Genomic DNA, 60,948 nt, shown 5'->3' on the forward strand with positions numbered 1-60,948 from the left:
AATATTCAATAGAAATAAGGCCATGCTCATAAAAAAAATTAAAACTTCTCCCTTAATCTAAATGGCACTGACTGCCACTGGTAGATAGGTCTGTCCTCTCTCTCTTTAGGCACTGTCGTGTGTATCCATGTGTATATGTGTGTGTATTTGCATGTTCAATCATCTGTGTGTATAATAAGGTCTGTCTGAGTTCTAAAACAGTCTGTGAATCATAGACAAGAAGTCCCAGTGTTGCTCATCTGTAGAGCAGAAAAGGTGACACACACACACACACACACACACACACACACACACACACACACACACACACACACACACACACACACACACACACACACACCCCCACCCATGTCCCCGTCAAACAGAGACTCAGGGATTACCAACATACTTAGAAGAATAACCTTATTTAGTTTACAAGTGGATGGTTCACTTCAAATATTTAATTTCCTTTAACTCCATCCTCTACATTTGTTGCTCCAGCCAAAGTTCGAACTTGGAATATGATTGGAATAGGAATGATTGCTCAAAACACCTATTCACAGTGACAAAGAGCGACAGCAACAAAGTGGAATTATGTTTTTAGATTTTTCTTTACAAATGAATTAATAATGAAAAGCGGAAGTGTCTTGAGTCTATAAGTATACATCCCCTTTGTTATGGCAAGCCTAAAGAAGTACAGGAGTAAACATTTTCTTAACAAATCACATAATAAATTGCATGGACTCACTCTGTGTGCAATAATAGTGTTTAACATGATTTTTTAATGACTACCTCATCTCTGTTCCCCACACATTCAATTATCTGTAAGGTCCCTTAGTGGAGCAGTCAATTTCAAACACAGATTCAACCACAAAGACCAGGGAGGTTTCCTATGCCTCGCAAAGAAGGGCACCTGTTGGTAGATAAAATAAAATAAAGGAAGCAGATATTGAATATCCCTTTGAGCATGGCGAAGTTATTAATTACACTTTGGATGGTGTATCAATACACCCAGTCACTACAAAGATACAGGTGTCCTTGCTAACTCAGTTGCCAGAGAGGAAGGAAACCACTCAGGGATTTCACCTTGAGGCCAATGGTGACTTTAAAACAGTTACAGAGTTTTATGGCTGTGATACGAGAAAACTGAGGATGGATCAACAATATTGTATTTACACAATGTTTTGCAATGAAGGTCTACAGTTGCCTCAACAACACTCTATAGCGTAGCACCATGGCGTAGCCGGAGGACAGCTAGTTTCCATCCTCCTCTGGGTACATTGACTTCAATACAAAACCTAGGAGGCTCATGGTTCTCAACCACTTCCATAGACTTAAACGGTAATCATGACAACTTCTGGAGGATGTCCTCCATCCTATCAGAGCTCTTGCAGCATGAACTGACATGTTGCCCACCCAATCAAAGGATCAGAGAATTAATCTAGTACTGAAAGCATAAGCTACAGCTAGCTAGCACTGCAGTGCATAAAATGTGGTGAGTAATTTAATCAAAGCGAGAGAAAGACAATAGTTGAACAGTTTGAAACATATTCATTTCTTATAACATTTAGGAGAAGCAAGAGAGAAAGAGAGAGAACTACATTTCATTGCATTTTTTTCCCACTTTTACTTACTTAGCTTGTGATGCAGCTAGCTAGTTTAAGCTTACTCAAACACCCAGCTCAAGCAGAGAGGGATGCTATGTTAGCTAGCTGGCTATGGTTATCCAACACTGGAATGCTTCCAAGTCAAGGTAAGCTTTTGATTTTATTCATTTATTGCCACCGGGGAGCGCCAGTGTAACTGCTAAACTGCTTGCTGTACACTGTACATTTTACTGCATGATTGTAACTAGTGGGTTTACTAATGCGTTAGTTCTAGTAGGTATGCTGATTATGACGTTAGCTAATGTAACAGTGTAGGTTCCGTCCCTCACTTCGCCCCAACCTGGGCTCGAACCAGGGACCCTTGCACACATCAACAACTGACACCCCACGAAGCATCGTTACCCATCGCGCCACAAAAGCCGCAGCCCTTGCAACGCAAGGGGAAACCCTACTTCAAGTCTCAGAGCGAGTGACATCACTGATTGAAACGCTATTAGCGCGCACCACCGCTAACTAACTAGCCATTTCACATTGGTTACACTCACCCCCCTTTTGACCTCCTCCTTTTCCGCAGCAACCAATGATCCGGGTCAACAGCATCAATGCAACAGTGTAGGTTCCGTCCCTCTCTTCGCCCCAACCCGGGCTCGAACCAGGGACCCTTGCACACATCAACAACTGACACCCCACCAAAGCATAGTTACCCATCGCGCCACAAAAGCCGCGGCCCTTGCAACGCAAGGGGAAACCCTACTTCAAGTCTCAGAGCGAGTGACGTCACTGATTGAAACGCTATTAGCGCGCACCACCGCTAACTAACTAGCCATTTCACATCGGTTACACTAATATGGTGACAACAATGTAGGCTGTGTGTAGCAGTTAGCGGTTATGATATGAAGGTTTGGCAGCTTATGCGTTGTGCACTGAAGTCCACAACATGCATCCTGTTTGCAACAATGCACTAAAGCAATACTGCAAAAAATGTGGCAAAGCAATTCTCTTTTTATCTTGATTTAAAAAGTGCCATGTTTGGGGCAAGTAAAATCCAACATATTACTGACTACCACTCTCCACATTTTCAAGCATAGTGGTGGCTGCATCATGTTATGGGTATGCTTGTAATCGTTAAGGACCGGGGCGTTTTTCATGATAAAAACTAAACGGAATGGAGCTAAGCACAGGCAAAATCCTAGCCGAAACACCTGGTTCAGTCTGCTGAATTCACCTTTCAGCAGGACAATAACCTGAAAGACAAGGTCACATCTACACTGGAGTAGCTTACCATGTCACATCCTGATCTGTTTCAACTGTCCCTGTGATTTTCTCCACTCCCTCCAGGTGTCGCTTTTTCCCCCAGCATATTTATCCCTGTGTTTCCCGTCTCAATGTGCCAGTTTGACTTGTATGCTTCCAAGTCAACCAGCGGTTTTCCCATTCTCCTGCTTTTTGCATTTCTCCTTTTTCTAGTTCTACCGGTTTTGACCCTTGCCTGTTTCTGGACTTTGTACCCGCCTGCCTGACCATTCTGCCTGCCTTGACCACGAGCCTGTCTGCCACTCTGTACCTCCTGTACTCTGATCTGGTTTTGACCTTTTGCCTGTCCACGACCATTCTCTTGCCTACTCCTTTTGGATTTATAAACATTGTAAGACTCCAACCATCTACCTCCTGTGTCTGCATCTGGGTCTCGCCTTGTGTCATGATATACCAAGACAGTGAATGCTGTCTTCTTCAGTTTTGACTTAAATCTGCTTGAAAATCTATGGCAAGACCTGAAAATGGTTGTCTAGCAATGATCAACAACCAATTTGACAGAGCTTGAAGAATTTTGAAAATAATATTGGGTAAATGTTACACAATCCAGGTGTGCAAAGCTCTGAGAGACCCAGAAAGACTCACAGCTGTAATCGCTGACAATAGCGATTCTAACATGTACTTTGGCAAGAAAAAGTATGTCAACCCTTTGGAATTACTTGGATATCAAAGGGTTCACATACTTTTTCTTGCCACTGTATTGACTCAGGGGGTTGAATACTTACCTAATCATGATATACAGTTGAAGTCAGAAGTTTACATACACCTTAGCCAAATACATTTAAACTCAGTTTTTCACAATTCCTGACATTTAATCCAAGTACAAATTATCTGTCTTAGGTCAGTTAGGATCACTACTTTATTTTAAGAATGTTATTCTTTCATCACATTCCCAGTGGGTCAGAAGTTCACATACACTCAATTAGTATTTGGTAGCATTGCCTTTAAATAGTTTAACTTGGGTCAAATGTTTTGGGTAGCCTTACACAAGCTTCCCACAATAAGTTGGGTGAATTTTGGCCCATTCCTCCTGACAAAGCTGGTGTAACTGAGTCAGGTTTGAAGGCCTCCTTGCTCGCACACACTTTTTCAATTCTGCCCAAACATTTTCTATAGGATTGAGGTCAGGGCTTTGTGATGCCACTCCAATACCTTGACTTTGTTGTCCTTAAGCCATTTTGCCACAACTTTGGAAGTATGCTTGGGGTCATTGTCCATTTGCGACCAAGCTTTAACTTCCTGACTGTTGTCTTGAGATGTTGCTTCAATATATGCACATCATTTTCCTGCCTCATGATGCCATCCATTTTGTGAAGTGAACCAGTCCCTCCTGCAGCAAAGCACCCTCACAACATGATGCTGCCACCCCCATGCTTCAGGGTTGGGTTGGTGTTCTTCGGCTTACAAGCCTCCCCATTTTTCCTCCAAACATAACAATGGTCATTATAGCCAAACAGTTCTATTTTCATTTCATCAGACCACAGGACATTTCTCCAAAAAGTACGATCTTTGTCCCCATGTGCAGTTGCAAACCATAGTCTGGCTTTTTTTCTGGCGGTTTTGGAGCAGTGGCTCCTTCCTATGTCGATATAGTACACGTTTTACTGTGGATATAGATACTTTTGTACCTGTTTCCTCCCGCATCTTCACAAGGTCCTTTGCTGTTGTTCTGGGATTGATTTGCACTTTTAGCACCAAAGTATGTTTATCTCTAGGAGACAGAACGCGTCTCCTTCCTGAGCGGTATGACGGCTGCGTGGTCCCATGGTGTTTATACTTGCGTACTATTGTTTGTACAGATGAACGTGGTACCTTCAGGCATTTGGAAATTGCTCCCAAGAATGAACCAGACTTGTGGAGGTCTACAATTTTTTTATGAGGTCTTGGCTGATTTCTTTTGACTTCCCCATGATGTCAAGCAAAGAGGCACTGAGTTTGAAGGTAGGCCTTGAAATACATCCACAGGTACACCTCCAATTGACTCAAATTATGTCAATTAGCCTATCAGAAGCTTCTAAAACCATGACATCATTTTCTGGAATTTTCCAAACTGTTTAAAGGCACAGTCAACTTAGTGTATGTAAACTTCTGACCCACTGGACTTGTGATACAGTGAATTATAAGTGAAATAAACAATTCTGTAAACAATTGTTGGAAAAATTACTTGTATCATGCACGAACTTCGAAAATGTTCTTTTAAACAAACTAGAGTTTTGGCGTGGTTGAAAAATTAATTTTAATGACTCCAACCTAAGTGTAGGTAAACTTCCGACTTCAACTGTATTAGTGTTTTATTTTTCATGAATGTTTTACAAATGTTCGATTTTTTTCTTCCACTTTGACATTACTGAGTAGATTTTGTAGATTTTTTTTTTTTTTTACAGGATAATCCCACTTTGTAACACAATAAAACGGGGAAAAAGTCAAGGTGTGTGAATACTTTCTGAAGGCATGATATGTTATAAAACCTTAATAACCAAAAGCAGTCTTACAACGTGGCGGTATGATCATGTAAGAGGTCATGGCTTGGTTTCATGGAATGTAGGAAGAGTTTCATTCCCTGTGGAGGTACTTCCTTAATTGAACCATTAAAGCTGCGATCCATAGAGGTGAAACTGCCACGTCTGTTTGCGATATTACAACAATAGAGACGTTACTTCAAACAACAAACATTGCACATCATTGTGCACACGATAGACCAGCAGAGTACTACGTTTTTATTTTACCACAATGCTGGATGTTCATTTCCTCAAAAGAAACAATAACAATTGCGCCTAGGGGCACATTTGTTTCGCCTATCGCGGATGTCAGCTTTAATGGCCAATAGATTATTAAGGACCTCACGGAATGTTCACTCGGCGCAGACAGAGATAGTACAGGTGCATCAGTGTCAAGACAGAGAGACTATAACACTGCTTCTATTACCAGGCATCAGACTGTTGAACAGCCATCACTAGCCGTCTACCAGGTGATGCAAAACACACACACAAGCTATCACACACACACCTCATACTCATAAACACACGCACATACATAAATTCACACACACTCCCACACAGCCAACTCTGCTGTCCCATGTCATAGAGACATTGAACCACTGGACACTTCCCGTTTCACACTGAGTATTTAAATACTGCATTCCCGACATACTGTAGCTCATTCAAATATTTGTACTACTGTACTTTATATTTAGTTATACTGTTTATACACATACATTTATACATATTTATTTATTTATTTATATACTGGATTTTGACATAGCTTACTCTAATATATCTACTGCCGAACATACTAGGCTTGGGCGGTATTCTGTATAGACTGTATATTGGGGTATTTGGAAATAGCCACGGATGGTTTTTCAATACTGTTGAAAATATTTATTTGAAGTTTTTCAATACATTATATACATTTCATATTTGTAGCTATTTTTTTTAAGTAAATACCTGCAGTCAACTTATGCAATACGTTAGGAGATAAAGATCACATACTTCATTTTTATCTGTCACATTATTTTGCATTTATGAAGCTTACTTAGTTCCCCAGCACAGTTGAGCCAGTCACGTGTTTGTTTGTAAATAGCACAACAGTAGAAAGCAGGAGCAGGTGAGACCAGCTGTGTATTGACAGCGGTCACGTTTTATATTGAAAGTCAACTGTGTTTTTTTTGTTGCTTCAATAGAGTGATAAGGGATGTGCAACTACAGTTTTCCTTCACAGAAAATACATCAGTGCAACACATTCAACATAAAATAGCTTCATTTTCATCAGATGACAATAGAAGTGCAACGCTATTTGGCTGGCAGCCACACAAGTAAATGAGCTTACAATGAAAAAGGCAAGGTATTTTTTGCATTACTATGTATGGCCATCATATTTCTAATGTTTAGGGCTGTAATAGAAAGCCAGCTACATTTCCTTAATGTTTTGCTTAAAGTTAATCTTGCATTTTAAAAGAAGCTACACATCAGTCGGAACACTGTCTGCTGAGTTTAGAAGTGCAACTGAAGCACACAATTAGTCTGATAACGAGCATAAATTACAATTGGAAGCATTTTAGATCTGTTTTTACAAAACGCAGCAAGATATTTTTTTATGCGTTTTATCTTTTTTTCCTGCGTGAAAAAAGTATGCATCTGATATGCAACTCTATTCTCAGTCATGTGAAATCCATAGATTAGGGCCTAATTCATTTATTTCAATTGTCCCATCGCTGCAACTTCCGTACGGACTCGGGAGAGGTGAAGGTTGAGAGCCGTGCATCCTCCGTAACACAACCCAGCCAAGCTGCACTGCTTCTTGACACAATGCCCGCTTAACCCGGAATCCAGCCGCACCAATGTGTCAGAGGAAACACGTGCACCTGGCGACCGTGTCAGTGTGCATTGCGCCCGCCCCGCCACAGGAATCGCTAGTGCGCTGCCACTCAAACCTTTCCCTAACCCGGACGATGCTGGGCCAATTGTGCGCCGCCCCATGGGTCTCCCGGTCGTGGCCGGCTGCGACAGAGCCTGGACACGAACCAGGTTCTCTAGTGGCACAGCTAGCCCTCAATGCAGTGTCTTAGACCACTGCACCACTCAGGAGGCCCTGTGTGCTTTTTTAAAAAACATTATACGGCATTGTAAGGAGCCCGTAACATATGCATTTCGCTGCACCCACTACAACATCTGCTGAACTGTGTACTCGACCAATAAACGTTGATTTGATTTTGTTTAGCTGAAAACCAGGGATGCTCTCACACATAAGCCTGAGTGTACAAAACATAATGAATACCTGCTCTTTCCATGACATAGACTGACCAGGTGAAAGCTATAATCCCTTATTGATGTGACTTGTTAAATCCACTTCAATCAGTGTAGGTGAAGGGGAGGAGACAGGTTAAAGAAGGATTTAAGCCTTCGAGACAATTGAGACATGGATTGTGTATGTGTGCCATTCAGAGGGTGAATGGGCAAGGCAAAAAAATGTAAGTGCCTTTGAACGGGGTATGGGAGTAGGGAGTAGGTGCCAGGCACACCGGTTTGTGTCAAGAACTGCAACACTGCTGGGTTTTTCCCGCTCAACAGCTTCCAGTGCGTATTGAGAATGGTCCACCACGCAAAGGACATCCAGCCAACTTGACACAACTTTGGAAAGCAATGGAGTTAACATGGGCCAGCATCTCTCTTAATGGAAGATAGCCCTAAAGGGTGAGGATGTCACATTGAGTGGATGGAATGAAATCCTGAAGCGGTTTTGTTGAGAGGTTAAGTTTGTTGGTATCTATTGCCATCTTGTGGATTTCTATCAGTACTTCAGCCTCGCATACAAAGAGGTCTCACGGCATCATGCACCAATATAATAATAAAATAACCTTGATATGGGCTATATTGAATTGCAACACTTCAATTTCAACTTAAAAAAAAAAACAATTATCATTGTATACAATAGCGTTCATAGAGATTGCTAAATACTTTTGAAATGATTTAGCCAATTAGCCAAATTAACACAATGCTAAGCGAGTTCAGAAAACCTTTAGGGAGTGGAATTTTTTTTTTAACCCATACCTATTTCTGATTGTTTATAGAAAGTCAAGATTGTCCAAACAAGTCTCCTAACTTGGCCATAAAGAGACTATATGAAGCAGGAAAATTCAAAAGCGTGATTTCCACCTTGATAGCGACAAACTCAGATCTGCGAAAAACCCACCTTGTATTCCATCCACCTTGTATTCCATTCTCTCTCTCTCTCTCTCTCGCTCTCTCTCGCTCTCTCTCTCGCTCTCTCTCTCGCGCTCTCTCTCTTGCTCTCTCTCGCTCTCTCTCTTTCTCTCTCTCTTTCTCTCTCTCTCTCTCTTTTCACAGCTCGTCTTTGTCATCGTCTGCTTCAGCTCCGATGGGACAGTTCACCCCGGTCCCCTTCAGACAGCAGTAGCCCTTGGGAACCTTCTTCAGGTACTGCTGGAGATAGTCTTCCGCGTAGAAGAACTCCTGGCCCTCTAGAACCTCTGTGGTGATGGATCCATAGCCCTTCTCAGATAACACCTGAAATGGACACAAGATCAAAATACAAGAAATGTATCATGAATGGAGCCAGGAGATTTCCTTCCTGACCATGTGACCTGACCAGGAAAAATTCTAGATTCCGGTTTTTGAGGAATTAGTCAGGTTACATGGTCAGGAATTGTCCTAATCATAACAACAGCTACAAACCGGCTTCAAGGTTTTGTTTACTAGTCAGAAAATGTAAGAAAATAATCTGAAATGGTGCAAAACTGCTCATTTTAGTTTTCCATTGCACAACATTTTGAAATGTTTTGCTACAATATGCCCAGAACATGAACCAAGTGCACTTTTTCAAAGATAATGGATCTGCTCTCTGACTTAGAAAGCAGCGTGATTGATTGATTGACACATGAAACAGACTCTGTTTCTCTATAGCGTTGGCTCTTGTTCCTTGCGCTCTGGGACAAAGCATGAAAGAGTTGCTGGTTGCTTTGTGCTCTCCATAAGTGTTGCAGCATGGTGTAAGCACCTCGAGAGCAGGATTCAAACACACTACCTGCTGAGGGATTACTCCTTTGCAGCAAAACACACGGCTTCCTTCCACCACAAAATACATTTAAAGATTAGCACTCTGGAGACCCTAACAAACAATAATTCTAAGGTGTGCTGGATTGTTCACCGACACAAGGGATCACTTCATCCTTCCTTGATTCTTTGCATCCTCGTTTTCTTGGCCTCGTTCTCAAAACACATTGGAAAGTCCGAGAAGACATTGTACTGCTACAGAGCAGTATTCGTCTCTTATTTGTCAGGGAGAAAGAATAAAACCGCAACATGCAGTACCAGTCTTCAGCCACAAGGCAGCAGTGAAGAATTTAGAGTGGAATTGTGCTGGAGGTGATGCCGAGGTGGTTCTCTCTCTATATCAAAGCACTGACTGCCCCAGAAAACAGGCTGATTTTGATGGAGTGGTTAAGGTTAGTATTTGGGGAGGTAAGTTGATCCTAGATCTGTAGCCCAAGGATAATTTCGAACTAGAGCACATTCAAAACAGGATTCAAGATCATCGGTCCTCACTGGCCAATACGGTTTCAGATTAGATATTTCTGACTGACATCACATCAAAATCAAACGCCACATTTGGAGAAGTTGAGGGTCAAAAAGCATTACACTTATATCAAATGTAGGATATGCCTATGGCAAATGCACTGTTATAATATACACATTCCCCAACGAAAGCTGCAAAGGGATTGCCCACCCTTTGCATATTTTACAATGGAGGGCAGCTTTTCCGGGCTATAAATAGTCCTACTACCCACTCATTAAAGACAGAAAGCCCCAGGGCATCAGATACATTAGAGGTTCGCTTTTATATGAGAGGAATACAATGTCCAAGCAATGGCCTGATAACAGAGAAGGAATAGGCTACACTCTTAAGCCTGACTCCAATGCAAGTCACAATACGGCAGCCATTTTGAGCCCATAAATCAGAATGCATGCAGTCACGTCGTGTCAAAACGCCGTAGTAGATCAGCAATGCTCACTGCGGCTGGAGAATCAGCTAGCGCTAGTGTTAGCAATGGATCTGACTGAATAGTCTTTGAGTGCAGGGCACCTTAGCGCTACACTAGCCCCAGTGAGTCCTGCATTGCGAGCTAGCTCAGTCAGCCCATCTTCACGCCTGTCGGAAAGGCTTGGCTGTCAAAGACACTATGGCCGAGCGAGCGCGTCTCTCTCCCGTGTGACTACGGGAGGACCGCGGAGAGCGAGCTTCACCGTCGCTCCAGTCAAGCGAGAACGCAAGAGACCCCCCACCCACCCCCACCGCTAGAGAGAGACACAAATAAAATGTGACACACCGAGTAAGAAAAAGAAAAGGTTCACTCTCTATTTCTCTACTGTATTCTCTCTATTTCTACTTCGGAAGGCCCACGCTGTTGAGAGAGAGAAAGAGAGCAAAAGAGACAAAAAGAGCGAGAAAGACAGAGAGAGTGACAGAAAGAGAGACAGAAAGAGAGAGTGACACACACAAACACATTGAGTCATCAGTAGGACATTATTAGAGGAGTTTTGCCCTCACCATGGACATTGTCATTTATGCAATCTTTTAAAAAACATGGTTGACGGTTCTGTCAAAAGCAAGCTAAAGGATTGTTCCTTTTTTCCCCCAGTCCTCTTCTGGGTAATGCTTCACAGATAAATGACATACCATAATATCTAATCAGAGCACACAGCATCCATAATAATGTTACTACAATAAAAATACGTTACTCAATCAAATAAAGGTTGCTCGAAAAAAAAATACACCTATATTCTCATCTTCACACAATGCACTCTACAATATCTTCTAAAAAAATGTCTTGAAAAGCAATACCTCATTGTGATATAATATTATAATATGATGCACCTGACATGTTAGAGATGCCCTATGTCAGGGATCATCAACTACATTCAGCCGCGGGACAATTTTTTCTGGAGCAGATGGTCATAATTTGTAGACTGCAAAGTGACTGCACAAAGCCCAAAAAGATACAGTGAAAGTATTCAGACCCCATTGACTTTTTCCACATTTTGTTACGTTACAGCCCTATTCTAAAATTATAATTTTTTCCCTCATCAATCTACACACAATACCCCATAGTGACACATTTTTGCTAATTTATAAAAACTACTCAAATATCAGAATTACATAAGTATTCAGACACTTTGCTCAGTACTTTGTTGAAGTACCTTCTTAGGTATGACGCTACAAGCTTGGCACACCTGTATTTGGGGACTTTATCCCATTCTTCTCTGCAGATCCTCTCAAGCTCTGTCAGGTTGGATGGAGAGTGTCGCTGCACAGCTATTAACAGGTCTCTCCAGAGATGTTTGATCAGGTTCATGTCCGGGCTCTGGCTGGGACACTCAAGGACATTCAGAGACTTGTCCTGAAGCCACTCCTGCATTGTCTTGGCTGTGTGCTTAGGGTCGTTTTCTTGTTGGAAGGTGAACCTTCACCCCAGTCTGAGGTCCTGAGTGCTCTGGAGCAGGTTTTCATCAAGGATCTCTCTGTACTTTGCTCCGTTCATCTTCGCCTCGATCCTGACTAGTCTCCCGGTCCCTGCTGCTGAAAAACATCACCACAGCATGATGCTGCCACCACCATGCTTCACCGTAGGGATGATGCCAGGTTTCCTCCAGACGTGACGCTTGGTATTCTGATGAAACCAAGTTCAATCTTGGTTTCATCAGACCAGAGAATCTTGTTTCTCATGGTCTGAGAGTGTTTTGGTGCCTTTTGGCAAACTCCAAGCGGGCTGTCATGTGCCTTTTACTGAGGAGTGGCTTCCGTCTGGCCACTCTACCATAAACACCTGATTGGTGGAGTGCTGCAGAGATGGTTGTCCTATTGCAAGGTTCTCTCATCTCCACAGAGGAACTCTAGAGCTCTGTCAGAGTGACCATCGCCAAGGCCCTTCTCTCCCGATTGATCAGTTTGAACGGGCGGCCAACTCTAGGAAGAGTCTTGGTGGTTACAAACTTTTCCATTTAAGGATGATGGAGGCCACTGTGTTCTTTTGGATCTTCAATGCTGCATAAATGTTTTGGTACCCTTCCCCAGATCTGTGCCTTGAACACATTCCTGTCTCGGAGCTCTACGGGCAATTCCTTCGACCTCATGGCTTGGTTTTTGCTCTGACATGCACTGTCAACTGTGGGACCTTATCCATCATCAGGTGTGTACCTTTTCAAATCATGTCCGATCAATTGAATTTACCACAGGTGGACTCCAATCAAGTTGTAGAAACATCTCAAGGATGATCAATGGAAACGGCATGCACCTGACCTCAATTTCGAGTAACATACTTATGGAAATAAGGTATTTCAGTTTTTTTGTATTGTCATTATCGGGTGTTGTGTGAAGATTGCTGAAAAAATAACAAAACGTGGAAAAAGCTAAGGGGTCTGAATACTTTCCGAAAGCACTGTATAACGTTTGACTAAAACATAATAATTTCAAACCTTGCTTGCATTTGTATACGGTCACATATATATCTCTATTATGTGTGTGAATACTTTGGAACAGATTTCGAAAATTCAAATTACATGGAGCTGATTAGCTGCTGTTTTTACCGTTTTTTTGTCCAACAATAAAACATTCAAATAAAATATATATATATATATATATATATATATATATATATATATATTTATTTATTTTTGCTCTGAAAACTTCTGGGCCAATAAAATCCTGCGGGCCGCCAGTTGGGGAATCCTTCCCTATGTAGAGGATCAACAGCAAAATAATAGCTGAAAGACGAAGGGAAGGGAGAGGTTCGACACAATTGTTATCCAGATAGACAAAGAGAGCAACCATGACAGCGCACCAAATGACCTGAGTGAGGGGGGGGAGATTGAAAGAGGGTGACGAAGAGGAGAGGGGCATGGAGATGGATAGGCAGGGAGAGGTAACGGCAAATAAGAGAGGAATAGGTGAGCCCCCTGCTCTTCACTGTTTTTCTGGGAAAAAAGGAGGACAGAGAAACGGAGTAGAGAGAAGAAACTTTAGAGGCCTGACTATTAATGTTTTCTCCTGACAGGTTCGGGACAGCGACAGAGCCAAGAACACTTTTGAGTGTGTGTATGTTTGTGTATCCTTACTCTCCAATGTACCTCTAGTGATACCCCCCCACACACACACGCACACACACACACACACACACACCCTTCTCCTCACATATATCGAGGAATGGAGTGTGTCGGTGCATGAGCAAAATAAAAAGGAAAGCTGCGTCGTGACAAAATGGCTCCAAAAAGGAAATCCGACAAGAGGAGAAAACCGATTATGGACTTTGTTCTTTATGGGAACAGTGAACTGACAGCGCACATCATATACAGTACCAGTCAAAAGTTTGGACACACCTACTCATTCAAGGGTTTTTCTTTATTTTAACTATTTTCTATTTTCTACACATATGGAATCATGCAGTAACCAAAAAAGTGTTAAACAAAGATTCTTCAAAGTAGGCACCCTTTGCCTTAATGACAGCTTTGCACAGTCTTGTTTTGCACAGCTTTGCACACTCTCCAGCTTCACCTGGAATGCTTTTCCTACAGTCTTGAAGGAGTTGCTGAGTACATGTTGGCCTTCACTCTGCGATCCAACTCATCCCAAACCATCTCAATTGGGTTGAGGTCAGATGATTGTGGAGGCCAGGTCGTCTGATGCAGCACTCCATCACTCTCCTTCTAGGTCAAATAGCCCTTACACAGCTGGGAGGTGTGTTGGGTCATTGTCCTGTTAAAAAACAAATGATAGTCCCACAAAGTGTAAACCAGATGGGATGGCGTATCGCTGCAGAATTCTGTGGTAGCCATGCTGGTTAAGCGTGCCTTGAATTCTAAATAAATCACAGACAGTGTCACCAGCAAAGCACCCCCACACCATCACACCTCCTCCTCCATGCTTCACGGTGGGAACTACACATGCGGAGATCATCCGTTCACCTACTCTGTGTCTCACAAAGACACGGCGGTTGGAACCAAAAATCTCAAATTTGGACACAAGTCTAATGTACATTGCTTGTGTTTCTTGGCCCAAGCAAGTCTCTTCTTATTGGTGTCTTTTAGTAGTGGTTTCTTTGCAGCAATTCGACAATGAAGAAAGGCCTGATTCACACAGTCTCCTCTGAACAGTTGATGTTGAGATGTGTCTGTTACTTGAACTCTGTGAAGCATTTATTTGGGCTGCAGTTAACTCTAATGAACGTATCTTCTGCAGCAGAGGTAACTCTGGGTCTTCCTTTTTGTGGCGGTCCTCATGAGAACCAGTTTCATCATAGCGCTTTCAAAGTTCTTGAAATTTTCCAGATTGACTGACCTCCATGTCTTAAAGTAATGATGGACTGTCGTTTTTCTTTGCTCATTTGAGCTGTTCTTAATATGGACTTGGTCTTTTACCAAATAGGGCTATCTTCTGTATACCAACCCCACCTTGTCACAACACAACTGATTGGCTCAAATGCATTAAGATGGAAAGAAATTCCACAAATTAACTTTTAACAAGGCACGCCTGTTAATTGAAATGCATTCCAGGTGACTATCTGATGAAGCCGGTTGAGAGAATGCCAAGAGTGTGCCAAGCTGTCATCAAGGCAAAGGGTGGCTACTTTGAAGAATCTCAAATATAAAACATATTTTGATTTGTTTAACACTTTTTTGGTTACTACATGATTCCATATGTGTTATTTCATAGTTTTGATGTCTTCACTATTATTCTACAATGTAGGAAATAGTCAAAATAAAGAAAAACCCTGGAATGAGTAGGTGTGTCCAAACTTTTGACTAGTACTATATGTAAAGTACATTTGCCGTGTGAGTGGGTGCTCAGTTCTGTGTATCCTCTGTGAGAGTGTGAGTGTGCATGCTCATTTCTGTGTGTGTGAGTATGTGTGAGTGCGCATCTGTGCACGTAGGATGAAGAGTGTGTGCACGCTTCTCCGCTCATCCCACTCACAGACCGGGTCAGGCATCCATTTTAGGTTGCCTCTCTAATCTGCAGCCAGAGTGCGGTCCTACATTTTGTTAGGGAGGCAGCGAGACACCAGCAAGCGTGGTTGTGCTTTTTCACAGCCACAGCACTCCAGCTGCACGCTGCGATATCACGCAGCTCACCTATGAACACTCCTTTAATTTCTACTTATGCATGACTTTCGAAATACTTATCCTGTATATGTACATATGAATGCACGCAAGTATATGCATGTGTTACCTGCATGGGTTTTGCATGTTCGATAGTGAACGGTAGGGGATTTTAGTAGCATTCAGAGCCTTTTTCATTGTGGCGGTTATAAACTAGAGGGTGGATAAGTAGGACTAAGATGCGTGAGTGTGTGTGAGATGAAATACAGACTATGGGGATAATAGAGATATATATATATATATCACTGATAGTTCAACTCAAGAGTATGCTGAGACACAACGTGGTGCAAGGACATACAGTTGAAGTTGGAAGTTTACATACACTTGAGACAAATACATTTAAACTCAGTTTTTCACAATTCCTGACATTTAATCCAAGTAAAAATTCCCTGTTTTAGGTCAGTTAGGATCACCACTTTATTTTAAAGAATGTGAAATGTCAGAATAATAGTAAAGAGAATTAATTATTTCAGCTTTATTTCTTTCATCACATTCCCAGTGGGTCAGAAGTTTACATACACTCAATTAGTATTTAGTAGCATTGCCTTTAAATTGTTTAACTTGGGTCAAACGTTCTGGGTAGCCTTCCACAACCTTCCCACAACAAATTGAGTGAATTTTGGCCCATTCCTCCTGACAGAACTTTGTTGTCCTTAAGCCATTTTGCCACACCTTTGGAAGTATGCTTGGGGTCATTGTCCATTTGGAAGACCCATTTGCGACTAAGCCTTAACTTCCTGACTGATGTCTTCGGATGTTGCTTCAATATATCCACATAATTTTCCTTCCTTATGACGCTATCTATTTTGTGAAGTGCACCAGTCCCTCCTGCAGCAAAGTACCCCCACAACATGATGCTGACACCCCCGTGCTTCACGGTTGGGATGGTGTTCTACAGCTTGCAAGCCTCCCTCCTCCAAACATAACGATGGTCATTATGACCAAACAGTTCTATTTTTGTTTCATCAGACCAGAGGACATTTCTCCAAAAAGTATGATCTTTGTCCCCATGTGCAGTTTCAAACCGTAGTCTGTTTTTTTATGGCGGTTTTGGAGCGGTGGCTTCTTCCTTGCTGAGCGGCCTTTCAGGTTACGTCGATATAGGACTCGTTTTACTGTGGATGTAGATACTTTTGTACCTGTTTCCTCCAGAATCATCTCGTTCATCTCTAGGAGACGGAAAGCGTCTCCTTCCTGAGCGGTATGACGGCTGCGTGGTCCCATGGTGTTTATACTTGCATACTATTGTTTGTACAGATGAATGTGCCACCTTCAGGCATTTGGAAATTGCTCCCAAGGATGAACCAGACTTGTGGAGGTCTACAATTTTTTTTTCTTCTGAGGTCTTGGCTGATTTCTTTTGATTTCCCCATGATGTTAAGCAAAGAGGCACTGAGTTTGAAGGTAGGCCTTGAAATACATCCACAGGTACACCTCCAATTGACTCAAATGATGTCAATTAGCCTATCAGCAGCTTCTAAAGCCATGACATCATTTTCTGGAATTTTCCAAGCTTTTTAAAGGCACAGTCAACATACCCACTAGAATTGTGATACAGTGAATTATAAGTGAAATAATCTGTCTGTAAACTATTTTTTTTAAATGACTTGTGTCATGCACAAAGTAGATGTCCTAACCGACTTGCCAAAACTATAGTTTGTTAACAAGAAATTTGTGGAGTGGTTGAAAAACAAGTTTTAGTGACTCCAACCTAAGTGTATGTAAACTCCCGACTTCAACTGTAGGTAGACACATACATGGACACACACAGACAGGCACATAGTCAAAGACCACACATAAGGAAAGACAGGAGTTTTATGGACCAAACCAAGGTGACGAATTGGATAAGGCATTCCTTAGTGACTGTAAAAGAGCACAATATTTTTGTTTCTTCCTATAACATAACTCAAGCGGAAGGAGTTTGCATTTTGGCGCACTGTTAGAGCCCCGAAAAGAGCTGCAGTTCTGCCCCCACTGAAGAACGCCTGGGTTTCTCCCCCCCCACACACACACACAGCTCTTTAAGCCAGGCTCTCTTATCAGAGGGCACACTTGCTTCACCAAGGCTCCAATCACATACGCAGGCACACACACGCACACACACACAAAGGTGCACACACGCATGGACGCAGGCGCACACACACACACACACACACACACACACACACACACACACACACACACACACACACACACTCACTCACTCAATGCACTCTGGCTGGCTTGTTAAAAACCATTGTTCTACACACAGAACGGAACGCGGTCACACCCTCCCCCAACTTCCTACAAACCCCCTAGCCCACCTCACCCCATTCCCCCGCCGCCACGCTTCTCCCCCTAATCAAACCCTCCCATCCCTCCTTTCTTCCCCCTAGCTCAGGAGAGACAGTGCAGGAGAGAGAGAGATGAAGAAAGATAAAATATGAAAAGGAAGAGAGAGAGGGAGAGAGAAGGAGAGGAGAAAGAGAGAGAAGATGGAGCGAGAGAGAAATGTAGAGGGATTGAGGGAGAGGGAAAGACAGGAGAGAGAGAGGGAGAGATATGGAGAGAGAGAGAGATAGAGAGAGATGGAGAGAGAGAGAGAAATGTAGAGGGATTGAGGGAGAGGGAAAGACAGGAGAGAGAGAGGGAGAGATATGGAGAGAGAGAGAGATAGAGAGAGATGGAGAGAGATAGAGAGATGGAGAAAGAGAGAGAAATGTAGAGGGATTGAGGGAGAGGGAAAGACAGGAGAGAGAGAGAGTGTGTGTGTGTGTGTGGGGGGGGGGTAGCGTTATGGTGCTCCTTAGCACAGCAGCGCTGCTCCAGAAGTCTTTGATGTTCCGCACATTTCAAATTTCATTATAGTGAATTCTCCACCTCCTCTCCTCATCCCCCCTCTCCTCTCCTCCATGCCCTCCCCTCTTCTCACGCTTAAACAAGCTTTTCTGCCTCTCTATTTTTTGTTGTTGCTCTAAATACGCACACTATCTTTTTTGTGCCGCTGTACCGAAGTTAAGAAACTGAAAGCCCTGCAAAAGGAAGGAGCCTTGTAAGGGTTAATTATTCATTGGGCTGTGTGTACGTGCGTCTGTGCGTGTGGCAGAATCTTGGGCAGCCTCTAGTACCTATTGCCAAGCCAACCACATCTCTCCAAGGATGAGGATGTGCTTTTAGGGGGGACACACACACACACACACACACACACACACACACACACACACACACACACACACACACACACACATCGTAATGAGATGGCAGAGCAATAGTCATTTCACATTACATCAGCTATTATGTAACGGACAGATTCTTTGAAATCCATCAGATGTGCTTGGCGCTGTACGAATGAGGACTTGAGGTATATAGAAAAGACTAACCATTTAAGTTATCATAGAGAGACGGAAGTCCTTCTATGGCAGGGTTCTATTCATTAAGGTATGCAACGATAAACATCTCTCAATGACAATGACTGGGGTTAACAGTTAGCTTCTAAAGCCCTGACCTTTTGTACTGGAGGCCAGTTTGTGAAACAAGCCATCTCACCTATTCACCCTATCTTAGATTGACACCCTGCGCCTCTCTCTCTCTCTCTCTCTCTCTCTCTCTCTCTCTCTCTCTCTCTCTCTCTCTCTCTCTCTCTCTCTCTCTCTCTCTCTCTCTCTCTCTCTCTCTCTCTCTCTCTCTCTCTCTCTCTCTCTCTCTCTCTCTCTCTCTCTCTCTCTCTCTCTCTCTCTCTCTCTCTCTCTCTCTCTCTCTCTATCTATCTATCTATCTATCCAAACCGACTCTGAGATGCACATGTATTCCCTCCTCTATACCATCCTAAATGGGATTCATAGGAAATGATGGGAATGAGATTGCCATGGTAACTGATCGCTCCCAGGGTCAGTGGTCATGGACGGGTGGGCTGTCAGGTTGCTGTGACAGCCACCCCCCCAGCCTTGGCCTTGGGCAGGGGTCAAATGTCAGGCAGGGGTTGCAGCTGGGACCAAAGAGAGGGGACGAGGGGAGCTAGGAGGGGGACGCAATCAGATCACAGAGCCGAGACTGAAGGGCTGTCAAAAGGTTGCTGAGCCCCCCCCCCACACACATGAACCTCACACCCCAGGAACCACCACACACACATATATCATGACCCCCCCCAGAACCCAAGGGACGAGGGGGGTGGAGGGCTAGGTCCGTCTATCCGTCCAGACTGTCACAGAAGGACAGTAGGACATGCCCTGTCACCTCTGTAACCTCAGTGTCAGCCAAGAGCCCAGTGACCTGACTCAACAGAAAACAAGAGGGACAACAGAGTCCCGCTCAGTCACAAACCCTGCTGAGGCCTCTGCTGTGTCAAGCATTTCACTGTCTCCTCAGTGCAACGGATGCGGAGAGGCCCAAAATGGCACCTCGGTAGACTAAAGGGTCAGACACAATTAGAAATCTGACTGCCGATAGGTACTTACCACCTCTGCCCAGATTGTTGGAAGTTAACTTTTTGTTGTTCACATAGAACAAACAGTTCTACCTCCAATTTGCTTTGTTTAAATACTCCAGGCCACAAGGTGGCTGTGGCTTGTTGACTTGTGCCTGTGGCTATTAAGCTAATTAGCAGCTGTTCTAACATTGTTGCTACCTAGCTAGAATATGTAGTAAGCCCTTGTTGATACTAACCAGATGGCCTCAACTAGATAACTAGCATCATTATAATTAAATCACAATGGATTTGTTTTTGAATTAGGCTTCCTGTTAACTGTAGAGAGTCGGTGCAGTACCTAGCTACATTGTGCTAAATGGCGTTGCTAACCATTTAGCTAATGTTAGCTAGCAAGCAGGAAGGGATAATGCTAAGTGGGAATCCTTGAAATTGAAAATGGTTAATGTAAGGGTTAAGGTTAGGTAAGGGTTATTTTTCAGTTTAAGGTTCAGGATAGGGATGTCCCAAGGATCCTGGATAGCACTAACCATGGAATAATGGAGAGTGAATTACATTACTTCATCAAAATCTTGATATATCACCAGCTTGGTAAAGCATTTAGTGTTGTGTGCATTGTGCTGCACTTACCACCCCATTTGTTTCATATGAAGTGTGTGTGACTGCCTGGTGCACATTATCAAACTGAACCTAACAAAAAAAATCCTTCAAGCACAAAAATCCTTAGCTAGATGTAAGATGTAAAGACGTATTATAAGGCTTTATTGTTTTAGTTAAAACAATTCTTGAGAAAGCCTTCCCTGTGGCTCAGTTGGTAGAGCATGGTGTTTGCAACGCCAGCATGGTGTGTGCAACCCCAGGGTTGTGGGTTCGATTCCCACAGGAGGCCAGTACAAAGAAAAAAAATAAATATATATATATATATATATATATTCAATAAAAAGACAAATAATGCATGAAAGGTATGCATTCACTACTGTAAGTAGCTCTGGATAAGAGCGTCTGCTAAATGACTAAAATGTAAATGAAATAGGGGTTGGATAACACTGGGAAAAAGTGCCCTCTTTTTTTCCTTGTCACTTCTGTCGGCTTTCCCATGTGGAGGTTTGTGTTCTCTGATTGGCTCAAAGTCAAGTTCTCGACCACTGACGAGCATTGCGAACGGCCTCCTACGGTGCTACAGTAAGTACCTATCGGCAGTAAGATTTCTCGGTGCGTCTGTACCATAACATGGCTACTTTGGTGATGACTGCAAGTGGTTCTATGATATTGAAGGGTTATCATTTGCTAGCAATGAATCATGACTTGCTGGAGACAAGTGAACCTGAGGAGCAAAAAGTATTCCGTGTTTTTACACAGCGGCACTTTTACACAGCGGCACACTAATAATGACGTAATGTCAACGTAAAGCAGACATTTAGGTTTGTTTAAACTAGTATTTCCCAAACTCGTTCCTGGAGACCCTGGTTTTTGCGCTAGCACTACACAACTGGTTCAAATAATCAAAGCTTGATGATGAGTTCATTATTATTCATTATTATTCTTATTCTTATTATTATTCTCTACTGACCATCCTACCGATCCTCGACTTCGGCGATGTCATTTACAAAATAGCCTCCAATACCCTACTCAATAAATTGGATGCAGTCTATCACAGTGCCATCCGTTTTGTCACCAAAGTCCCATATACTACCCACCACTGCGACCTGTACGCTCTCGTTGGCTGGCCTTCGCTTCATACTCGTCGCCAATCCCACTGGCTCCAGGTCATCTACAAGACCCTGCTAGGTAAAGTTCCCCCTTATCTCAGCTCGCTGGTCACCATAGCAGCACCCACCTGTAGCACGCGCTCCAGCAGGTATATCTCACTGGTCACCCCCAAAGCCAATACCTCCTTTGGCTGCCTCTCCTTCCAGTTCTCTGCTGCCAATGACTGGAACGAACTACAAAAATCTCTAAAACTGGAAACACTTATCTCCCTCACTAGCTTTAAGCACCAGCTGTCAGAGCAGCTCACAGATTACTGCACCTGTACATAGCCCATCTATAATTTAGCCCAAACAACTACCTCTTCCCCTACTGTATTTATTTATTTATTTATTTTGCTCCTTTACACCCCATTATTTCTACTTTGCACTTTCTTCCACTGCAAATCTACCATTCCAGTGTTTTACTTGCTATATTGTATTTACTTCGCCACCATGGCCTTTTTTGCCTTTACCTCCCTTATCTCACCTCATTTGCTCACTTTGTATATAGACTTATTTTTCTACTATATTATTGACTGTATGTTTGTTTTACTCCATGTGTAACTCTGTGTTGTTGTATGTGTCAAACTGCTTGCTTTATCTTGGCCAGGTCGCAACTAACTGTAAATGAGAACTTGTTCTCAACTTGCCTACCTGGTTAAATAAAGGTGAAATAAAAATACATAAATAAATTCTTATTAATATGTAGTGCTAGGCCAAAAAACAAAACTGTTATCCTAGTGTAAGAGGCGAAGTGTTAGAAGTGTAGTCTATCCATGACATAGACTAACCAGGTGAAAGCTATGATTCCTTATTGATGTCACCTGTTAAATCCACTTCAATCAGTGTAGATGAAGGGAAGGAGACAGGTTAAAGAAGGATTTTTAAGCCTTGTGACATTAATACATGGATTGTGTGTGTGTGCCATTCAGAGGGTGAATGGGCAAGACTAAAGATGTAAGTGCCTTTGAACGGGTTTTGGTAGTAGGTGCCAGGAGACTAGTTGACTCAAAGAGAGAGAAAGACGGTAGTTGAACAGTTTTGAACAAATTTATTTCTTCAAAAATGAAGAAGAAGCAAGAGAGAGATTTTTTTTTTTTTACTTTCACTTACTTAGCTAGCAAATGCAACTAGCTAGTTTAGCCTACTCAAACACCCAGATCAAACAGAGGGATGCTATGTTAGCTAGCTGGCTATGACTATCCAACACTGGAATTCTTCCAAGTCAAGATAAGCTTTTGGTTTTACACCTTTATTGCCACCGGGGCCCGTAGATGTAACTGCTAAACTGCTTACTGACCGTACACACTTTACTGCATGATTGTAGCGGGTTTACTAACGCGTTAGTTCTATTAGCTACAGTATGTTGATTATGACATTACTTTAGCTAATATGGTGACAACGATGTAGGCTGTGTGTAGCGGTCAGCGGTTATGATATGGTTTGGCTTGGAAAGGTTTTTTCACCTGGTGACAGACAGCTGTTATGCAGAGGAGGAGAGTGCCTAGATGCTCCAAGGAATACAATGTGCTGCTATGAAAGTGAAATGTGTTTACGTGTGATCAGGGGTGTATCCATTCCACTGATTCTGTTGAAAAATGTTTGTTAAACTCTTGCAAACGGAATGAAACGGGGATAAACATACATGAATTTGTCCAATAGAAACTCTCGTTTGCAAATTGTTGGACTAATGATCACACCCTAGATCAGCTAGATGCAGGAAAGAGTGTGCAAGGCGGTATTAAATGTGTCAGTCAGTCACCCCAAAAAATGATCTTGACTTGTGTGTACCTACGTTGTAAACTTTCATCCATAAGCTAGGTTGTAGCAACCTCATGGTGGGTATAGGGAATATTTGAGTATCATGTAGTAGCCTAAACCTATCGATGTTACATTGAACTGGGTGAATTGAATATGAATGACAGTCATCCAATATGCTGTAATAAGGCCAATATGCTGTAATAATCGTCCTCCCTCATCTTAAATGGCACCGACCGCCACTGGTGTGTGTGCGCGTGCATGCGTCTATGTGTGTGTGTGTTTGTTAGTGTAGTTAGCGTAGGGTTAGAAGGTTTTCAGTACCTCTTGGTAGGCTTGTCTGGTGTTGAGAGCCAGCTCCTGTTGAGAGGGACTGGAGGTGTAAATGGCTGAACGATACTGGGTTCCATAGTCTGCCTGCTGCTTCATTCCTGAAAACACAACAGACGAGACAGACAATGCAGGTAATTATAGTAGACGTGCTAACAAATATTGTGATATACACATCATATTTTTGCCATGAAGGAGCAGACTTGATTGTTCAAGATTTTAGCATACATTTTCTACATCACCTAGCTAAATTTCCATATTGTATGAAAGATTATTCAAATTGTAAGTCAACATTTCAACTGAACAGGAATTACATTTGTCATTGAGTTACCAATTTAAACATCTCCATACATCTATTTCTATAAAAGTGCAGCTCTTTCTCTTGTGTTGTAGATACAGTAGTGGAGGATAGACAGTGTATCTGTTTCCCATTCTCAGTCTGCTAGCACGGCTTGTCAAGCTGTGCTCTGCAGCTAGTCAATATTTTCATCAGCTTTACATCAGACGCGTTGGAGAAGACTTGGCTCCCGTATATGTACTGCTAAGTGGCCAAAAAGCTTGCTTCTATTTTCTACTTTTGAAATGCCACTATCCTGGGGGACGTTTGGCATGGAATGGCATCAGTCTCTTTTAGGCAGTCTGTCCCTCTATTCATTGCTCTCTTTCTCTCTCTCTCTCGCTCTCTCTCCCTCTTTCACCATTTTCCCCTCTCTGGTCCTTCTTCACATCCCTCCCTCCCTCCCTCCCTCCCTCCCTCCCTCCCTCCCTCCCTCCCTCCCTCCCTCCCTCCCTCCCTCCCTCCCTCTTAATTTCACTCTCCTATCTGTTCTTTCACTATCACTCTCTGTCCTGCTTCTGATCCCTTTCTCCTTCTATCCCTCCGTCATATTTTTTTTTCACCCTCCCTCTGTCCCTCTCTTTCTCTCTCTCCTTCTCTCTCTGCAGGGCTGGATGAAGGCCATCTTACCCCCAGCTCCCGTCAGTGTGATAAGCCTTACGGCTGCCGCCAAAACACCTTCATCAAAGGGCACAACAACGCTCTCTGATTGGCTGCCCCAGCGCTGGTCCTGCAAGGCCGCCGACCGTTCCGCGTGACCTTCCTGTGTGACCTCCTAGGGTCCCTAACCAGCCACCGCCACAGTGACCATCGCCGTTGCCACTTCATGCCCCACATGACTTTCACCATGACACAGGAGGACAAACGGTTGAAAACAAATATTTTGGAAGCAAAAGGGACTTTTTTAAAAAGGGGGAAGGAGGGAGAGATGAATATAGGAGGAGAGCAGATAGAATAGAATGGATTAGAATCAAATATAATATAATTAAATGGAATTAATATAATATAATATAATAGAACAGAATAGAATGGAATAAAATAAAATAAAATGTTATAGTTTTCACTTTGGAGGTTGTGATGGAGTAGAGGGAGACAATGATGAAACCAAGGAATACATGACACGATCCACGGCATCATTACACTTCGTCCTATATCACGATTAAATATTGTAAATCATGTCACATTTGATCCCTCTTACTCTTCCTTTAAGAACTCCTCAGAGCCCAAAAAATTATCTAATACTTAAAAACTCCCCATCTTTGCCCTCTTTCCTTCTCTTCCCCCTCCTTTATTTTTAAGGGCCCTTATTTTTCTCCACCATCCATCAAAGAGCATCAGAAATTATTAATGAGAGCTTCCCTGCTCCTCTTGAATAATTCATGAGTGCCTTGCTTCTGAAAACAGAGGGGATAATGGGGGGTGTAGAGGGGGCTAGGGGTTACCCCACCCGCCCCACATTTCACAAAAGGTCACCCACCTAACCTACGCACCACCAAGCCCTAATTAAAATTGGGTCCTTAAAAAAAAAAAAAAGAACCCCTTCCCAAAACATGAACCCCCCCCCAAAAAAAAATCTCAAAATGCAGCAACAAAAGTTGGGTGATAAAAAGTTTGTTTTCTGAGCTCTAGGGAGATTACTAGTTAGTAGTGATAACTCTCCCCAACAACACATCTCGTCTGCGTTCCAAATAGCACCCTGTTCCCTATGTGGTGCACTACCGTTGACCACAGCCCTATGGGCCCCGGGCCCAAAGTAGATGGAATCGGGTGCCATTTGGTACACAGCCCTCTTGGTTGTGCTTTAAACCCTCAAGAGATTTCCTACTTCTCCATTCTCCAGAAAGAAAATCTCTTTCAGCACTAACTCCGGCACATACGTACACGCTATAGTCCCTGCAGCTAGCTTCCTACTTCTGGCAGTTGTTGGATGTGGATACATCCTAAAAGCCTCCTCTTTCTTTCTTTCGTTCCTTTCTGTCTCTTTCCTGTACTTCTCTCTCTGCCACTCTCTCTCTTTCTTTCATCTCTCTCTGCCACTCTGATGAAATTGCGTGGCCGGATGAGGAGTGTGTGTGCATAGGTCTCTGTCTGTCTGTGTGTGTGTGTGTGTGTGTGTGTGTGTGTGTGTGTGTGTGTGTGTGTGTGTGTGTGTGTGTGTGTGTGTGTGTGTGTGTGTGTGTGTGTGTGTGTACGTTTGTGTAGGCCTTATACTATGCACAGATTTGTGTGTTTTTCAGTTGCAGGCAAAAAAGTGGATGAAACGGTAAGAAGTTAATCAGATTAAGGGGCACGCCGGCTGCTATAAAAAATTAAAAAAGGCAAACGGGAGGACGAGGAGTAGGGGTGGAAAGAGGGAAGAGCACAGAGGGAGAAAGGTCTACTCGAAATGATGATGAACCATAATTCAGAAAACAAAATGGCAGACACCCCCACCACCATCTCAGCCCCTCAGTGCTTAACACTTTGTTTTAAACACTCAAGCCAAAAGACAACAAACTACATTTGATGGAGATGGTGTTATGGTGTAAATGTGTCCCCGTCCGACAGTCTTTATCCTTTTATCCTCCCCGTGCAACCCCCCCCCCTTCCCCCCCCCCGAACCCAGCCAGCTAAGTCCTCTTTGGCATATTTACAGGAATAGTCCCTTATCCCGTTAACAACTTAAAGTGCTTCGATTAGCCGCTCCTTCTCACCCTTTTCCTCTCCTCCTCTCTGGCCTCTCTTTAGTTCCCTTCTCACCCTGCTGTCGGCAGTGCCACGCGCCTTTGCACGCAAATATACGTACACACACACACTCATGTCTCCGTGCCTGGCAGAGAGTGGAGCAGAGACGAGGACAACTCTGAGTCAGTCAGTGTCACAGTCGTCAGCTAGGACAGAGCAGAACAGAGCGCATGGATTGGCAAGGAAGCCAATGCAATCCTGCACCATAGCCATGCACATCTCGCAATAATTAACACCCGAGAACAGAACCAAGACAACACAGGCCACTTTATTCAAATCGACTCACATAAAAAAAATAAGCCTATTAGGCGTAAGGCTATCCGATGTGATAAGAATAGCTTAACTAAGCCCACAGTAATATCTACTACACACACAATAACACTTTTTCTATTTTAGAGAGAAACACACTGAACACAAGCCAAACTCCTTCGTTCATAGCTAGTATTCAAATTGTATTCTATTCTAAACTTCTATTCTAAAGAAACGCAATAGTACTAGAGAGGAGAGCCGCAGTGCCACTAAAGCCTCAGTGTTGGAGCAACAGCCAGTACCCAGGTAGCGCTGTGGCCCGCGGGACTGCTTGAGCTGTGTGCGTGCCAACCCAGAGACCAACCACTCCACTCACTGCTGCTATTTTTTGCCTCCTGTCTTACGTAACCCGTTGCTGACGCGCAGGAGAGAAAAACGTAAGAAAGACCCCTCAGGTCCCATACGCAATGAAATGTGCGTGTAAATGTGCACAAGCAGGATGGCAATCCCACAAACACACAGTCACCCGTCCCTCCCCCACACACTCTCTCTCTCTCTCTCTGGCAAGGTGAGAGGGTAGGGGTTAGGAGTAGGGGATCATTGAGGAAGAGGGCACAGCTAGCCCTTCAGCTAACCCTGCTAAAGTAGAACAGAGCTGCTCATCAGAGGGCCGGCAGACTGAGGGTGACGCACGGATGCATAAACACTGAGGATCATGGAGAGAGACAGGGGAAGACGCTCTGTTTGTCTGCTGGTACTTCTTCTCTATAGCCATGTTATTGTTATTTTATTGTGCTATTATATTGTGTTACTATTTTCTGTTTCTCTATTTGTTAATGTTCTAACTTTTTAACTGTGTTGTTGGGAAAGGGGCGCATAAGTAAGCATTTCACGGTAAAGTCTACACTTTTGTAATCGGCGCATCTGACAAATACAATTTGATTTGATTTCATCACTGTGTAGTCCAAGTCTTCCCGCTATAATAACACGACCCTGTGTGTGTGTGTGTGTGTGTGTGTGTGTGTGTGTGTGCGCTCTAAATAAAACCATACTGTTACTGCTTCACACTAAGGCACCCCACCACTACTAACAACATAAAGCTTGGTCCTTTTACTATCTGTACAACCATATGTACTACTGCTAATATGAGCAGTATATCAATGCACAACACACCACTTGGGGTCTTCAAGCATCAGTCTAGTCTGGGTGTGTGTGTGTGTGTGTGTGTGTGTGTGTGTGTGTGTGTGTGTGTGTGTGTGTGTACAAAACCCCCACCTCCTATCCCCACATACTGGTGTATTTCTATTGGGGGGGGGGGGGGTGTTCACCAGGTACATGTCTGGTGATTGTTTGTTGTGTCTCATCACAAGCTAATTCCTCTCCTCAATGAGATATTAACGCCATACCGGGAGGCCTCACCTACTACCACACACACACACACACACACACACACACACACACACACACACACACACACACACACACACACACACACACACACACAAACACACAACACAGACAATCTCCATAAATTCGACCTGTCACCCTACCCGTCGTCAGTAATGAAGTGACACGTGGTAATGAGAGGGGGAGTGGGCCACTTTCAGCATGACGGAGGGGTGCGGGAGGGGGGGCAGGGGTTAAGGTCACCCCCCCCCCCAAGAGGGCGTCTCGCTTTAGATAGGGGGTTCCCCTAAAATATGGTGGTGGGGGGAGATGTGTGTCATTAGGGAAGCGTGTCTTTTCCTGCTGGGGAGGTAAGATGGGATGGATGGATGGTAGCAGACGAATGTGTGATGTCACTGGTTTATAGGCGGAGGTAGAAAGATATCAAATAAAAAGGGGCCCGCAGTTAGTTGATGCGTTTGGCGATTTGATTTATGTGGAATCATCTCGACATTCACATCCGTGATGTTGTTTGGCCGTCTTCAGCATGTGTGTGGGACATAGAGGGAGGTATTCACGTACTTATATGCCCTATATACCATATACTGCAAAACCTATCTCTTACCTCTGTGCATGTCCATGCATAAGCTAACTCGCGGAACGAAAAAAAAGAAACAAATGGAACCTAGTGAAGAGAAACATGGAAAATACATCAATGCAAATACAGGTTCCTAGGTCTGTGCTAGCATAAACAGGCCCACAATTGAGCAGGACACAACATTGTGGCACATTCAGATACATTATGTAGAACAAACATGCCTCTCTGACATGTATTCATGCCATTTCTATCTGCAACAATTGACACATGGAGCCTGTGGCCTATCACTTCCAACAGTCACACAGCGAGCGCATCGCTATCCTCTGAAGAAAACGGTTGCGTCGGCCATTTTGTTGCCTTGCTCACTGACGCAGCAGCATCGGCAGCCAGACACATGGCGGGCATGTCTTCAAAAAATGTACGAAAGAACGAGAAAGAGGGTTGAAGGAGAAAAAAAAACAGACGAGAGGAGACAAAGAGGGGGGGGGATAAGATGAAGAGTAGGGGTTGATGATGGGGGAAGAGAGAGAGGATGAGGAGAGGAGAGAGTGACTAAGACATAAAAGGGGAGCGTGAAGATGAGCGGGACGGCCTCGGGGGGAGCGGTCGACTCATAGCGCCGCTCTGCTTTGCGGATGTGCTGACGGGACGAGAGGAGAGGGGAATGAGGAGAAGAGGAGAGAAGGGGAGAGGAGAGGGGTGAATGGGTAAGGAAGGGGAGATAAGATGCTCTTATCCTCCAGACAGATTGAGAGCCCCGGGGTCCGCTGAGAGAACAGGGGGTTGGGTCCCTCTTTTAACAAGGAAGTAACGAACTGCTGAAGCAGCCAAGCGCGTGTGCTCTCTGTGTGTGTGTGTGTGTGTGTGTGTGTGTGTGTATGTCTATCTGTATGCGTCTCTTCATGTATGTATGTATGTGTGTGTGTGTGTGTGTGTGCGTTTTGAGAGTGCGAACACGTATTGTGTGTGATGATGTACCTGCATATATGCGCCCAAGAGAATCTACAAAGCTCTCAGTACAGTAGTTTTCGAATCCACACAGGAACAAACGTTACATTTGAGTATTTCCATATGCAGATGTCACATACAGGGTTTGATCATTTTACGACACAGCAGTGTGTGTATAAGAGTAGAGTGTGTGTGTGTGAGAGAGAGAGAGAGAGAGAGAGAGAGAGAGAGAGAGAGAAAGAAAGAGAAATGGAGGGTGTTGGTGAGCAGACAGAAAGAACAAACTTGTCATTTGTGTTGAGGGTATGCACGTACGTCTTTATGCAACATCCAAGAGAACTCACCAGATTAAGTGTGTTACTGAATATGGAAACAGGGCACAAAGAGGAGGCTGCTGGGAGTATCTGGTTGGCTAGGAATGTTGCTATCCTAGCCGTGATTGGTGGAGGCTATGCAGTTCGACATCACGTTGTTGGGACTAAGCCCTTCTGAACTGAGGCAAGGCAAAAATCTCACACACGCATGCACGCTCACAAACATACAATGGGAAGAACTGTGTGTGTGTGTGTGTGTGTGTGTGTGTGTGTGTGTGTGTGTGTGTGTGTGTGTGTGTGTGTGTGTGTGTGACGTGTGTGTGTGTGTGTGTGTGTGTGTACAGCGCCTTCAGAAAGTATTCATACCCCTTGATTTTTTCCACATTTTGTTGTGTTACAACCTTAATTTAAAATGTATTAAATTGAGATTTTATGTCACTGGCCTACAAACACTACCCCATAATGTCAAAGTGGAATATTTTTCAAAAATGTTACGAATGACTTACAAATTAAACGCTGAAATGTCTTGAGTCAATAAGTATGCAACCCCTTTGTTATGGCAAGCCTAAATAAGTTCAGGAGTAAAATGTGCTTAACAAGTCACAGTATGAGTTACTCTCTGTGCAATAATAGTGTTAAACATGATTTTTGAATGACTACCTCATCTCTGTACCCCACATATACAATTATCTGTAAGGTCCCTCAGTTGAGCAGTGAATTTCAAACACAGATTCAACCACAAAGAACAGGGAGGTTTTTCAATTCCTCACAAAGAAGGGCACCTATTGGGTAAAAATTGTAAAAGCAGACATTGAATATCCCTTTTAGCATGGTGAAGTTATTAATTACACTTTGGATGGTGTATCAATACACCAAGTCACTACAAAGATACAGGTGTCCTTCCTAGCTCAGTTGCCAGAGAGGAAGGAAACTGCTCAGGGATTTCACCATGAGGCCAATGGTGACTTTAAAACAGTTAAGAGTTCAATGGCTGTGATAGGAGAAAACTGAGGATGGATCAACAACATTTTAGCTACTCCACAATACTAACATAATTGACAGAGTGAAAAGAAGGAAGCCTGTACAGAATGAAAATATTCCAAAACATGCAAAATCTATATTATTATATATTTGTATTATTATATTATTTGGCGGAAGCCTAGTCATGGAACTACCCCCGCCGTCAGTCTCATGGATGATTGGCTCCCAGACACATTAACACAGTCTGTCATTGCCTTACCCTCCTGAGACCCACCCAACCCCCACTGCCATCACACGTGTGCGCGCACGCACGCACGCACACACGCACAGCCATGCTTCCTTCTGCTCTAATACACCCTGGGCCCCCCGGGATTGGGTCCTGTCTGAGGAGGGCAACTTTTCTTTTGTATGTGTGCATCGTGTGTGTGTGTGTCTGTATGTGTGTGTGTGTGTGTGTGTAAGGTGCTACCTTGAGTGGGGTCGTGGCTCTCCCAGAACACCTTGAGTAGCTCCTCCAGACTGATGTCCTCGGGGGAGAAGACCACCCTCACCACCTCAGTGTGTCCTGTCAAACCTGGGGACAAACCAGATGGTTGTGTTCATTAGGCACGAAAGGTGCAATTTATTTTCCCGTTGCACAATGTTTTTCTACGGTGTGACAAGAGGAATGCAACCCAGGGCATTACAGTGTAGAACACATCATAGTCACACATGAACTCATACAACTCCATTCCATAGGTCTGTATTGAATAGAATATTATCGGTGAACACATCTTTGAATCTATCCTACTGTGAGGAGTCTGATTGATCATTTATTTGTGTGATCATTATCATCATCATCATCATCTTGTAAATTATTTTGCATGCCCCACTTACACATCAAACTACAGCAATTATTTTCAAAAATGTGTTCCTTTTCTCCTTTGAAATCAATTAAGTGACACAAACAGCTATTACATAGATATAATGGTCTAGCTGAATGTAGAAATCTTACGGAGTGCGCTTTAAAATATTCACCCAGCATCACATGTAATATATTAAATTTGCTCAGCACCGCTAGTGTTTGGAAGTCTGCCCATTAACGTTGCCTGATTAGAATGTAGCCTCTGTGTGAAGAGGAGCGCACAGTCACATGCACACACACGCGCGTGAATCCACTTGAGATACATGTTATTGCTAGAGGCAGCGTGGGAGCACTGCAACTGTTTCTGTATCGAGTCGGAAGTTGCCAAAAGCACACAGGCACCGTGGGGGGCACCTCTCTGGCTGCCTGCAGCTGCCAGGACCCCCAAGCTTCAACAAGGCGCCTGGAGGCATCAGGGGAGTGGGTCCTGCTCAGGGTCAGCTGTTACACACATACATATACAAACACATATACACACATACTCAGCTGGTGCAGTAGGACTCACATCCACATATGCAGACACAAAGCAATAAGCAAGCTGAGGGTCATATATAGGGTTGCAAAGGGTCGGAAACCTTTTGGTAAATTTCCAGAAATTTTCCATGGGAAGTTAAGCCTGGGAATTTTGGGAATTTTGCTTAAATTCATAAAAAAAAGTTAGCTTATTACAGTGAAACTTTTTTTGTGGGATACACATAAGGCAATTCTAGGTCTTGTGACATATTCTGGTTAAACTATCCCCAATTCAATGGAATTGCAACCCTCTGCATGTACAGTGCACTCTTCCATCACATGTACAGCTGATTCTCAAGATCTTGCACACTAATGAGATGCTATTGAGCCCACACTACTACACTGTCTGAGCCAAGGACTACATGCTTTCTGGTAAGTTTTGATTACAATACTGGGTGGTATATTTGATATGACATACATGATTTTTTGTATATAGTAGTACTAGTAAATAGTAGCCTACAGCAAAGTGTGTTTAAATCATTTCTAACTTGTTAACAATTTCTGCTAATTAGTTTTTGCTACCATGTGGGCTTTAGCTTGCTTGAGCCTGCTGAGGAGTGTTAATTCACCTGTTTCCATACATGTTTGATTTTAAAATATTTATTTTACAAAGGAGTTGCTTAATCTAACTGCTTAACTATTTATCTGTACATGGAATTGTATTTTTTTCCCTAATCTTTAAAGGAAAATGCCACAGTCACTATCTGATGTGTGGAGACATTTCACTGCAGCTAATATAAAAGGAAAAGCTGTGTACATTTGCAAATACTGGGCCAAATCATATGTGAAGAATGCAACAAGGATGCAGAATCATCTGGCCAAGTCCATAAAGTTCCCTCAGCGCTCACAACAAGCAACCTCTGACAAAAGTCCCTCTACTTCTATTTGAGGTGAAAATTAGGAATCAGAAACCTTATCGATAGCAACAGCCCATGGTCCTCCTGGAATCAGAAGGTTTTTTGACACGATGGAGGAGCGCAGTCAGAGAAATGCTGATGAATGTCTTGCTCGAGCCGTGTATGCAACTGGTTCACCTCTGATGCTCACAGGCAATGTGTATTGGAAGAGATTTCTGAATGTTCTTCGCCCAGCATACACCCCTCCAACCAAACATGCTTTATCTACTCATTTGCTGGATGGAGAGTTCAACAGAGTTCAAGTGAAGGTTAAGCAACTAATACAGAAAGCAGACTGTATTGCAATAATCTCTGATGGGTGGTCGAATGTTCGTGGGCAAGGAATAATTAATTACATCATCTCCACCCCTCAACCAGTATTCTACAAGAGCACAGACACAAGGGACAACAGACACACCGGTCTCTACACTGCAGATGAGCTGAAGGCAGTCATCAATGACCTTGGACCACAGAAGGTATTTGCACTGGTGACAGACAATGCTGCGAACATGAAGGCTGCTTGGTCTAAAGTGGAGGAGTCCTACCCTCACATCACACCCATTGGCTGTGCTGCTCATGCATTGAATCTGCTCCTCAAGGACATCATGACACTGAAAACAATGGATACACTCTACAAGAGAGCCAAGGAAATGGTTAGGTATGTGAAGGGTCATCAAGTTATAGGAACAATCTACCTCACCAAGCAAAGTGAGAAGAATAAGAGCACCACATTGAAGCTGCCCAGCAACACCCATTGGGGTCTCAATTACCTCGACACCGGTGCCCCCGCACATTGACACACTGACCCCGCTATTGTTATTCACTGCTGTTCTTTAATTATTTGTTTTTCTTATCTTTTACTTTTGTCTTAATTTTTATTCTCTTAAAACTGCATTGTTGGTTAAGGGCTTGTAAGTAAGCATTTCACTGTAAGGTCTACTACACCTGTTGTATTCGGCCCATGTGACAAATAAAATTTGATTTCATTTTGTCATCTTGTTTGACAGTCTCCTAGAGGGGAAGGAGTCTCTCCAAGAAATGGCCATATCACAGTCTGCTGATATGGACAGCCCCATCAAGGGGATCCTCCTGGATGATGTATTTTGGGAGAGAGTGGTAAGCAGCCTGAAACTCCTGAAACCTATAGCAGTAGCCATTGCACGGATTGAGGGTGACAGTCAATGCTATCCTGTCTGATGTTCAGACTCTGCTTGCAGATAAAAGACAAGAAATCCGTACTGCCCTGCCCACTTCACTGTTGCTCCAAGCAGAGGAAACTGCAGTTCTAAAATACATACATCAAAATGCGTGAAGACTTCTGCCTGAAGCCCATACATGCCGCAGCGTACATGTTGGACCCCAAGTATGCTGGCAAGAGCATCCTGTCTGGTGCAGAGATCAACAAGGCCTATGGTGCATCACTACCGTGTCTCGCCACCTTGGCCTGGATAAGGGCAAGGTTCTTGGCAGTCTGGCGAAGTACACTTCCAAGCAAGGGCTTTGGGATGGAGATGCAATATGGCAGTCGTGCCAACATATCTCATCAGCCACCTGGTGGAAGGGACTTTGTGGATCTGAGGCTCTTTCCCCTGTTGCCTCCACCATCCTCCAAATCCCACCAACATCAGCCGCCTCAGAGCGCAACTGGTCCTTGTTTGGGAACACACACACCAAAGCACGCAACAGGCTGACCATTACAAGAGTTGAAAAATTGGTGGCCACCTGGGCAAATTTGAGGCTTTTTGAGTCTGACAACGAGCCATCCTCAACAAGGTTGGAAAGTGACAGTGAAGATGAGGACTCAGAGTCTGATGTTTAAGAGGTGGACATTGAGGAGATCCAGGAAGAAGACATGGAAGCCTGAGAGGAAGACAACCAAAGCTTTAGTTTCTAGACTATCATTTTACAGATGTATGTTGAAAACGTTTTTGGGAGATGCGATGGATCACTGGGGATCATTCAATATTCCCTTTCTTTTGTTGTTCAGTGAAATCATCCTATGTGAAGAGTCAACACATTTAATTAAAGTTTAATTCGTAACTAAATTGTTTTTATTTATTTCTATTGGAAGGATTTAATCATTTGCAATTATGTCTACTTATAAGGTAAAATGTTTCTGTCTCCATATGATATGGTAAATATATCCAATGCAAAAAACATCTACATTTAAATAGTATTAATATTAATTTGCATATATTTCCATTAATTCCCACAGAAAGTTTCCACCTCTGAATATTCCCCAAAATGTGCAACCCTAGTCATATACATGGAAAATAAATAAATAAATCAGGTATGGTCTATGAAACACACACACTGAATCAAGTGTGCAGAAGGAAAACAGAAAGAATGCACAGGCACACACACACACACACACGGCTGCATGCATACACACACACAGGAGACAAAGGTGTGACTGACATACACATCAATCAAGCAGTCCCAGCTGTCAGTCCCTCTCTCCCACACTCACTCGCACGCACACACACGGCCTGATTCTAACGCACCCACACACACTGGACTGTAGTGGACTGGACCCCTGTCTCTGTCTCTCTTCCCCCTCCCGTGACTCAGTGGACAGCTCCTCTCCTCCTTTCTGTCTCCAGAGCAGCGTTTGGATCCGTCACACCCAGTGAAGCGATGCCCGTTCCTCCGCTGTGCCCAACTCTCCTCCTCTCTCTCTCTCTCTCTCTCTCTCTCTCTCTATTCTCTCCCTAATTTTCCCCCCCAACTTGTTTCGGGGCTGCCAGCAAGAGGGAGCTCGCACCCCCCAAAGGGATTCCACTCAGAAGGTCCGCCAGCCAAGCCAGAAGCGCCCCTCTCGCCGCTCGCTCACCCCCCTGCCTGCTCGCCTCCCTGCTCACCCGCGCTCATGCTTGCATTCCAATGCCTTGAGCGGCGGGGGCGCCCAAAGTTACTGTGGAAGCTCCGCAGTCAAAAACACTCTCACTATGTTTGGGATCGTTTTACCTCTTTCATTTATAAAACAGGGGCATTGCACCCTTTAGTATTGTTCACATTGAATCTTCGAATGCACCAATGAACTGCTCTACGAAGTGTTAATGCTAACCAAAACAATAAATACTCTCCTAAAAAAAATGCATGAAATGAAATGTATGCACTCACTACTGTAAGTCGCTCTGGATAAGAGCGTCTGCTAAATGACTAAAATGTAAATGTAACATGCAGTATTCATATGTAAGGTTTTCAGTTTGAGCGACTTTTCCGTACTGGTGCCCCGCAGGAATCGAACTCCCAACCGTAGCGTTGCAAGCGCTGTGCTCTACCGACTGAGCTACACGGGTGTGAGTGGGACTACATAAGTCAGACAGCATGGAATCCTGGATCTACAAATCACTGTGCATCCCAAACAACTTCTCATTATGTGATCGAGATCAGCGATTCTGTGCCTCGCCTTGCTCAAACCGATCCCCTCAAAAAAAAACGCTGATTGTGTACTGAGGAGTGAACATTGTCCCTGTCTAAATACTTCAAAACCACCCTTCCTTCCTTGAACTAATCACTGACCTAAAACATTTGTATAGGTGTAAGCAACGTATCCATCGCATAGCATTCACCAATCCAGCTATGTCAGATCAAGGATTTCTTCAATGAAGGGTAGAAGGATTGGTATTGGAACAGGGCAATTGCCTTGGGCTGAGCTGCAGGGTTGAGTTACAGTATGAGTAGAGAGAGGAATAGTGGTGGAGTACATTAGCAGTGTATGACAGCGGTGGCGAAGGTGGCACAGGAACCAGTGTGAAGCAAAACGCCGCAGTACAGAACCCAATCCCTCCAAGTAGGTCACAAGCGGGGGGGGGGGGGCAAAGATGAAAGAGAAGCATAGCAAAAGAGAGGGTGAGAGGGAGGATCAGAGAGCTTTACTGTAGAACGCCTATCTCTCGTCCTCTCTCTCTCCCGGACTCGGACTGATCCTTCTAAGGAGTAGGGTGGCACTACCCACTCTAACTATCCTGTGCAGGGATACTGGACAGGTATTATCTTGAAATTGGTGATAACGCTGGGATTATCAGGGTGGAGGACAGTCAAAGGAGGGGATGCCATGCCATTCTGCGTGGCCCACAAAAGTGGTTTAGGCATATTTTGGGCATGTCATTGTCCATGCTAGCCACGGGAAAAACAGAATTGTGAAATGTGTGTGTGTGTGTGTGTAATCAAATGGTCTGAGACTCTGTGCCTGTCTGTGCGTTTACTGCATTTAGTGTGCACATATTACCATCAGTTGGTAGAAAGACCTTGATGTTACACTACATGACCAAAATGTGGACACCTGCTCGTTGAATATCTCATTCCAAAATCATGGGCATTAATATGGAGTTGGTCCCTCCTTTGCTTCTATAACAGCCTCCACCCTTCTGGGAAGGCTTTCCACTAGATGTTGGAACATTGCTGCGGTGACCTGCTTCCATTCAGCTACAAGAGCATTAGTGAGGTCGGGCACTGATGTTGGGCGATTAGGCCTGGCTCGCATTCGTCGATCCAATTCATCCCAAAGCGTTAAGATTTCCCTTCACTGGAACTAAGGGGCCTAGCCCGCACCATGACAAAACAGCCCCAGACCATTATTCCTCCTCCACCAAACTTTACAGTTGGCACTATGCATTGGGGCAGGTAGCGTTCTCCTGGCATCCGCCAAAACCCAGATTTGTCCTTCGGACTGCCTCATGGTGAACCCGGATTCATCACTCCAGAGGACGTATTTCCACTGCTCCAGAGTCCAATGGTGGCGAGCTTTACACCACTCCAGCCGACACTTGGTGATCTTAGGTTTGTGCGCGGCTGCTCGGACATGGAAACCCATTTCATGAAGTTCCAGACGAACAGTTCTTGTGCTGACGTTGCTTCCAGAGGCAGTTTGGAACTCGTATGTTGCAACCGAGGAGAAACTATTTTACATGCTACGCGCTTCAGCACTCAGCAGTCCCATTCTTTGAGCTTGTGTGGCCTACCACTTCACAGCTGAGACGTTGTTGCTCTTACAGTTGACCGGGGCAGCTCTAGCAGCTCTAGCAGGGCAGAAATTTGACAAACTGACTTGTTGGAAAGGTGGCATCGTATGACGGTGCCACATTGACAGTCACTGAGCTCTTCAGTACGGGCCGTTCTACTGCCAATGTTTGTCTATGGAAATTGTGTGCTCGATTTTATACACCTGTCAGCAACAAGTGTGGCTGAAATAGCCGAATCCACCAATTTGAATGTGTGTCCACATACTTGTGTATATATAGTGTTGTATATATAGTGTATGTTCTGCCCAGATACTCAGGTGTTGCACAGATGTACACATATACACATACACACTAACAGAGACATGATGTACATAAGTGATGCGCGGTTTGACTTTATTTTGCGTTAGTGCGTAAGCCTAAGCTTTAAGGCTTAAGTGTACGCTTGCCAAATACATGCCAATTGCTAAATGCTTGTGCGAATTTGGGCTGAAAAAGTTCATGTTGATCCACTCAGGCAAAAAGGATAATGTCTGAGTTTAATTCAACAAGAGAAAAGCTGCATAATGGAGAGTTGAAAATAAAGAGAAGGGAGGGCCAGAACAGTAGCCTAATGTTTGGGAAATCTGTTGTGCGTGATGATTGTGAGGCACTATACAAATTCGACAGTCACAAAACAATATGGAACGTCAAGGGAACTGTACTGTTCAGATGGGTTAAATGTAATAGTAGAAATCGATCCCAATCAAAGGTGTTATTACGTGCTCCACTAAGGCAAATATTTATCTTATAACTTGTCCTTGTGGTAAAAAATTATGTGGGTAAAACAAAGCGTGAATTTAAAATACGTATCTCAGAGCATCGTAGCACCATTAGGTGCAAAAACTTGACTTACCCAGTTGCGGCCCACTTTTTGGAAGCAAACCACTCGATTTCATCTCTGCGTTATATTGGCATCGAACATGTCACCCTCCCTAGGAGAGGGGGTGACCTTGATAATTTATTGTTAAAACGAGAGGCTGCCTGGATCTTTAACTTAAAGACCCTTGCATCTTTCGGTCTCAACATAGACTTTGATCTTAAGCCATTCTTGTGATTATTGTGACTTTGCCATTGTAATTGTTTGTAAGCTTGTGTAGTCTAAAATGAATCTATGATCGTATGCTATCCATTTGTTTTTTTGTATGCTGTTCTTTGTATGCCATTTTTATATTTGAGAATTAACCAATGGTATTAGGCCACACTTGGCCATGATTACAGACACCTGTCTGTCTTTTGACACTATATAAATGAGTCATCCCGCAGTGTTTGTGATCATACCCTGATGAGACAGCTTGGCTGTCGAAACGTTGGATATTACATTTTATTTATTTATTTATTTTATTTTTAGATATTACATTTTTGCATCTGAGCTCCTAGAGTGTGCGGCTCTCCCTTACTTTCTAGTTTTCGACTCCGCTAGCCAGCACCTCGCCTTAATAGGTGTGTGTTTCTTTTTCTTCTAGATTAAATGGAATAGTAACTGAAATCTGGACACTGACTATAGGTCTATAACCTCTCACATAGCCTTAATATTAACTCCTGCAGAATTATGCAGTTCTTGCAGTAAAATAATTCAACAAATGTACATTTTGACTCTGGAACAGGATTGAAGAGAATGAATGGACGGTTAGGGAGCGTCTATAAAGATGCTATCTTTATCAGCATCATAAAAAGCTGATAGTATTTCAACCACATAAAATATGCATCCAAGCCAAACTAAAATCGTATCAGAAATGTGTTGGGTCGATATCACATCTTTAAATTCCCTTAAAACCGGTCAAACTGATGTCATTTGAAATCTTTCATCTTTTTTATTGCATTTTCTCCCCGGTCCTTGTCTTCGCTGTGCGAGAGAAGCAGAGATGAAAGACAAAACTTTACAGATGAAGCGTTCATTCTATCGATGTATGACATAGGACCGGGAAGGTGTAACTGCATTGGAGCTGTCAAATCGGTGAGCAGCTGCTCTTGATCATTGTCACAAAGCTATACCTGTCCCACTCACGTTAGAAATTCAGAATGAGAAAATGTAGGATACATAGAAATAATGACGCTCAAATTGAAAATCATTCAACAAAATAATGAGAATTTTTATCAGCCTAACCCAGGTGTAGTTTACGTCTCTCATTCCAGTGTTCGAACTTGTAAACAAGGCTGCGCGGGATTTCTCGTAATGCGACTCCGCTTTAGGTATAATGCCAGGAGCCGCTTGTGGATATGACAGCTCTAACGCAGTTCCACCTACAACACCGCCAAAACAGCCGCTATGCGGATGTCGTCTAAAGCGGATCTGATTGAATAGAGTCCCAAGTAATGACAGAAGAGAAACTGCATGTACAGTGGGGGAAAAAAGTATTTGATCCCCTGCTGATTTTGTACGTTTGCCCACTGACAAAGAAAGGATCAGTCTATAATTTTAATGGTAGGTTTATTTGAACACTGAGAGACAGAATAACAACAAAAATATCCTAAAAAACGCATGTCAAAAATGTTATAAATTGATTTGCATTTTAATGAGGGAAATAAGTATTTGACCCACTCTCAATCAGAAAGATTTCTGGCTCCCGGGTGTCTTTTATACAGGTAACGAGCTGAGATTAGGAGCACACTCTTAAAGGGAGTGCTCATAACAGCAGCTTGTTATCTGTAAAAAAGACACCTGTCCACAGAAGCAATCAATCAATCAGATTCCAAACTCTCCACCATGGCCAAGACCAAAGACCTCTCCAAGGATGTCAGGGACAAGATTGTAGACCTACACAAGGCTGGAATGGGCTACAAGACCATCGCCAAGCAGCTTGGTGAGAAGGTGACAACATTTGGTGCGATTATTCGCAAATGGAAGAAACACAAAAGAACTGTCAATATCCCTCGGCCTGGGGCTCCATGCAAGATCTCACCTCGTGGAGTTGCAATGATCATGAGAACGGTGAGGAATGAGCCCAGAACTATACGGGAGGATCTTGTCAATGATCTCAAGGCAGCTGGGACCATAGTCACCAAGAAAACAATTGGTAACACACTACGCCGTGAAGGACTGAAATCCTGCAGCGCCCGCAAGGTCCCTCTGCTCAAGAATACATATACATGCCCGTCTGAAGTTTGCCAATGAACATCTTAATGACTCAGAGGACAACTGGTGAAAGTGTTGTGGTCAGATGAGACCAAAATGGAGCTCTTTGGCATCAACTCAACTCGCCGTGTTTGGAGGAGGAGGAATGCTGCCTATGACCCCAAAAACACCATCTCCACCGTCAAACATGGAGGTGGAAACATTATGCTTTGGGGGTGTTTTTCTGCTAAGGGGACAGGACAACTTCACCGCATCAAAGGGACGATGGACGGGGCCATTTACCGTCAAATCTTGGGTGAGAACCTCCTTCCCTCAGCCAGGGCATTGAAAATGGGTCGTGGATGGGTATTCCAGCATGACAATGACCCAAAACATACGGCCAAGGCAACAAAGGAGTGGCTCTAGAAGAAGCACATTAAGGTCCTGGAGTGGCCTAGCCAGTCTCCAGACCTTAATCCCATAGAAAATCTGTGGAGGGAGCCGAAGGTTCGAGTTGCCAAACGTCAGCCTCGAAACCTTAATGACTTGGAGAAGATCTGCAAAGAGGAGTGGGACAAAATCCCTCATGAGATGTGTGCAAACCTGGTGGCCAACTACATGAAACGTCTGACCTCTGATTGCCAACAAGGGTTTTGCCACCAAGTACTAAGTCATGTTTTGCAGAGGGGTCAAATACTTATTTCCCTCATTTAAAATGCAAATCATTTTCTAACATTTTTGACATGCGTTTTTCTGGATTTTTTTGTCTCTCACTGTTCAAATAAACCTACCATTAAAATTATAGACTGATCCTTTCTTTGTCAGTGGGCAAACGTACAAAATCAGCAGGGGATCAAATACTTTCCCCCCCACTGTATCTAATTATTATAGACAAGTTGAATAACAAATAATCATTCCGGCATCTCTGACTGTGGAGCAAATTTTCTATATTTGCGGGTTAGGGTCAGGTGTGGGCCTCAGATTCTCACTTTATCACATATAGTCAGGTGGTTGCGAACGGGTGAACAAAGAGCTGACCTGTGCATCACTAGTGTACATAGACGTGTTTTTGTGTGAGGAGGGTGGGGTTTGTGTGTGTGTGTGTAGTTACCTGAGCACACTTCCTGGTAGTTGGGGTTGGGTGTGTGTCCCCCTGCGTAGCCCACATGGGTAGAGAACACCCCCGATTTCTGCCAGAAGCGCTTTTCAGGTCCCCAGAAACAGCCCATACCTGGCCCAGAGAGAGACATACTTAGACATGATCTAAGGTCAATTTGACATGGTTTTACCGCATAGACTCCAGCCACCCTAGTCATAGACTGTTCTCTCTGCTACCGCACCTCAAGCTGTACTGGAGCGCCAAGTCTAGGTCCAAGAGGCTTCTAAACAGCTTCTACTCCCAAGCCATAAGACTCCTGAACATCTAGTCAAATGGCTACCCAAACTATTTGCATCGCCCCTCTTTTTTGCCGCTGCTACTCTCTGTTATTATCTATGCATAGTCACTTTAATAACTCTACCAACATGTACATATTACCTCAATTACCTCGACTAACCGGTGTCCCCGCACATTGACTCTGTACTGGTACCCCCTGCATATAGCCTCGCTATTGTTATTTTACTGCTGCTCTTTAATTATTTATTACTTTTATTTCTTATTTTTGGGGGTATTTTCCTTAACTGCATTGTTGGTTAAGGGCTTATAAGTAAGCATTTCACTGTAAGGTCTACTACACCTGTTGTATTCGGCGCATGTGACAAATATAATTTGATTTGATTTTGTCACGTTTAGGATTTGGGGAGGGTAAGCTGATCCTAGATGATCAAAAACACATACTCTATCAATACTACTGTGTTCCTCCATATAACACTACTACTGCTACTATTGTTCATAAGACTGCAATATGACCACAGCTGACGAGAACCAATGAAAAGTGAAAGCGGTCATCAGTGGTAGCGGTCATTTGAAAGAGATTGAGGCTTACCAAACATGATGGTCTCCATGCCCTCTGGAAACGGCTCCACTGTGGGGTTGCCATTGACAGCATGCTTCTCTATGGGGGGGAGGGGAGGGGGATAGAGAGAGAAAAAGAGAGAGAAAGAGAGAGGAGAAAAAGAAATGACAGTCAGTATCATTGTGTATAAAACGCTTTGTGCAATTCAAATGAAAATGATGACGACCGACGATGACGGATTAATATGAGACAATCAACATCAGATCCCTGACCAATGAGTGGCGACATCAACATGCCATTGTGAGAGTATGTATGTGTCCAATCTGTGCCATGCTGCTTAACAGTAGTGCATGGAGGTCAGGAGGACAAAGGTCACCACAGCGAAGCAGGGTAAAGTGGCACTAGTCAGGCGATGTCCCAGTAAAATCTCCCCCCACTCTCCCCTCTCCTCCTCCCCCACTCTCCTCCCCCTCTCCTCTCCTCTCCTCTCCTCTCCCCAGGTAAACTAAAACGGTGGCATGCTGCATGGGTCGGATTAACGACCGCTTTGGCAAGCCGGCCTGTTCTTGCTAAGCGGGATCAGAGCCGGGTGGCTCTAGAGTTGGAAGACACATAGAAGATTAAATGGTTCTGACCCCCATTTCTAACCCCACCCTAGGGCTGGGCGGTATACCGTTTTTTTGCGATATACCGGTATTGATGCACGGACCGGTTTGGGATTTTACTTTACCTTCTATAGCGGTATTTGAATGTTTGGTTTGTTAAATGTGATACGCAGTGTGTAACGTCCATTTTTATCGTTTACTTTTCTACTTGAGTCATCTCTCTCCACTCTCTCTTTCCATGCCGCTTTCCACACAGACCAAGCCACGCCCCCTGTCACTCAAGGAGCGCATTTGATGTTCCTAGACCACGAGACACTTGCGTTCAGTCTGCATGGTCAATGCAGCACATGCAACACTGTTGATGACAACGATGCATTTGTCACTTTGCTTCTTAATATAAATCTACTAGCAGCATTCTATAATACCACTATTAGCCTGTGTTTCTTACATCTGCAAACAGCAAGTTTGTCTTTTCTTAGCAAGTTGTTCCTAAATCTTGGTGGATGCTAATCGCTAGCTGGCTAATAAATGTACTGAGTAAGAGCAAGCGTAATTAGCTATACAGCCTGATAATACCAGTGATTGTGTAGACCTAAATCAGCATGTTGTTTGGGCAACAGTGTCTTCTAAATTAAAGAGGTAAACGCAAAGTAAGAATATGTTAGCTACATGAAGTAGCTAAGAGAAAACATTCAATGCAGCCAAAGATTATAGGGTCTCCTAGGAAACACCTATCAACACATTAGTTTCTACCCTGTCACAATAACTCCTCCCTGGCATTTTCATTTATTTTCATGCCAAAAAACACTGTATTAAACGTGCCCACTATTATATTCTAACTATATAATTAGACTATACATTATATTCCCATGAATCCAACAGTTAACCCAAGTGTTTTGCTCTAAATCGCAAGTCAAATTGCAACATTTGGTTAAAAATAAGGCCCCGATTACTTGCCCATATCATGCAGCCCTACGTGGCAGTGTGGAAATGATCTCAAATGCAAATGAAAATGCTGACTTTTTGGGGGTTGAAGTTGAATTGAACAGTATAAAACAAACAGAATGGAGAAAGACCCATTGAAATCACTTCGAATGTATGTGTTGACACCCTAGGGTCATGAACTACTCATAAAACAAATATAGAACTTTTATTATTAAAAAACATAAAATACCGTCAAATACCGTCATAATGTCTTTTTTTTTTTTTTTTTTTAATACCGTGAGATAATATTTTGTCCATATGGCCCAGCCCTACCCCACCCTCCCCTACTTCAAACCAACCAGCAGCGATTTCTGTGAAGGGGGTCAAAAGGTGGACGATGCACTCTCTTTGTATGACCCTGGTGGCATGGTGGAAATGGCTGTCGTGCCAAACTGTGCCCCTTGTTATACAGTATTGAATAGAACCTGAAAAACAAAATTATATGCTACATATACGAAGTGGTTGCGGGGGCGGTGCATCGATGCCAACTGTGCCGATATGGATGGAATAAACGGAATGGAAATAAAGCGCGAAAACTGAAAGAATAACCAGCACGCAGATTAATGCTAACACGACTGAGGTGACTTAGTCTGTAAATCTCTAACCGAGCCAGGCTGGTTTACACTGCTTCACAGGCTCATTTTAGTTTGTGGATAAACGGCTGTGAATGCGTGTGCACAAATGCAAGCACACACACACACACCAGAGTGTAATGGGGGGCGTTTGCTTTTGGTCCGTGTTATATCTGGGTGAATTTCAGATCATGTTTGACATCAACCTGAATAGTAAAAATCTCCAATTGCCAGGTGCCACCCGGTTGTGTGCGGGTGGCACCTGGCACCCACAGATCTTCCCTGTGGCTCAGTTGGTTGAGCATGGTGTTTGCAACGCCAGGGTTGTGGGTTCGATTCCCACGGGGGGCCAGTACAAAAAAAAATCAAAAATGCATGAAATGAAATGTATGCATTCACTACTGTAAGTCGCTCTGGATAAGAGCGTCTGCTAAATGACAAAATGTTTTTTTTTTAAAGTAAAAAAATGTGGTTGTTTTAATATGCTCAATGTTATCTCCACAGTAGACTACTGTCAATCAGGGAAATATCATATAATAGAAATGATGGACGGAATTGTGATACTAAAGCCCAACACAATGGATAGCTTGGGTTGTAATTTTAGACTTCTGATGAAATGACTAGTGACCTAAAGGCATACAGTGCCTTCGGAAAGTATTCAGACCCCCTGACATTTTCCACATTTTGTTACGTTACAGCCTTACTCCCTCATCAAGCTACACACAATACCCCATAATGACAAAGCAAAAAACAGGTCTTCAGAATTTTTTGCTAATTTATACAAATAAAAAAAACAGATATCACATTTACATAAGTATTCAGACCGTTTACTCAGTACTTTGTTGAAGCACTTTTGGCAGCGATTACAGCATCAAGTCTTCTTGGGTATGACGCTACAAGCTTGGGACACCTGTTTCTCCCATTCTTCTCTGCAGATTCTCTCAAGCTCTGTCAGGTTGGATGGGGAGCGTTGCTACACAGCTATTAACAGGTCTCTCCAGAGATGTTCGATCGGGTTCAAGTCCGGGCTCTGGCTGGGCCACTCAAGAACATTTAGAGACTTTTCCTGAAGCCACTCCTGCGTTGTCTTGACTGTGTGCTTAGGGTCGTTGTCCTGTTGGAAGGTGAATCTTTGCCCCAGTCTGAGGTCCTGAGTGCTCTGGAGCAGGTTTTCATCAAGGATCTCTCTGTACTTTGCTCCGTTCATCTTTGCCTCGAGCCTGACTAGTCTTCCAGTCCCTGCTGCTGAAAAACATCCCCACAGCATGACTCTGCCACCACCATGCTTCACCGTAGGGATGGTGCCAGGTTTCCTCCAGACGTGACGTTTGGCATTCTGGCCAAAGAGTTCAATCTTGGTTTCATCAGACCAGAGAATCTTGTTTCTCATGGTCTGCGAGTCCTTTAGGTGCCTTTTGACAAACTCCAAGCGGGCTGTCATGTGCCTTTTAATGAGGAGTGGCTTCTGTCTGGCCACTCTACCATGATTGGTGGAGTGCTGTTGAGATGGTTGTCCTTCTGGAAAGTTTCCCATCTCCACAGAGGAACTCTAGAGCGCTGTCAGAGTGACCATCGGGTTCTTGGTCACCTCCCTGACCAAGGCCCTTCTCCCCCGATTGCTCAGTTTGGCCGGGCAGCCAGCTCTAGGAAGAGACTTGATGTTTCCAAACGTCTTCCATTTAAGAATGGAGGCCACTGTGTTCTTGAGTGCCTTCGGTGCTGCAGACATTTCTAGGTACCCTTCGCCAGATATGTGCCTCGACACAATCCTGTCTCGGAGCTCTACAGACAATTCCTTTCACCTCATGGCTTGGTTTTTGCACTGACATACACTGTCAACTGTGGGACCTTATATAGACAGGTGTGTGCCTTTCCAAATCATATCCAATCAATTCAATTCACCACAGGTGGACTCCAATCAAAAAACCTGTTTTTCACTTGTTCATTATGGAGTATTGTGTGTAGATTGCTGAGTATTATGTTTTATTTAATGAATTTTAGAATAAAATCAAGGGGTGTGAATACTTTCCGAAGGCACTGTGTGTAATAGGGTCCATACAAATAGATGTTATATAGCATTTCAGCTTGAGATCCAGTAAATTCCCACAATATGAAATGTATTGACTTGTGTGTAGAAGAAAGTAGATAAATACGATAGCTTGGCCAACACGGAGTTCGTTAGAAAATAGAAAAGCCGACATTGCGACAAATCAATGTAGCCCTGAACCCCAGAGTAGCCTCACTCTACCCACCCCTGAACAGCCATCTTGAATGACGGTGCGCCAGTGGAAAGTCTCTAAGATCATGCGTCTGCAAACACTTTTTCCTGACGAAAAACCTTGATCAGGAAAAACTCCTGATCCTAATGTTGGGATAGATCGCTTCAAGCAGACACTCGTCTTACTGCGCTCCCCCGTGTCAGGTCACATCTTTGAGCCAGTAGGTAGACTGGCCCTGCCACCCTATTCATGGACACACTCATACCCCTACCACCCACCACCCTCTCACAAAAAGACAGGATCAGGCAAACAGCAGTATCGCAGTATTGCAAGAAGTCAATGAGTGGAGAAATAAGTGGAGAGAGGACAGGAAAGCAATAGAGTGGGAGGAGTAGGAGAAGAATGAGGAGGAGTGTACGATGCCAAATGCTAAAAAAGAGAAAAGAAAATCGCCAGGGAGAAGCAACAGATGACCGTGGCAGAGGGATGGACGGCGAGATTCTTTTGGCTTCCGAAAACCGCCATGCCTTTGGGCAGCAGATGAACGCAATGGCACGGGCGCCAGGTCCAAAAAGTGAACGGGGGTCGAAAAAACAAACAAACAAGGATTTTTTTTTTAATATGTAAAAACAGAGAAGGCCAAGAACACGCTGACATGTAGCGGTCGTCGACAGAATCTCGCTCAGCGCCAAAATCGCTCTCCCTCTATTCTCTCGTCTCTGTGTTCCTGCCATTCTCCTGCCTTCTCTCTCTTCACACCCCCTCCTCTCCTCCCACCATGTTCCTATCATCAGTCTCTCTCTCCCTTAACAACACACACACACACACACACACACACACACACACACACACACACACACACACATACACACATACACATATACACATACACGAAAGCTACATCTCCTTGGAGCACACACACCAACCTCTGCTGTGGGTATTTCTCCCATGGAGCCCTGGCAGAGGTCCAGATGGTTCCAGGATGGCTCTTTTCACTGAGCCCAGTCCCCCCCGCCAATGCCAGCGGGTGCCTTTGCCAACAACACCCCACCTTACAAATAGCACCGAGGAGGCAAAATAACTGGTTGAATATGCCAGCAATGGAGAGGAGGGAGAGAAAAGGAATAAGGGAGGTGGTGGTGAGCTTACAAAAGGATACAACGTGTGAAAAAATACTTTTGGTGTGACTTGGATAAAATACGGGCGTTTTCTTTGTCCTTTGTTTTTGGAGGAAATTGAAAAGTGCCTACAGTCAAACCGTAAAGCAGTAGTAATCAGAAATCAGACGGCTTTTGTTGGCTTATTTTGGCTTTTAATTGTGGTGGTAGAAATAAAACAACTCCGCAAACCATCGGCTACCACGTTCGGTCAAAACTTGCTTTCGCCAGCCTCTCCACCGGTCATGGTAGGGCTAACTTCGCTCTTTTGCGACCAAATAATGTGCCCAGTTCCGTCACCGAACTGGCGTTTTCCTTTGTTAGCCTTTTGTGCCACTGTAACATTCCTGCATTTTTCGTCCACGGAAACAGATTCCTGCCGCACACGTAAATATGAGAGAATCCAGGTTTCCGGGAATCGAGGATTCCATGCCAATGCTGTGATGAAGAGGTTGCATTCCAGACTTTTAACTTCTCCCAAGTCTCTCTCTCTCTCTCTCTCTCTCTCTCTCTCTCTCTCTCTCTCTCTCTCTCTCTCTCTCTCTCTCTCTCTCTCTCTCTCTCTCTCTCTCTCTCTCTCTCTCTCTCTCTCTCTCTCTCAGACAGTCCGGCACGAGGCGAAGGTTGGTGCTTTCTACTGGTGCCAACTACGCTCTGCTCCACCGCAAAGCATCATGGGATGATAAGTCGGGATGAGGCGAAGCGGGGCGTTGTGGGGAGAGGTAGGTGGGATGGAGCAATATGGTGGTGGTGATGGTGGTCTGTAGTTTTATAACTATTGGAAAGAAGAGGAGGTGAGTGAGCCTTGAGCTCTTCTGAGTGAGAAAAAAAATACATGACAAACGAAATGGCTTTTCATTTGGAGTGTTGTGGCTGAAAGTTCAAAACTAAACTTACTATACTATGTTTTTCTGTGAGTAAGAATAGTCATTGGTATATCTACACAGTCAGCGTATTTGAAATAGTTCCAAAAAGCTATTTGCAACGGGCCACTAGTAGTGAAGCATTAAAAGCGACGACTTTCGCGAGTTCAGCCAAAGCGAGACAGCATTAAGTGGGAAAACTAGGGGTTGTGGGCAAGTTTGTGCTAACGTTTATTCAGTGAGGGAGAAGGGGAGACCACAGGCCGTCAGAACATTCATCCCCCATGCTTCCCATACAACGTGTATCCTAGCAACCATTTCTGGTTGCTATGGAGAGGACTCCCGCCCCATCACCCAATTGATCTTGACTGCTACAGTCAGCAAGATGGAGCTGCTACAGTATGGAATCTGAGGAATTGATCACTTCAGGAGGTACAGGGAAAGATGGCAGCATGCTACAGAATACTGAAGAAAATACAAATACACTAGGCTACAGGGAAAACCAAAGAGCAAACCGTGTTAAGGTAGCCTCTATTCCAAAACAAAAGCATGCGGATTCTTTCTCAGTTATGACTCCTTCTCTACAGTAGGCTATATCCTGACTGTCAGAGGCTACTACTATGATGCCATATGAAACCAAATACAAGCCAACCAGTCATTCCCTCTGCTGTCTGTCATCTGAAGCTAAGCAGGCTTGGGCCTGGTCAGAACCTGGATGGGAGACCATCTGGGCTACTGAGAAGAGACTGGGTCATATCATGACATTACAAGTTCCTTTCAGAGAACGAAAGTTAGGTAAGTGTGGGCTCCCGAATGGCGCAGCGGTCTAAGGCACTGCATCTCAGTGCTAGAGGTGTCACTACAGACCCTGGTTCAATTCCAGGCTGTATCACAACCGCCCGTGATTGGGAGTCCCAAAGGGCGGCGCACAATTGGCCCAGTGTCGTCCGGGTTAGGATTTGGCCGGGGTAGGCTGTTGTTGTAAATAAGAATTTGTTCTGAACTGACTTGCCTAGTTAAATAAAAAGTGTGGCAACGCACAGTGTGTAGACATTCACACCACTATAGCCTGTGTGCACTTCCTTCCATGAAGGCCTGAGGTTAAAGTCTGACTTAGGATAGTATTGCCACCCTGTCTGTCTATCCTAAAGCTAGGTGTTTCTGGTTAGTGCCTACAGGCAACAAGACCACGATTAGGATATATGCTGAGGATTGAACCATCAACCATGGATAAGTCTTGTGCAGTACATGCGAAGCATCTCCTCTACTGCTGAGCTACAAGCCTGAGCTTATATTCACGAAGGTTCTCAGAGTAGAAGTGCTGATCTAGGATCATTTTTCCCTTTTAAATCCTAATGAATATGATTACATGGACATGGGGACCTGATCATCGTTCCTAATCTGAGATGCTTAGTGAAAACGGGCCCTTACACGTTTAGGACCAAGTTGGCCAGGAACAGGGTGTCCTTCTCGCAGTCCCCCTCCCCAACCCCCCCACGGTGACTAGGGGAGGACAGATTTCCGCCATGCGGTGTCTCCGAGCTGCTCCGACAGACGGCCCGGGAATTTACGACAGGGTGGAGCTTCTCATGCGCATAATGCACAGATGGGCCCCTGGACACTGCAGTGGGCTGCAGAGCTCCCCAGAATGCTTTGGGTGTGGTGCTCAAGGCCATGCACTAAGCAGCTAGTTGGCCGGGATGGAGAGGCGTGGGGGAGGGTTGACCGGACCTCAAAATCATCCTCTTTGCAAACTCAGGATGGATGATGCATTGCATAATCAATGCCAACAATCTGATATGTCATGTGTGCAAACTTATGTGGTTGGAATCTTGAAATTGGTGATTATGCTTATTACAAAAACAAGTTACATAGACATTTATAGACACCATCCAAGCACATACTCTCATAAGCATTAAACTCACTCAAATTATCTCAAATGAATAGCCCCTAAAGAATTACACCCCAGTGGACGGGAACGTTTGCAAAGGCTACTTTGTCAAATAAATATTTAGTCCATTATGACACAGAGACCAAATCAAACAACACTTTCAATGATCTGGGGGCAAATTATGTGCATGATAAAGTGATACAGTAAATATTTTGGGATAACTTTGAATATAACTGATGACCATAAGGCGTAGCCTAATACGTCACAAAACTAGGCTCAGGACCACCCCTCATTGGTCGTTAAACCCATATGCCTATAGTTGAACCAGAGAGGTGAATAACCATATATTAACTTAGAAACGTCATATGACAATCATGGAAAAAAAACGTTAAACCCCTGTGTGCATCGTCATCTGACTTTGCTGTGCCCGGAGGACTTGTAAACAAACATCTTGTGTGGCACGATGTAGTTTTACGAGAGACGTGTTTTCATTTACCTGCCACGACCATTTTTTCCTCCCTTCCTTTCAGAGCGCGGTCTTTGGTGGGCATGGCTGTTGTGTCTGCCATGTCTGCGACAGCGAGTGACACAATAAAAAGAAGGCGCCAAGCGAGAAGCAGTTGTGCTTTAGCGAATAACAGTAAACATAGTTTCTTCTGTACTTTGACAGTCTCCATGGCGCTGCGTCGCGCCGCTGTTGCGTTGGGATATGGGAGGAGTAAAACGACAGCGAATGTCCATCAACATGAATATTCAACGTGCGTGCGGGACGTCGTGCACTGAATAATAAATAGGCAGGGGTTAATATGACTTTGGCACAAAAGCCTACAGTGCAGTGTGTGCGTGAAATAAATTAAATTTAAATAAATATCCACATTAACAACGCCGTTCAGCATGCAAATGAGCTTTTCACCATCCTCCATCGCTCATTCTGGGGGTTAGTTCAGGGCGGTGCATCTGTTTAAATGCAGCAGAGGGCAAAGGCAGCCTCTATTTTTTCTCTTTGGTAATTTCCAATCAAGTAATTCATGTGTTTTAAACAGTGGTATAAAACGTGGAAGAAAACGCAAGGTAATTCAATTAAAATAAAGTTTAGGTCTATTATTGCTCCGCAGACCCAACATTTTCCAGATTTGAATGCTCAACCATTTTCCTTTTGTTTCAAACATTTCATTCACTAGTCTGTGAATCCTCCTATATTTACCTAAGAATCGTCGCAGAAATGTTTGTGCCATTTTGTTTAGGAGATTGGTGAAATAATCTGCCATATTTGAGTATAATAACCATGCATTTTCTTCCACTGTTATAGTTTAGGTTTATTATTGCTCCAGTGCCGGTACCTGTGTTTAGTGTAAAGTGAATTGGATCGCTGGCAAAAATAAATCCTTTTGTAACAGACTTGTTGTAACATGATCTCCATTTTGTGGATGAGGATATGGCCACTTTGATGTTTCTACTAGGCACAGGAAGTTTAATTGAAGTTTGTGGCCAGTGGGTTTCTCTCAAAAACAAGGGGATAATGGGTAAGGGAAGGATGTGTGGTCCCTCCCTGCTCACCAAAACGGAGGAGGAAAAGACCACCATCAGACCCATTTTGATGGTGGTAAGCAGTCTTAGCCACCCTTTTTTGGTTTAGAAACCAAGAGCTCCGAAACTGTAGTATGCTTTTTGAGATTGGACACTTTGTCAATTTTTTTATTTTTATTTCACCTTTATTTAACCAGGTAGGCTAGTTGAAAACAAGTTCTCATTTGCAACTGCGACCTGGCCAAGATAAAGCGTAGCAATTCGACACATACAACAACACAGAGTTACACATGGAATAAACAAAACATACAGTCAATAATACAGTAGAACAAAAGAAAACAAAAAGTCTATATACAGTGAGTGCAAATGAGGTAAGTTAAGGCAATACATAGGCCATGGTGGCGAAGTAATTACAATATAGCAATTAAACACTGGAATGGTAGATGTGCAGAAGATGAATGTGCAAGTAGAGATTCTGGGGTGCAAAGGAGCAAGATAAATAAATAAATACAGTATGGGGATGAGGTAGGTAGATAGATGGGCTGTTTACAGATGGGCTATGTACAGGTGCAGTGATCTGTGAGCTGCTCTGGCAGCTGGTGCTTAAAGCTAGTGAGGTAGATATGGGTCTCCAGCTTCAGAGATTTTTGCAGTTCGTTCCAGTCATTGGCAGCAGAGAACTGGAAGGAAAGGCGGCCAAAGGAGGAATTGGTTCTGGGTGTGACCAGTGAGATATACCTGCTGGAGTGTATGCTACGAGTGGGTGCTGCTATGGTGACCAGTGAGCTGGGATAAGGCAGGGCTTTACCAAGCAGAGACTTGTAGATAACCTGTAGCCAGTGGGTTTGGTGACGAGTATGAAGCTAGGGCCAACCAACGAGAGCGTACAGGTCGCAATTGTGGGTAGTGTATGGGGCTTTGGTGACAAAACGGATGGCACTGTGATAGACTGCATCCAGTTTGTTGAGTAGAGTGTTGGAGGCTATTTTATAGATGACATCACCGAAGTCGAGGATCGGTAGGATGGTCAGTTTTACGAGGGAGTGTTTGGCAGCATGAGTGAAGGATGCTTTGTTGCGATATAGGAAGCCGATTCTAGATTTAATTTTGGATTGGAGATGCTTAATGTGAGTCTGGAAGGAGAGTTTACAGTCTAACCAGACACCCAGGTATTTGTAGTTGTCCACGTATTCTAAGTCAGAGCCATCCAGAGTAGTGATGCTAGACGGGCGAGAAGGTGTGGGCAGTGATCGATTGAATAGCATGCATTTAGTTTTACCTGCATTTAAGAGCAGTTGGAGGCCACGGAAGGAGAGTTGAATGGCATTGAAGCTCGTCTGGAGGTTAGTTAACATAGTGTCCAAAGAGGGGCCAGAAGTATACAGAATGGTGTCGTCTGCGTAGAGGTGGATCAGAGAATCACCAGCAGCATGAGCAACATCATTGATGTATACAGAGAAGAGAGTCGGCTCGAGAATTGAACCCTGTGGCACACCCATAGAGACTGCCAGAGGTCCGGACAACAGGCCCTCCGATTTGACACACTGAATTCTGTCAGAGAAGTAGTTGGTAAACCAGGCGAGGCAATCATTTGAGAAACCAAGGCTGTCGAGTCTGCCAATAAGAGGGCTATTGAGCGTGAAAAACCCAGCAGTGCTGCAGTTTGTGACACACTTTAACCGGTGAGCCTGGCACCTACTACCATATCCTGTCCAAAGGCACTTAAATATTTTGTCTTACCCCTTCAACCTCTGAATGGCACACATATACAATCAATGTCTCAATTGTCTCAAGGCTTAAACATCCTACTTTAACCTGTCTCCTCCCCTTCATCGACACTGATTTAAATGGATTTAACAAGTGACATCAATAAGGGATCATAACTTTCACCTGGATTCACCTGGCCTGTATGTCATTGAAAAAGCCAGTGTTCCTAATGTTTTGTACACTCAGTGTACATACCGTACCAGTCAAATGTTTGGACACACCTACTCATTCAAGGTTTTATTTTTATTTTTACTATTTCCTACATTGTAGAATAATAGTGAAGACATCAAAACTATGAAATAACACATATGGAATCATGTAGTAACCAAAAAAATGTGTTAAACAAATCAAAATATATTTTAGATTTTAGATTCTTCAAAGTAGCCATCCTCTGCCTTGATGACATCTTTGCACACTCTTGGCATTCTCTCAACCAGCTTCACCTGGAATGCTTTTCCAAAAGTATTGAAGGACTTCCCACATATGCTGAGCACTTGTTTTGCCTTCACTTTGCGGTCCAATTCATCCCAAACCAACTCAATTGGGTTAAGGTCAGGTGATTGTGGAGGCCAGGTCGTCTGATGCAGCACTCCATCACTCTCCTTCTTGGTCAAATAGCCCTTACACAGCCTGGAGGTGTGTTGGGTCATTGTCCTGTTGAAAAACAAATGATAGTCCCACTAAGTGCAAACCAGATGGGATGGCGTATCGCTGCAGAATGCTGTGGGAGCCATGCTGGTTAAGTGTGCCTTGAATTCTAAATAAATCACTGACAGTGTCACCAGCAAAGTACCCCCACACCATCACACCTCCTCCTCCATGCTTCACGGTGGGAACCACACATGCGGAGATCATCCATTCACCTACTCTGTGTCTCACAAAGACACAGCGGTTGGAACCAAAAATCTCAAATTTGGACTCAAGGACATGACAACCAGTTTCATCATAGTGCTTGATGGTTTTTGCGACTGCACTTGAAGAAACTTTTAAAGTTCTTGACATTTTCAACATTGACTGACCTTCATGTCTTGAAGTAATGATGGACTGTCGTTTCTCTTTGCTTATTTGAGCTGTTCTTGCCATAATATAGACTTGGTCTTTTACCAAATAGGGCTATCTTCTGTATACCAACTCTACCTTGTCATAACACAACTGATTGGCGGAAAGAAATTCCACAAATGAACTTTTAACAAGGCACACCTGTTAATTGAAATGCATTCCAGGTGACTACCTCATGAAGCTGGTTGAGAGAATGCCAAGAGTGTGAAAAGCTGTCATCAAGGCAAAGAGTGGCTACTTTGAAGAATCTCAAATATAAAATAAATGTGGATTATTTTAACACTTTTGAGTAGGTGTGTCCAAACTTTTGGCTGGTACTGTATGTAGCCTACTTATGTAAGCGAATCATATCACATATGATTTACATATATCAAACTGCTCATGGAAGAACAGAACGTGTAGCAAGGCTATCCCTCATGTCCTCCACAAATATCATCACCACTCTCCATAACTGCCGCAATCCCTCTCTCCCCCCTCTCTCTTTTTGTCTGTCAGGGTGGATATGAAACAAATAGGTAGGCTATGTAATCCACAAATAACATCACATCACCCCCTCCCTAACTCTCTCTCTTTCTCTCTGTCTGCGATGGTAGATATTGAAGCTCAATCACCTGCGGAGGAGCTGAGGGGATCTGAGGGCTGCTCGGGGGACTTTGCGATGCAAATGCGAGGTAATTACCTAAAGCCAGGAGAGTGAGTGGAAGGCAGCCCAGGCTAAAATAGAGCAAGAAGGAAAAGCGACGGTGAGAGACGCGAAAGATTCACAAGCCTGTTGATGCTGACTGATTGGAGCACTCGGAATGAAGGGCAAAAATAGAGGGGTGTGGTGTAGGAAAGGGATTCACAGAAGATAGCTGTGCCCTTGTGTTTTAAGCCCATTCTTGTGTCTGTGCGTGTCCTCTTTTTCTTCTGCAAAAAATATTCATGTGTTCCATGATTTTCCTGACGCCAGAGAGATTTGGTTAGTTGTCGTTGTGTGATTAGCTTCATGTATGTCATGGTTGCCATGTTTAAGTGTAATAGGCTGTATATGGGGAATAAAAGCCTTTGACTATGTGGCCATGTGCGGTTTGTATTCTATCACAAGAGGAAATGCTAGCTTGCAGTACATTGGATTGTTCCTCTGATCTGATCACGCTCACAACATCTGGATGGATGGAGAGTAAGGTGATGTTTACAGTGGATGCAAACTATTGACCTGTTTAATGATGCAGTATGGGTAACTGTGTGTGTGTGTGTGTGTGTGTGTGTGTGTGTGTGTGTGTGTGTGTGTGTGTGTGTGTGTGTGTGTGTGTGTGTTGTCAGTGGTAACTTCCTTTAGAGTCACCAGGCGCTCATTTATCAACCGTGCGTGCATTTCATGCAAAATGTTGGCGTATGTATAGATTCTAGGATTTGTGTGTGCCACAAATTATTGGGATTTTTCAAACTGTTGTATGCAACATGTAAGGGATAATCAACGAGGGGCTATGCATTCTATTGAAAATAATGAATGACAAAGAGTGGAACTGACCTTCCACGGAGTTGCATTATTTTCCAGAGAACACATACAGTATAGCCCCAAGTTGATTATCCTTTTTATACCATGGCTATAATTTAACACATTTGCCGCTACAAATGTGTTCATTTGCGGGTAGAAATGTGTTCAACATCCACTGAAGTAGCTAGCAAGTTTACTAGAGTAGTTACCGTGGTAACCAAACAAACAGACTCACTAGTTTAGCTAACCAAACTATCATTCCTAGCTTGCCATTATGAAAATCTAATTCAACAATGCCAATAATGCTTTTTTGCTTTCAAAAGCAGCACAAACATAGAACGTGTAAGAATGAACTATAGATTCAATTCTACCGTGCAAATATACCATGCGTTATAGGGAAATAATGCACGCTCTAGAATGCCCTGCAAGCCAATAAGAAACAAGTATTCAACAATGCCATGGTAAATCCAAACCATATTATATTTATGTGCTCATAAACGAGCACTAAAACCCTGCCTGGAAAACGCCCCCCGTTCACCTAACAAAAACACCTTAATTTGCTGTATGATTTAGACATTTTGGAACTGGGCCATGTCTGTTTCTAAAATAAGCAAAGTTGATCACATTTCTGTAGAAGTGTGGGCAGAATGTTTCAATCTTTTTAATGTGACTTTAAAATAAAAAAAATGCATGCCGCCTATAGCGAATGCCAAATACTGGCCGCACATTCTGCGTGATTGATTGTCTATTCAAACTATTTGAAAGTAAGAGCTACAACCCACACTATGCAAAGTAATAATTGTTGTTCAATATTTTGTTTGTCAATAGCTGTTTGTATTTCTATCTCCTGTCTTGGTATAGGCTCTTACCGTAGATGAAATAGGCTATGATGCCACACTCCTCTCTCACAGCAATACTGGAGCCTACCAGTATGCTGTCTAGGCTACTGGTCTATTTACTTTTGAGCATGCATGACTATTGAATGGGTGATGGATAAGTGGTATCCTAATATTTGTTGTGTAACAGGAATAAACCAGTCATGTCAGAAAATATGATTATGATTCAGGCCCATATAATAAAACTCAAAGGAACACATGCTAGTCTGTGATCTCCTTACCAATGGAAAATGCATCTGTTTTATCACTGGGCCTATGTCTTAATGTTTTATTAGCCTACCATTATTATAATTCCCGAGCATCAAACATTTCCATTTCCCTCAAAATAACAATATTTGCTTGCAATATTCAACCACGCATGGTCTGAGATTTGGGTGGAAATACGCACATTTCCTCTGCAAGATCAACATTGATAAATACCGACCTTTAGGGCAATACTGGCGCACGCAAGGTTTAAAGTATTTTTTGGTGCTCATGCACCTTTGATAAATGAGGTCCCATGAGAGCAAAAAATGTTAAAAAAACACGGCAGCTGTTGTGAGTCAGAAGAAGTGGTTATGCAGATCTGGGCTGAGAATCAAAGAGATTACCAAATGGCCTGGAATAAACAAACCCACTGAACTCAATGGCTCATCCATTCTGTTTGATTGCAGTGGGGGTTATATAAGTTGTAAAAAACCTAGCGTCTCATTGAGTCAAAACCAGGTTTGGGGTTATGTGTGTGTACATTGGTGCATGGTTTGGGGCATGTGAATTAGTGTGTTTGGTGTCAGATACTTTGTGAGCATGCTTCCCCATTTGATTATTAGTGAGACTACCTACAGTATGTGTCAGTCTAGGAGTGCATCCCAAATGACATCCCAAATGACTATTTCCTATATAGTGCACAATTCTTAGCTACTATAAAGGGAATAGGGATTGGGCTCCAGGTGTGTCAGAAACAGATAGGCCACTACTGCCATGCTTCAATCTTTGCCTCTTGACTCCACAACTGATTTTAATTAGCATTTGAAAAAAGCAGCAAACTGTTTGGCACTTTGGCGTAATTGTTGCTTTTGCTAGTCTCACACTGCTGAGGGCCTTCATTAAAATTATAACTCACCAATCACACCACCTGGCTCGCTGTTTCTAAAGAGCTCTCCTCTTCCTGGGCAGGTGGGATTGAGGCACGGTTGGCACCAACAAACAAAAGGACTGATTATGTCTGTGCTTAATAATGTCATGTGACTCTCTGACAGAGCGTTTCCTAGGTGCTGCCGTGGTGACATAGACAGGATTGGCAAAACACACAAAGTTGATCCAATCAAAAAGAATGAGTTACCATGACACATGAGAATTTGACCTATTTATTACCTCAGGTGACATACTGACTTTATGTCTTCAAGGCCAGGCTTTTTTCCAGGTCACATTATGAGATCAAACACGGCCTTACGTCATCATGGCTCATTCTACTTGATGACACTGTATCTTCAAATTTCATAGAGGTTTTTAGGCTAGCCACATGAGAGAGAGAGAGAGAGAGAGAGAGAGAGAGAGAGAGAGAGAGAGAGAGAGAGAGAGAGAGAGAGAGAGAGAGAGAGAGAGAGAGAGAGAGAGAGAGAGAGAGAGAGAGAGAGAGAGAGAGAGAGAGAGAGAGAGAGAGAGAGAGAGCGAGAGAGAGAGAGAGAGAGAACTGGAGATAGGCTATTCAACACAAGGACGTACAGTATGTGTGAAATGGATCAGGGGGGTGAAGGCCTTATCTTGTACATTGTTTGATCTGAATGTTTCACAGAGTTCGAGAAACAGGATGTGACCTATGATAGAGTGTGAGAGAAACAGGAAGCTATTTGAATGACAAAATAGGTACAAAGGAGTGAATTCTGGGCTCTGTCCAGCTCATGTGTAGTCTTAACTCTCACTTACAAGAAGTCAGTACATTCAGAAGCAGTCGGTGCAGGAAATGTACAGTAGTGGCACAAGGTCACCTTGTTGGTGTGACACGCGCATGACATCTCGCTGCCTGTTACATCATTGCTTTAAGCCAGGAGAGAGAGAGAGAGAGAGAGAGAGAGAGAGAGAGAGAGAGAGGGAGGGAAAGGGAGGGAGGGAAGTCTATGGCAGATCAAGATCACTATCCCCTACCAAGTAGCCTACAATCCAGCAAGTTTAGCCAACCGCTCATATCAACCGAGTATATGGTAAGGGATTGCAAGCATGCAAGAGTGCTCTGCACTTGTGTACAATGACAATGGGGCATAGCAAGTTACTATGGGCCTG

At 43.6% G+C, this 60,948-nt stretch overlaps 1 protein-coding gene and 1 long non-coding RNA gene across 2 annotated transcripts; one reads left to right on the forward strand and one right to left on the reverse strand.

Moving 5' to 3' along the window:
* Positions 1-6,262: 6,262 nt before the first annotated feature.
* Positions 6,263-52,827, reverse strand: msrab (methionine sulfoxide reductase Ab). Its single transcript, XM_014210110.2, has 6 exons — positions 52,457-52,827; positions 43,700-43,768; positions 42,826-42,945; positions 31,813-31,917; positions 23,801-23,907; positions 6,263-8,923 (listed from the first exon to the last, which is right to left on the reverse strand). The coding sequence occupies exons 1-6, from the start codon at positions 52,635-52,637 to the stop codon at positions 8,738-8,740; spliced, it is 768 nt and encodes a 255-aa protein (XP_014065585.1). The 5' UTR covers positions 52,638-52,827; the 3' UTR covers positions 6,263-8,737.
* Positions 49,813-57,373, forward strand: LOC106610667 (uncharacterized). Its single transcript, XR_001329947.1, has 2 exons — positions 49,813-49,928; positions 56,907-57,373. It is a non-coding gene; the product is annotated as an uncharacterized lncRNA (long non-coding RNA).
* The last annotated feature ends 3,575 nt before the right edge of the window (positions 57,374-60,948 follow it).

The sequence above is a fragment of the Salmo salar genome, chromosome ssa09, assembly GCF_905237065.1.
Source record: "Salmo salar chromosome ssa09, Ssal_v3.1, whole genome shotgun sequence".
In the NCBI taxonomy this organism is placed as follows: Eukaryota; Metazoa; Chordata; class Actinopteri; order Salmoniformes; family Salmonidae; genus Salmo; species Salmo salar.

Coding starts and splice junctions, on each gene's coding strand:
- msrab (XM_014210110.2), bottom strand. CDS start 52,637: ATGGAGACTGTCAAAGTACAGAAGAAACTATGTTTACTGTTATTCGCT. Junction 43,769..52,456: donor GGAAAAAATGGTCGTGGCAG/GTAAATGAAAAC, acceptor TCCCCCCCATAG/AGAAGCATGCTGTCAATGGC. Junction 8,924..23,800: donor CCAGACAAGCCTACCAAGAG/GTACTGAAAACC, acceptor TGTCCATTTCAG/GTGTTATCTGAGAAGGGCTA.